We start from the raw sequence: 72,089 nt of genomic DNA on the forward strand, positions 1-72,089 counted from the left end.
AGCTTCACTCGGTTCAATTCCACCCTTGGGCAACTGTCTGTGCGGAGTTTGCTCATGCTCCCCGTGTCTGCATGAGTTTCCTCCAGGCATTCTGGTTTCCAAAGAGTCCAAAGATGTGCAGGCTAGGTGCATTAGCCATGGGAAATGTGGGGTTATGAGAATAGAGTGGAGGGGTGAGTCTGGATGGGTTGCTCTTGACGGAGGGTCAGTGTGGATTTGATGGGCCAAATGGCCTGCTTCCACCCTATAAGGATTCTATTATTCTATGAAATCATTGGTACAACACCTTTCTCACTTGTTGCCTAAAAATAGGCAGCTACTCTGGTTGCTGTCAGATTGGTATCATAGCATCGTTACCGTGCAGAAAGAGGCCATCCAGCCAACACCACCTATCTAAACAGCACCCAGCTCCCCCCGACCCCGATTCCTGTATTTCTCATGGCTAATCCCCTTACCTGCACATCCCTGGACAGGATGGGACAATTTAGCATGGCCAATCCACCTAACCTACACATCTTTGAGACTGTGGCAGGAAACCCACACAGACTTGGGGAGAATGTGCAAACTCCACATGGACAGTTGCCCAAGGCTGGAACCAAACCCTGGCACTGCAAGGCAGCATTGCTCATCAATCTGCCACCATATCTGCAGTAGCTTGTTTAAATTAAAACCAGCTATTAAGGCTAAGAGGGCTTACATATTCTGAGGTTTACAGATTCTTTGCCCACTACCAAGTTCCCCCACATCTTCCTGCCTTCTCATTAACAGCAATGTTCAAAAGCTAGTCAGATATTCGAAAGATGGACATGAGGAGGATGTTAGTTATTGGTACTAAATCAAGGTGCCTAAGGTGCCCAAACATTATTCTTTTAGCAAAACGGAAAATACAGTGGTTGCTGGAAATAAAGACAAAAAACAAAATATGCAGGAACCACTCAGCAGATCAGGCAGCATGTCTAGAGAAGAATAAAAGAGCTGACATTTTAGATTGATGAACTTTGACAGTACTGGAAGAAGTTAGTTTCAATAGTTCACTCACAAGTGCAGAGCCAGAGAATAAAGTAGATAAGAGAGAAGCTGGGTGAGAGAGGAGAAAGAAAGAGCAAAGGGGGAAATGCCAGCACATATGGGGCCAAACAGTGCTCACAATACTCCAAATGCAATTTGACCAGAGCCTTGTTTTCTAACCCTCTTGAAATGAATGCCAACATTGCATTTGCTTTCCTAACTGCTAAGTGAACCTGCATGTTAACCTTAAGAGAATGCTGAACCAGGACTCCCAAATCTCTTTGTGCTTCAGATTTCCAAAGCCTTTCCCCGTTTAAAAAATAGTCTAATAATAGTCTATTCCACGTACGCTTACGTGACAAAATAAGTACATGGCTCATTCGCATGCATTGAAGGAACATACTTTAAAAACCATAAAGCAGCCAAATTATTTAAGTATTTTTTAATACAATCAAATCCAGTGCCAGCTTTGACTAAATGACAATAATATACTATCTTAGAAGCTTTTTTTTGATGGATAATGGCAGCTATTTAGTGCTTTACAATGAATACCTTCTAATTGTTTCAATTTCAATTGTAACTACAATATTACCTTATAAGTAGGAACAAGGAAAGCTCTGGTAAAACCTAGGTCACAGAAAATATTAAGAATGAACTGTATATACTTATCATATCTGAAGAATGTGTATGCATCAGATAGTTGAGTTGACCAATGATTTTAGTTAACTACCATAAATAACTCAGTAAAATGCTAATTTGCTGCAAAAATATTGATGATTTGAAATCTTATTTTTTTTTAATTGAGACTAATTGACTACTTAGAGAGGAAGTTAATAACACTTGCATTTATAGTGCCAATAATAGGAGATAGTCTCAAATGAGCAAGCTGCTAAAGCCTGGTGAAAGGGGAAACTGAGCTTCAGGAGAAGAAATATGCTTTGAGAGGTATCAATGCTCATAAACAAAAAAAGCATTATGTTGGACTTTGAGAGAGATAGTAGGAACTGCTGATGCTGGAGAATCTGAGATAACAAGGTGTAGAGCTGGATGAACACAGCAAGCCAAGCAGCATCAGAGGAGCAGGAAAGCTGATGTTTCAGGACTTTTACTGACAGACTGGAGCATGTTTTCAACGTTACTGTCTGAATGCACCGCTTGGGTGAAATAGATGAAGGAAAATCTGATAAGGAGCAACAAAACCCACTGAATTTTCCTTCCCTGAATTCATAAGCATTGAAAATCAACTCTGTTCTCTGATTCGCATGCAATAAACCCTAACGCATTTTCCTTCCACGTTCTCTTCAGACAATCCTTTAACCCAAGGTCGTAATAAACCCAAGTATTGTTCCAATATGAAAGAAGGGAACAATGTGATTAACATTCTTTTGTTCAATCCGATTGAAAAGCATTTAGGGATGATCATAACAAAACAGTATATCCCATAAATAAAAGTCCCTGTCTTACTTAAATTGTAACATATTTGTATATTTCATTTTTCATTTCATACTCAAATAATGTTTATCTGAAGCACAAACTGCTTTATCCCATTCTGACGGAGTAAAAATGTGGTTCAATGAGGCCTTAAAATAGCATTGCTAGAATGATCCCCTTGCTAATGTCAAAGTTCCAGCTGGGTCCTTTAGACATGAATTGAGGTTCTTTAACATGTATTACCTTTAGAGAGCAGAACTATGCCTCCAATAATTCAACAACTAATTTTACTGGTGATACAGTTCCAAAAGAGAATCATTTAGGACTCAGAATGCCACCTCTATTTTCTCTCCACAGGTGCTACCGGACCTGCCTATGTTTTCTCGCATTTTTATATCTCTTGGTCCTGCAGTATTTTGCTTTTATTTAGCTTTAAAGTTTTTTTTGGAGCTAAGAGGATCTAGTACCTTATTATTCCTTTCTCCAACACCGTTGTTGTAGCAGTTCCAGCATTTTATGATGTCCAGAATCTGTGAGCCATATGGAACTTTGGACAGTTCTATTTAAGTGAGATAGAGTCATAGACTCAAGGAGTCATTGAGATATACAGCATGGAAACAGACCATTTGGTCCAGCCTGTCTATGCTGACTAGATATCCTAAATAAATTTAGTCCCATTTGCCAGCATTTGGCACATATCCCTCTAAATCCTTCCTATTCATACACCTATCCAGATGCCTTTTAAATGTTGTAATTGTACTTCCTCTGGCAGCTCATTCTATACAAACACCACTCTCTGCATGAAAAAGTTGCCCCTTAGGTCCCTCTTAAAGCTTTCCCCTTTCATCTTAAACTTATGCTGTCTAGTTTTGGACTAGACCTTTAGGAAAAGACGTTGGCTATTTACCATATCCATGCCTCTCATGATTTTATAAACATCTATAAAGTCACGCCTTAGCCTCTGACACTTCAGGGAAAATAGTCCCAGTCTATTCAGCCTCTCCCTACAGCTCAAACCCTCCTACCCTGGCAACATCTTTGTAAATCTTTTCCGAATTCTTTCAAGTTTCACAACGTTCTTCCCGCAGCTGGGAGGCCAGAATTGCACACTGTATTCCAATAGTGGCCTAACCAGTGTCCTATACAGCCACAACATGATCTCCCAACTCCTATACTCAATGCACTGACCAATAAAGGCAGCATACCAAATGCCTTCTTCACTATCCTATCTACCTGCAACTCCACTTTCAAGGAACAATGAACCTGCACTCCAAGGTCTGTCTTAATGGTTGCATTCTCCAATAACTGCATGGTGTGTCAGTCAGCCAAATGATAAAATCTGCTATTTAATATTTATTTGTCTAGAATGTTTTAGAATCATAGAAAATAGGAACAGAGGTAAGAAATTTAGTGCTTTGACCTTGGTCCCTCATTTAATATGATCATGGCTGCTTAGCCCTAAGAATACTATCTAATTCCCTCTTGAGAACATTCAGCGTTTTGGCCTCAATTTCTTTCTGTGTCAGAGAAGTCCGCAGGATTGCTACTCTGGGTGAAGGGATTTCTCTTTATTTCAGTCCTTAAAAATGGCCTACGCATTATACTTAGACTGTGACCCATCGTTCTCGATTTCTCAGTTATTGGGAACATACTTTACACTGTTGGAACTGTATAAGTTTCTATGACACATCCCCCCACCCCCACCCTGCACCATGTTTTTCTAAGCTCCAGTGAATAAAATCATCATTGTCTTATCAGACCACAAGGCTGGTCTCTCATTAGAAAGAGACAACTGGTGCTGGTTTAACTTAATGGTTACTGCACCTCAGGCAAGGGGAGAAATAGAGACAGAGAATTTTTCATGGTAACCTTGGCTGGTGTTGGAATTGAACCCTCACTGTTGGCACCACTTTCCATCATAAACCAAAGATCCAGGCAAACTGACTCCCTTCCAGTGAGTATAGTCCTATCCAGTCTAGTCTTTCTTCATACGTCAGTCCTGCCATCCCAGGAAACAGTCTGGTAAATGTTTGCTGTACTTCCTTCATAGCCAGAACATCCTTCCACAGATAAGCAAGCCAAAATTGCAAACCATACTCCTGGTGTGGTCTCATCAAGAGCCAATATAATTGCAGCAAGCAGTAAATTTACTTTAAATTATTGTCATGTTTGATAGCTTATCCACAGATAAACTGTTGTCCTGCAGCTCTGATGTACATTTGTGAGCCACTGCGTACTATTTGATAGCTCAATGAATTCTTCTCTCACTTTATTTGCTGTCATGGGAACAGTGGTATTATTTGGCTTGAAGTAAATTTTGGAGATAACTTTAACTGATCCATATCTGTTGAGTTGAGGGGAAAGTATGTGAACAACACAGGAGAGAAGGTTCCAAATTTTTCTTCTGACCTTTCGCAGAATACTTTGGCACAAGATAGAGCTTGCACATTGCTCATGATTGCATCCTTAGCTTATTTGAAAATTGCTGCATTAGGATAATTAGCTGGAAGACCACCTGGCTCATTTGTGGCATCAGCTGTGTGATCCTCCTGTCACAGGATATGACTGAGCCATTCAAAGTAGTTCTTTCGCTGACATTTTATATTAATAACAAAAAACAGAAATTGCTAGAGAAACTCAGCAGGTCTAGCAGCATCAGTGGAGAGAAAGCAGAGTTGGCTAGACAACTGAAGAAGATTTGTGCCAGATTTGAAACATAAACTCTGTATCTCTCTTCACCAATGTTACCAGACTTGCTAAGTTTCTGCAGCATTCTCTATTTGTTTTGTATTTCCAGCATCCAAAATGTTTTGCCTTTATTCAGGTCTTTGAAATGCATTCCTCTTGTGCGTGCTGAAAAACAGTGTTTATAAGATCTGAATTTGCTTGATAAGTAAATGAAACTAGACCTTTCTTTGATGTTGACCTATGTTCTTGATTTGCAAAATAATTGCGTCATTTACAAAGGCACAGGGCAATAACTGGACATTGTTATTTGCTGAATTGACTGAAATGTTGCAAGGAGGCATGCTCACTATCTAATGATTGGATGCAGGAAGTCTTTTGATCTTCAATTTAACGCAAGGACTTCCTTCCCCATATGAAAAGAAATAAAGGAGACGATAAAAAAGTGACTTACACAGCTCAGGCCTCCATTGACACTCTCCAGCTTCCAGTGGCTGCCAGCCTGTGTTGGACTTCACTGGTAAGGCATTGAATAGACTAAGAAGCCACTCATTCTGCACTTCTGTGCAATTAGCCATCACAGTGGGATGGTAATCATGAAGGTGCTGCCTCCTTAACCTCTCCCCTCACCTGAGGCATGGTGACCCTCAGGTTAAACCGTCACCAATTGTCTCTCTAATGAGAATTCAGCTCTATGGTCCTCTGGGACTATAGTGATTTTATGGGGTCCCCGATTTACAAATGCTCGTACTTACAAACATGATCAAATACAGGGGTATAATTTTAAAGACCCAACATACAAACCTTTCCTGTACTTTAGAATATTGTCCTGCATCGTTTTCTGACTTGTGTATAAATCATTTGTGAACCGACTCCAGAATGGAACCTGGGGACTGCCTGTATTTTGCAATGGGATGGTGATGGGCAGGTTGAAGATATCAGTCCTCACATCCTGAATGGAACTTCTTATCCTTAAAGACACCAAACTGAAACCAAGAGGAAACACAATCTCAAACCAAATTTGTGTTTAATTGCTATTTTTTGATTTACTGATTGGAAATTTCTTGTATGCTACCCAGAGCATGACTAACCTGTTCTTTCTAATACACAACGTATCAACTTGCTGGATTACGCAGGGGTACTTTTAGATCATAGCATTGAAGTGATAGTAAAGTGTAGGTTCAGGCATGAATTTAATAATAACACCAGGTATTGGTTGGGCTTTGTGTCAATAGCCTCTGAACAGAGCATGAAATGTCCCAACGCCCTTTTTTAGATAAAAGCCGAAAGAACTGTGGATTTGTAAATCAGGAACAAAAACAAAGTTGCTGGAAAAGCTGAGCTCTGAGGAAGAGTCACTGGACCCGAAATGTTAACTCTGATTTTTTTTCTTCACAGATGCTGCCAGACCTGCTGAGCTTTTCTGGCAACTTCTGTTTTTGGGCCTTTTGTAGATGATGTTCTCATGCTAGATTTGTCTTTAACCAGTTCAGCTCCAATTTAATGCGTTGAAACCCTAGAAATTTTGGCATGCAGCAGCTTTCATGTAAGCTAATGTCTTGGTCAGTACATCTTCAACAACATGTTGTCATGTGAATGCTTCGTGCTCTCTCCAGCTTGCTGCTTTATGGAGACAAAACCTCAGGCCCAATATCAGGGTTGTCTCCGGCCTCAGCATTCAAATTCAGGGATTGAGTCTTGCATCTACAGTAACTCCATGTATCCCCAGAATTGGGTACCCCAAAATTTCTGAGGCATTTGAAATGCATTGATAAGGGTGCTCCGGTTTCCTCCCACAGTCCAAAGATGTGCAGCCTAGGTGGATTGGCCATGCTAAATTGCCCATAGTGTTCAGGGATGTGTAGATTAGGCAGGTTATAGGGGGATGGGTCTGGGTGTGATGCTCTGAGGTTCGGTGTGGACTCGTTGGGCCAAAGGGCCTGTTTCCACACTGTAGGGATTCTATGATTCTATGTATGGAAATGTTGATGCTTTCATTTTTAGCATAGTTAACATGTATAACAATTGACTTTATTCCCCTGAGGTCAACAACTTGTGTAGCTGTCTTTTAAAATACCTTCAACAAGCTGCAAAATAGGTTGTATTGTAATAACATAGGGAAATTTTGTAATTTCTCAATTAATATAAAAGAACCTAGTTTGACAAGGAGATTAAATTAACTGGGGCAGATAAGTATCAACGCTGTTACTGCAAAGCAGAGACTGGGAATACTGCAGCGATTGCCTGATCTCCTGATCCCAGTACAAGTCTCATTGATGTATGTTAATTGAGGTGCTTTAATTACTATGGGGTCTGACTGCATATTAGTTGGATACTCAGTGAGATGGTGATCGACTCAGTAAAACCTGGTGGAAAGAACATGAGACCTTCTAAGGTAAACCAAAATCTTAATCGTGTGTAGTCATGTGACTCAGGGCCTTGAGGTAAAGTACAGGCCTCTGCTGTCAGGATTCTTTCTCGCCCGTGCTATTGCTTTGATTTCCATCATGGCATGTACTGATATTGGAAGTGGTACAAATGGAAAGAAGCAGTTGGTCACAATTAATCACATAGAAAATCCCAGGGCCTGGAATCCTCAAACAGCTAAACACCAAGGTAATTTTGGGCAAATGTGTTAGGGTGTTCAGAAAGTAAAAGAGGACTGGCTGTGACAATCACTCAAGACATTTTGCCCTGAAGACTCAAGCAGGAAGGCCATCAGCTCCCTTAGTTTCCCATCTGGGGTTAAAGTTCATCACTAAATGATAAAGTTGTTAAGTGTAGCCATTTGGGACATTAAATGTAAAAGTTATACCTTTTGCACACATTTCCAACATTTTACCCAGGTTTTTGATAAGTAAACACAATGCATTCATTTTGTTTTGACCTAACAAGCATGAAATGAAAATAATCATGCAAGTTTACATCCTTCTGAGAATTAAGGAGAATATAATCAACGTCACTCTAATTCTTACTGACAGTCAATATTTTATACTACATTTTTCCAGGGGTCACAGTATGTTTAAGTATAAATTTGTCTAATATTATTTTGGTTATTACTGGTCGTCCACAAATGTAACAGACTTCTTAAATGACAAGTTTGATCTGTCACTATTTAATGATCATTGAACTGCAAATTAGCTTGAGGTGGGTCTTCTGCTCACCTCTGAGGAGGAAATCCTGCTGATCATGTGGTTGGGGATGGTGGCCATTGCTGGTACTGCTTCCTTTTCTGAAGAAGCTAGTGAATGATGGATCCCAGACTTTAAGGTAATGCAGGTGTCTCCCAGTGTCCAGGGGCAGATGGAAGGGGTGAGGGAGCCAGATGGAGAGTGAGAAATGTGAGTGGGAAGACCTTGCCAGGGGTTGAAGAAGCCCCAAAAGGAGGCGCCTCTTTCTTGATTGGTCACCAATCCAATCAATGGGTACTTCCAGGTAGTAGGCCCAGTTTGGACTTCTGCCACAGCAAGTAACATTCCAATTGTGGGAGGAGGATGCCACAAATTGACCACTTAAGGAATTCATATAGTCCACACAGAAGTCTCCTGCACTAAGTATCCACAGTTAACTGGGCAGCAGTGGACCTACCTTCCCCCAGCGGGGTGGTCTCCCAATCCGATTAGATGCTGGCAGCTCTTTTTTCTCAGTAGCACCATTGTGGGGTAGGTGTTGACTGCTACCAATAATGCACCCACCTGAGACTCAGAATAACCAAAGGACCCAGGAACAGGTACATGATTGTGCCAGATTAGTCCGTGGGGTCAGAAGGAGTGTCTGAATGGAACGATAAACAAGGGTAAAGTAACGACATACAGCAGGTCACCATCCTTCTCAATGCTGGGTGCCTTGATCAGACGCTGTGGACCCTTGGTTGAGAGATGCTCATTTGAAGCAGCTTTTTTTGCTTCTGGCATGCCAAGTCCCCTAGCGACTGCTGCAGGATGAGGTCCATAAATGAGCATTAATTGCAACATTCATGTTTGTGGGGGGAAGTGGGAAGGCAGCAGGGTCCTCACCCATCATGCTCCTGTTCATTTCAATGCCACTCTGCTGCCAAACCTGTCCCAGGGGAGAGCATTACATTCTGACCACAAATCTAACCCTACATGCCAGATATCCAACATTAGAGAAAAAAACACTCTGGAAGAAAATTACAGCTGTTTGTAGGATAGCTGTGTAAATGAATTAACTTTAGGGTATTTGATATAAAATGTTTCATACTAGGGCAATCATGCTGATAACCAAGGTAGACAAACAGGAGGCTGGAAAAACACATCAAGCCAGGCAGCATCTGGAGGAAAGGAGCAGTCAATATTTTGGGTATTACCCTTCTTCAGGACTGGATGTGGGGGTAGCGGAAGCTGCAGATAAACAGGGGAGGAGGAGGGGGCTAGCAGACTGATGGTGATAGGTGGATACTGGTAGTAGGTACGACATGGTTGGTTGATAACTATACTTTTATATTCAGGAGACCTTTTATTTTGGTTGATTATCATAAACTTAAGCTCATGTGTCTAGTGCCTGCTTTGTGCTGAAACATCATGTATTTCCTCTATCTCTATAGTTGTAGACTTTGCAGTTTGCATTACTTCTTAATAACATAAAATAAAGAGAATAAAATGTAATGCATATGTAGTTTGGTTTATTGATTCATGATAATATTGTTTATTTCTAATGAGTGCATAGACACACAAAAGAATTAATACTTGATAAAACAACCCGTACATGAATTTGAGAATTGAGGAATCACGGAAATTAGACAGTGTAGATGAGTCAGCCATTCACCCCAGTGTTAACATTAGCTCTTTGGCCTCTTTATTTGAATCCATCCCTTTGCTTTTACATTCTACTTTTTGGATACTTATCTCATTCAATTTTAATCAATATTACAGAGTGTGAAAACACACAGTGGACTCCTATGACATGTTCAGTCAGTGTAATGTCAGCTAGGTCATTGACATGCCAGGTCCTGGTCTTACATCACAGGGAATCATTTTCATCATTATTGTTTGGGCTCTGATGTGACAGGCTGTGCACTGTAACAATCCCATATTCTGTGAAAAACTGCTTGAGCAAATCACCTATACAAAAGTACTGGAGAAACTCAGCAAGTTTGGCAGCTTCTGTGGAGAGAAAACAGAGTTACCGTTTCAAGTACAATATGACTCTTCTTCGGAAATGAAAGCAGCTGGGAAATGATATCTTTATGCTAGTGATAAAGGGGATGGAAGAGCAAGTGGAACAGATGGCAAGCGTACCCATAGCAAAAGACAAAGAACACAAGAACGCAAGAACTAGGAGCAGGAGTAGGCCGTCTGGCCCTTCGAGCCTGCTCCGCCATTCAATAAGATCATGGCTGATCCTTTCGTGGACTCAGATCCACTTACCCGCGTTCTCACCGTATCCCTTAATTCCCTTATTGTTCAAAAAAATATCTACTTTTTTTTAAACACGTTTACTGAAGTAGCATCAACTACTTCACTGGGCAAGGAATTCCACAGATTAACAACCCTCTGGGTGAAGAAATTCCTTCTCAGTTCAGTCCTAAATCTGCTCCGTCTGATCTTGAGGCTATGCCTCTTGTCCTAGCTTCACCTGCTAGTGGAAACATCCTCTCTACTTCTATCTTATCTATTCCCTTCATAATTTTATATGTTTCTATAAGATCCCCCCTCAATCTTCTGAATTCCAAAGGCAGTGATAATGGTGGTAAAGGTGTGAAGATATGTGAGTAAGTGTAAATGTTAGGAGAAAATTAGTCTGTGAAAAGGAGAAAATTAGTCCAATCTGCTGAGAGCAAAGCTATCAAGAGACAAATAAGACATGGAGATGGTGGGGGATGTCAGAAAAATAGAATATAGAGGTCATTCTCTGAATGTCGAGGAATTCATTTTTGAATCCTGGAGGCTATAAAGTGCCTAGACGGATCACTTGCCCATTATAGAACCTGCCTCATTTCCAATACACTCAGAAATTCGTAATGGTCATATATTGACCCCTACAAGGATAATTTGATCAAATTCTTTTCAATTAGCTAGCTTTATTAGTTCAAATTTGGTTGTTGAAATCACTTTTGTTTCACTAGTTTCTTTCTTGTTTCATTTATGACAACACTGACCTTGTAGAACATAAAGCTAAAGGAATTAATTTAATTCAAGAGTTGTAAAAAAAATTGGTGATTCACTTAAATAGGGCTCCATTTTTGGACTGACACTTGTAATTATGAATCCAAGGTATAAAATGAAAGAGGTTGTCATATGGGTAGGGGATATGGACTAGAAAAAACTGAGACACACCCTTTCACCTACACGAATATCTAATGATACATTACTCTCAAAGAATGCCTGAAATGTGGGAGGATGACACTTGGTACCTACTAGTAATGCAACTAACTTTACATTTGCATTATAAGTTTAGGACTGGCATGGAAATATTATTGGCATTTCGCAGATATTAAACTTGAGCATTGTAAAGCAAAGGATAAGACCTAAACTATCTACAAATGTCAGCTGGTCTTTGCATTTATGGCCTCAAGGCAATGCATTCCACATTCCAACAACCACAAAATTAAGAGACAACAAGGTGCAGGGCTGGACAAACACAGCAGGCCAAGCAGCATCATAGGAGCAGAGAGGCTGACGTTTCGGGCCTAGACCCTTCATCAGAAAAGGGGGAGGGGAAGGGGGTTTTGAAATAAATAGGGAGAGAGTGGGAGGCGGATAGAAGAGGGATAGAGGAGAGGATAGGTGGAGAGGGAACAAACAGGTCGAAGAGGCGGGGATGGAGCCAGGAAAGGTGAGTGTAGGTAGGGAGTTAGGAAGGGGATAGGTCAGTCCAGGGAGGATGGACAGGTCAAAGGGGCGGGATGAGGTTGGTCGGTAGGAGATGGAGGTGCGGCTTGAGGTGGGAGGAGGGGATAGGTGGGAGGAAGCAACCAACAAAATTAATGCTTTTTAAATGGTTTCACTTTGATGTGGTGCATACACATTAGCATGAGAAACCTCGACATGGAACACCTACTTTATCTGACGCTAGTGTTGCACCCATCCCATCTTTAAGCCCATTTCAACGTGTCAGCTGCCTCCTACACTCTGCAGCTCACTGGAATGAAACTAGAAGCCCCAAAACTCATCATTCAGGTGCAGCAACTGAATCCAGTGTTTCCAACGTACTACTACATACCTACAAATGACCTGTTTGAATGTCTAGGCCATTCCTTCAGATGAGATGAAATTTCTATATCAGGTAGGGGTTTCCACCAGGGATGCATTTAGTTGATGTATTTGCATTAAAAGTAGAATTGCCATAAGGTGAATGTTTTGACAGAGGCAATGTTACAAAGCCGGGAGAAAGATGCAGATCCAGGGCACTTGCTCCAGTGAGGGAAAAAGGGAGGGCTATTGCAGCTGCAGCGCCTAGGCAGAAAGGAAGGGCCTTCTGGCATGCCTGAAGCACTGGTCCCCACCATACAATCAGAGGGTGCTGCAATCTAGCATCGAAACTGATTCCTACATCACCCCCTTCCGCCCCTGTAGGAACCTCAATTTTTTATTTGGCCTCCCTTAATTGGTGTCAATTGGCATTTAAGAGGCTGTATCAGCTACCTGTTGTCTGAGGGCTGGTACTATCTTGGTCCATCCATACCCCTTCTGCAACATGGCCCAAGGACAGAGTGGACCAAGGAAATCTATCTGCCAGCATTTGGAGCCGTTTTTCTTGGTGAGCCTGAGAATTGAAACTGTAGAGGCAGAAAGTTTGAACACCTTGACAGAGTTACAAAAATTAGGTAAACTTAAATCAGAAAACCTTTCCATATAACATTAACATCCAAATATTTCTAGGATAGAGGACTAGCCATTTGAATATTGGAGGAACTCTGAAGTGACCATGGTTGAGAATCCATTCCAGAGTCAAATAACAGACCAATTGTGGTTCAGGATCTGGTTCAACACCAGAAAGGGACTAGGGACAGGTATAAAATCAATGTCTTGAGAAAATAGTTCATGGAGGGAGCCAAAGATGATGGGCAGAATTTTCCTGTTGGTTATCTCCTTTCTATTATGCTCAGGTGGATGTCACAAACAGATTTGGACACTGGGAGTGAGGAAGTATTGGAGGTTTTGACAGGCTTAGTGAACAAATCCTGAGGTGCAGATGAGTTACATAGAAACAGACAAAATAGGAGCAGGAGTAGGCCATTCAGCCCTTTGAGCCTGCTTTACTATTCATAATTACCATGTCTGTTCATCGAACTCAATATCCTGCTCCTGCTTTCTTTTCCTTTGATTCTTTTAGCCTCAAGCACTATATTCAACTCCTTCCTGAAATCATATAATGTTTTGGCCTCAAGCGTTTTCTGTGGTAGTGTATTCTACAGGCTCACCACTCTCTCTGGGTGAAGAAATTTATCTTCATTTCAGTTTTAAATGACTGTCAGAGCTCTGAACCAAATTTTTTAATTCCCCCCTGCCCAAAGAGGACTGGAGGACAGCTAATGTGGTTTTCAAGAAGGATGGTAGATATAAAGCAGGGAAGTACAGGCCAGTGAGTCTCACATCAACGGTAGGAAAACTATTAGAGAAAATTCTGAGGGAAAGAGTGTATCTCCAATTAGAGAAGCAAGGTTTGATTAGGGATAATTTGCGTCGCTTTGTCAGAAAGAAGGCATGCCTAACAAATTTGACTGAATCTCTTAAGGAAGTGACCAGGTATGTAGATGAGGGTAGTCTATGGTAGCTGATGTAGTTTATATGGATTTCAGCAAAGCCTTTGACAAGATCCTATATGGGAGACTGTTAAATAAGGCAAAAGTGCATGAGATCCAGGGTAACTCGGCAAGTTGAATCCAAAATAGGCTTAGTGGTAGGAGACAGAGTGGTAGTAGAAGGCTGTTTGTGTGACTGGAGGCTGGTGTTCAGTAGTGTACCACAGGGGATCAGTGCTGGGTCCCTTACTGATAAATGCAATAGAAGAAATTGAGTGGGTGATGATAAGTAAGTTTGCAGATGACAGAAAGATTGACCAGACATTGAGGAAGAACATCTTAGGTTACAGGTGGATGTAGACAGATTCATCAGATGGGCAGATAAATGGCAGATGGAATTTAACATTCATAAGTGCGAGGAAGAAGGAACAAGACAAGGGAGTAATGAATGGCAGTGCATTGGAAAGCTCATGGGAACAGTAAAACCTCAGGGTGCTTGTCCACAGATCCCTGAAGGTGATAGGACAGGTTAATAGGCTCATTAAAAAGGCATTTTTTTTTTCTTTATTCATTCATGAGATGAGGGTGTCGCTGGCTAGGCAGCATTTATTGCCCATCCCTAATTGCCCAGAGGGCAGTTGAGAGTCAACCACATTGTTATGGGTCTGGAGTCACATGTAGGCCAGACCAGGTAAGGATGGGCAGTTTCATTCTCTAAAGGATATCAGTGAACCAGATGGGTTTTTCAAGGCAATTGACAATGGATTCACGGTCATCTTTAGATTCCTAATTCCAGATATTTTACTGAATTCAAATTCCACCATCTGCCATGGTGGGATTTGAATCTAGGTCCCCAGAATGTTGTCTGGGTCTCTGGATTAACAGTCCAGCGATAATACCACTGGGTCATTGTCTCTCCCTACGCCTCTATGGGACATAGATTATAAGAATACGGAGGTTATGTTGGAACTGTAACTTTGGTTACGCCAAACTAGGGGGAATAGTCTGTGCAGTTCATGTCACTGCATTCCAGGTAGGTGATAGCCTAGTAGTATTATTGCTAGACTATTAATCCAGAGACCCAGATAATGTTCTGGGGACCTGGGTTCAAATCCTGCCATGGCAGATGGTGGAATTTGAATTCAATTATAATCTGGAATTAAGGGTATAATGATGACCATGAAACCATTGCTGATTGTCAGGAAAAACCCATTTGGCTCACTAATGTCCTTTAGGGAAGGAAATCTGCGACCTTTACCTGGTCTGGCCTACATGTGATTCCAGGCTCCAGCAATGTGGTTGACTCTTAACTGCCCTCAGGGCAATTAGGGATGGGCAATAAATGCAGGTCTAGCTAGTGATACCCACACCCCATTAATGAATAAAATAAAATTCTCGGAATGAAGTGATCGCACTGGAGGGAGTGCAAACATGATTCACCAGGATATTGCCTGGGATGCATCAGTTTAGCTATGAAGAAAGTTGAAGTAAGCTTGGGTTGTTTTCTTTAGAGTGAGAAAGCTGAGAGGGGTCCTGATTGAAGTGTATAAGATTATGAAGGGCAAAGACAGATTGGATAAGAAGCAGCTGTTCCTTTTAGTTGAAGGGCCAATACCAAGGGAGGCATACTTGTAAGGTGAAAAGCAAGAGGTTTAGGGAGGATTTCAGGATTCTTTTGGTAGAAATCTGGAATGCACTGCCTGGAAGGGTAGTTGAGCTGGGAAACCTCACAGCCTTTAAAAATTACTTGGATGAATATTTGGAATATCATGACATTTAAGGCTATGGGCCAAGTGCTGGAAAGTGGGGCCAGTGTAGATTTAGAGGAGCTTTTTATCAGTACATACTTGATGGACCAAAGGGCCTCTTCTGTACTGTATGATTCCATAATTCTATGATTCTTCTTAAAATGAAATCACTTAATCACATTTTAGACAATGTGGTTAGAAATGGAGGCAAGCTTAGAATTTCAGATGTTTACAACACAGAAGGAACTCATTCAAACTATTATGTGTTGAATGAGCTTTCCACTTAGTTCTGCTCCCATGCATTTTCTGAGAGGTTTTAAAATTTGTTTAATTTTAAAATATTAATTGGTGTTTTGCCTTTTCTTACGATCTTTCTTTTCTCTTATTATATTCCTAATGTTGGATAATAAAAAGAATCAAGTAGAATGGACAGAACATTGTATGATTCCTAGAGGAGATTCCACAGTTTACCAAAACGTATTTGTATCTATTTTATTAATTTATCAATATTTCACATCCTAGAATAGCACTTCAGAGGACTTTTGGTCTTTAAAACAAAGAATTACAAAACAGTCTCATTTGGAATCAACACAAGTTTGGAAAACAAATGAGATTGACTAATTAAATATGTCTACAACCTACAATGAGTCAAGGATCTACCTTGGGCACAGCACACATATGGTATCACACTGAAAATGTTGAACATATCATTGATTTGCAATCTTCAATCTCTCATGGTTTTGACCATTTGGAATCAATAGAATTTTGAGCCCAAACAATGGGAATACTGGACACGTCAGATTGTAGACTGAAACATGATAATGAAGCTTGATAATGTTAATGTTTGGAGTTGGTTACTGTGGTGGTCAGTCACTGAAACATATTCATATATTAATTTATCAGTTAGCCAACTCTGTCCAATTTTCCTTCCAGAACTGCTAAGACAGTTTTATGACGCCTTTTCATTTCTGAACTGAATTCAGCTGGACTGAACGACCTTTCAGGTCTGCTAGGCAGAACTTCTTTTCAGTTCCAACCACTTGATAAATTTGATGCTAACTCTCACAGCCTGGAGACTTCACAAACTAAAACTGTCCTGTTAGGGTGTATGTTCTCCTGAATCGAATTCCTGATTTTTTTGCTGAGAGGAAACTTTTGTTGTGAACTAAACCCTTGATTCTCCTCAACTGAAAACTAAACTAATGGTCCCTGCTCAGTTTTTGTAAAACTCAGCAATATAAACATCCCATTAATTAATATCATAGGTATCCTATTAGTCAGTTGAACTGAATTATATACTTTCTTGGTATCCTATTCATCACTGTACTGAATCATACACTTTCTTGAAAACTATATCTTTGGATCACTGATGCTAATGACTTTCTGAACTTCTCAAAATAATAGAACTGAAATAAAAATCCACCTGCCTCTACCTGAAATATCAAGTTCCAAAAAGATACCGATATACTTACTGAGAATAATAGATTGAATCAGTGACTCAGTGGTTAACGCTGCTGCCTCACAGCACCAGGGACCGGACTACTCCCACTTGGCTAAGCTGGCATACAATCACATAAGTTTAGAACAATTTCTCACAATTAGAATAGTATAAACACTTACCAGTATCCACCAATCAGCTTCTTCCCCTTCCTCTTCTGAAGTAAGAGCCAACGACAGGAGGCAGTTCCCAATGCAGGCTCCCATCCTGTGCTGTTTCCAATCTCTCAAGCCAATCAATCTCATGCTTTTTCAAGCTCTGATTGCTACCCTCTCTATGTGATTCTGACTGCTTGTCACAGGATCCTGACCTTGCTCACTCCATAAAAACTAATTTTGAGAAAGAGTCCTACATTTGCCTAATAATAGCAAATCTACAAGAATCATATTACTGCTGTATCACTAACTTTGAAGAAATTCCACAACTCCTAGTCTTCATCTGGAATCACCTGAACTTTAATACACAAGTAAAGATACACTTGCTGGACTCTTCTGATTCCTCGTATAATGTCTACAGTTTTGTTTTTAATATCCATACGCGCAAAACTCATTTCTGTCTTCCTTATGTGCGTGTGGAAAGTTGTGAAGAGCCACCCGGGTTTGAATCTGTAAATAAATAATATTCCTTAACAGAGTTTGCTGCAATTCACTTTCAATTGACCTCACTAAACAGAGGAGTTTGAAAAACACACCACAGCCCTTTTGAAATGAACCCAGTATGCTACAGACAAAAGGTGAAGAGAATAAACATGTCCAGCATATCTTTTTCCTTGATCTGTGATAACAGAAAGAAAAATGAGGAGGAGAGAGAGTAATGGATTTCAGGGAGGAAAAACTTAAGAACATGAGCAGGAGTAGGCAACTCAGCCCCTTGAGCTGCTCTGCCGTTTGATTTTATCATGCTGATCTCATCCTGGCCAGAACTCCATTACCCTGCCGACTCTCCAGAAACATTTAATTCATTACTAATTAAAAATCTGTCTATCTCCTCCTTAAATGTACTCAATGACTCGGCACACTCTGGGGAACTAAATTCCACAGATTTGTAACCCTCTGAGAGAAGTAATTTCTCCTCATCTCTGTTTTAATACTGCTACATTTTAACATCAAACTATGACCTCTTGTTCCAGATTGCCTCACATGAGGAAACATCCTTTCTACATCTGCTTTGTCAATCCCCTTTAGCATCTTAAGTATCTCAATCAGATCTCCTCTCACGCTTCTAAATTCCAGTCAGTACAGACCTAAACTCCTCATAGGACAAACCACGCACTTCAGGAATCACTCTGGAAACAACAGGGAGGCTCAAGTGGATGGGAGTTAAGAAAGAAGAGAGGAGAAGGTACAACAGTTATGTAAGTAGCTCAAAAAGGACAAGATATGAGATAATATATTTCTCCTTCTCTCTGCTCCCACTTCGTGCCTTCGGCATGCCCAGGTGTACGATGCTGTGAGGATCAAGAATACAGGAACACTTTCTTAGAGTGTCATTGACTAGAAAGGATGACCTTTCATACTGCAGCAATTCAACAGGGTAGCTCACCACCATCTTCTCAGGAACAATTAGGGATGGGCAACAAATGCTTGTGTTACACCCAAATACTGTGAAAGAGTGGAAAAAAACTTGCTTCAGGTGTGTAACTAACTGGAGCAGAAAATGGGAACATTTTGCTCTGTAACATGGGAGCAAACAACACTAAATAAAGAGGCAATGCTGGAGCAGATTTTAGATTTTTGCGCATTTTTCCATTCAGTCTTATGAAACCAGCAATGGAAACAAGGAAGTGACATAAATTCAAACTTCTGCATGCATAGTAACTAATGAATCAAATTAGTTTACTTATGTTTTTCTGAGATCCATAACAATATAGACAACAAAGCATTTATTACTTCCATTTACTAATTTAACTTTTCTTATTTCCCCATATTGTTTTCTTATTGTTATACCTCACAATGTATCCAACAACTCTTTTAATTAAAATTCATCCAATTTCAGGGCAGGACCAAAGCCTTTGTGTACATAATAAGATTTTTACCACCATGTAGAGGCACAATACTGATGGAATATTTTAAGACATTCGATCTTTATATAAAAGGGGATATTAATGTGGGTAAAAACCGAGGAAAAGTCACTCGATCCGAAATGACCTGAAACGTTAACTCTGATTGCTCTCCACAGATGCTGCCAGACTTGCTGAGCTTTTCCAGTAATTTCTATGTTAATGTGGGTATTATTTTCACAGACTCATAGAGTCAGTCATTTTGGAAACAGGCCCTTTGGCCCAACAAATTACACTAATACTATTTACCTGCACTATCCATAGCCTATGCTCTGGAACTTTCGAGAATTTTCTTAAATATTGTAAGAGTACCTGCCTCCACCACGTTCTCAGGCAGCACACTCCACATTTCTACCACCTTTTTTTCTCAGATCCCGTCTAAGACACTTTAAATTTTAACTGTGCTCTGAAGAGAAGCAAGAAAATATATTCAGATTTAAAAATTCAATGAATCATTTGGATTTCTTTCAAAATGCACAAGTTGCTAATCCACAGAAATGTGGAACTCTGGATGGATTCCAACAACTGGTGCATCACATCTGAGAAAGTAGATCGTTTTCCAACTTTCTTTAACCCCGTTATTTTGATGCATGCTAATAAGCAACTTGAAGAGGCAAACAATTTTAAGATAAAATATTATATATAAGAGATGAAACATACCAATAGCCAAGATGGTGGTGTGTCTGGTAAACGTTTCCTCGCCAGTGCAGGCCACTTGATATACTTTTGCATTTTGCTCTATCTTTAGCCGAGGTTATGACATAATTCTAGTAGAAATTTTGACTGATCCATTTCTGTTCATCAAACATAATCCAAGAAAGTTATATGCTTTATTTTCACTGATTAAAACACAAACTTATCACAGAGTACATCCATGTATTAATACTTTATGGATTCATGCAAGTTTTCTCTCTCTTGCTTTAGCTGACACATTGACCTGTGTATTTGAAAGAGGTCTTGATCTTCACTTAAGTTGGAAGGAAAGGATTTCACAGACATCTGATAAACATTCAACATAGCAGCACCTCGTTCTTCAATTCTGTGCCCAAATGCAGGGCTTCAGCCATTATTTGCTAAAGGACAGCAAAGGTTTACTACAAGTAAGCCCTGAATCTACTTCAGCCAAATCAGCATCGAACCCTGGCTGTTGTCAGTAATCTGTGTACCCAATTGCACAGACTGTGCCCCGAACATGAGCATCCCTGACAGCATAATTTCAGGGACATGGTCTAAAGGAAACTTTAGTGCTAGAATAAACATACATCAATGCCAAAGGATGAAGACAATTCTGATTTACAATCACAAGAGCATTTCTGGGAGCAACAACATGACTAGGGCCGCAATTAGGGATGATTTTGCTGCCTCGCATGCATTCTACTGGTGGTGCAATTTTGACAGGCTTAATGGAGGCAGCTTGCTTTTGCCAACCCAATGTCCCCCAAAGAGGTGGTGTATGTAGCCAGATCCACCCCTGTGGCCCCAGTGTTTCAATTGGAGGGTTTTCCCCTCCAAACCAGGGGCCGTCTGTCATGGTTATGTCTACACCTCTCTGCCCAACATGTTGAGATTTCACTGCCATTTTTAATCAGCCAACAAGCATGGAGATGTCTAATTAGGAAGTCTTTTCAGTGTTAATGGCATTAGGACGTGTGCTTCTGGGAACTGTAGCTCTGACTCCATTTGATTCTGATGTTGTGGTTCTGGGACATACAGTAAATGCCTATCTCATATTTCATAACCAGTAACTTTGGAATCTGTTTCATAGAAGACGAAACAATACAATACAACCTAACAATCCTTTGCCAGTGAAACAACTGATAGATGTTTTTAATAATTACAGTATTTTTTATTTATTCGCTTGTGGGAACAGTGGCTTGCTAGCATTTTTTGCCTGTCCTTAGTAATACTTGCAATGCCTTTACTTTTGATACAATTATCATACTTAGCACAAAACATTACCATACCTTGTGGAAACTCCAGGTCACTATGCTAAATTTTCTCCCTCCATCCCCCTCTAACTTGTCACCAACTTTTATAATGTGAGTGTTTTGCATATGAACAATGTGCTTTTCATATGTCCAGCAAAGTATATCTGAAATCAATGTCGATAAATTTCCTGGATTAGTGGTGCTTTTTGCTTAATTCAGAACCTGCCTAGAAAAGGGATGAGAACATGTAATAGTCATAGAGATCTACAGAACAGAAAAATGCCATTCAGCCCATTACATCCATGCTGGTCAAAAACAACTACCTAACTAATTTAATTTTATTTTCTAGCACTTGGCCCACAGCCCTCTATGCTCACTTTTAGGTCCGCATCCACACTTAGTCTCAAATAAAAGGAAAATTCTAACCTTGGTGTTGGTGTTTGAGAGGGCTCAATTGCTCCTGAAAAACTGGAGACATTGAAATATTTAAAGAGGGTTTTGTAACATGATAGTTATCTACCTGTGGCTTTGTATCTCAAAGTAGGAGAAAAAACAAATATACCGTTTGGGGGAAACAAGATTAATGCTTATTGTTGCGTTCTGAATTACTTTGCAGCATTCAGAGTTAGTTTTGAAAAAGTACCCTGAAAGACTGCTCAAACTCCAGTTGTGTAACTGTACAGTTGGTAACAAGATGGAGGAGGATTGGACAGAGGGTGAAAATTTAGTGTCGTGGTCTGGAATTTCCATGAGATGTTTCCAGTTAAATTCATGCAAAATTGATTAAGTCAGTACAAAAGAATGAGTCACCCCTTCTGCATTGTTCATGCAATGCAAATTTAATCCCCTGCAATCTTTTACGCTTGTTTAAGAAACATTTTGCTGGAAGCTATCCCTGCCGACAAAACTAGCCACGTCCCAAACTGAATTAATAATTGATGCCAATTCTCCACTGAATGCTGTTCTGAGGAAGCATCACTCAATCCGAAATGTTAATGCTGCTTTCTCTCCACAGATGCTGCCAGTCCTGTTGAGTTTTTTCCAGGAAATTCTGTTTTTGTTTCTAATTTCCAGCATCTACAGTTCTTATAGAAACATATAAGATTATGAAGGGAATAGATAAGGTGGAGGCGGGGAGGTTGTTTCCGCTAGCCGGTGAAACTAGGACTAGAGGGCATCGCCTCAAAATAAAGGGAAGCAGATGTAGGACTGAGGTCAGGAGGAACTTCTTCACCCAAAGGGTTGTGAATCTGTGGAATTCCCTGCCCAGTGAAGCGGTTGAAGCTACTTCGCTGAAAGTTTTTAAGGCAAGGCTAGATAAATTTTTGAGCAGTAAAAGAATTAAGGGTTATGGTGAGTGGGCGGGTAAGTGGAGCTGAGTCTCAAAAAGATCAGCCGTGATCTTACTAAATGGCGGGGCAGGCTCGAGGGGTCAGATGGCCTACTCCTGCTCCGAGTTCTTATGTTACTATGTTCTTATGTTCTTTCAGGAAGGACTGTAGAAAAAGGGATAGCTGCCATGGATGTCTAAGGAAATAAGGGAGGCTATCAAATTGAAAGATAAGGCAGGCAAAGTGGCAAAGACCAGTGGGAAACTAGAAGATTGAGAAAACTTTAAAGGTCAACAGAAAGCCACAAAAAGAGTTATAAAGAAAAGTAAGATAGATTATGAGAGTAAATTAGCTCAGAATATGAAGCAGATAGCAAAGGTTCTACAAATACATAAAATGAAACAGTGGCCAAGGTAAACATTGGTCCTTTAGAGGATGAGAAGAGGAAATTAATAATGGGAAATGAGGAAATAGCCAAGGCATTGAACAGGTATTTTGTGTCGGTGTTCAAAACGAAGGACACGAATAACATGCCAGTAATTGATGTCAAGACTAAGGTAGGTGGGGACCTAGAAACAATCATTATCACAAAAGAGGTAGTGTTGGGTAAGCTATTGGAGCTAAAGGTAGACAAGTCTCCTGGCCCTGACTGAATGCATCCCCAGTGTACTAAAAGAGATGGTGGGAGAAATAGCAAATGCAGTCGTGGTAATTTTCCAAAATTCGCTGGACTCTGGGGCAGTTCCAGCAGTTTGGAAAACAGCCAACGTGACACCACTGTTTCAAAAAGGAGGTAGACAAAAGATGGGTAATTATGGGCCGGTTAGCTTAGCTTCTGTTGTGGGGAAAATGCTTGAATCTGTCATCAAGGAAGAAATAACAACACATCTAGATAGAAATTGTCCCATTGGGCAGATGTAGCATGGGTTCATGAGGGGAAGGATATGTTTAACTAATTAACTGGATCGTGGGCAACGGGAACCCAGTAGATGTGGTGTAGCTAGATTTCCAAAAGGCATTCGACAAAGTGCCGCACAAAAGGCTGCTGCATAAGATAAAGGCGCACGGGCAATGTATTGGCATGGATAGAGGATTGGTTAACTAACAGGAAGCAAGGAGTAGGGATAAATGAGTGATTTTCTGATTGGCGATCAGTGACTAGAGGTGTGTCTCAGGGATCGGTGCTGGGTCTGCAATTGTTTACAATTTACACAGATGATTTGGAGTTGGAGACCACGTGTAGTGTGTCAAAGTTTGTGAATGACACTCAGTTGACTGGTAAAGCAAAGTGTGGAGAGGACTCTGAAAGTTTGTTGAGGGATATAGATAGTCTAAGTGAGTGGGCAAAGGTCTGGCAGATGGAGTACAATGTTGATAAATGTGAAGTCATCCATTTCGGTAGGAATAACAGTAAAAAGGACTATTATTTGAATGGTAAAAAATTGCAGCATGCTGCTGTGCACAGGGACCTTGGTGTCCTTGTGCATGAATCGCAGAAAGTTGGTTTGCAGGTACAACAGGTAATTAAGCAGGCAAATGGAATTTTGTCGTTCATTGCTAGACGGATGGATTTTAAAAACAAGGAGGTTATGTTGCAGCTGTATAGGGTGCTGTTGAGGCCACACCTGGAGTATTGCGTGCAGTTTTGGTCTCCTTACTTGAGAAAGGATATATAGGCACTGAGGGAGTGCAGAGGAAATTCACAAGGTTGATTCCAGAGTTGAGAAAGTTGGCTTATGAGGAGGGACTGAGTAGACTGGGATTATACTCATTGGAATTTAGAAGAATGAGGGGGGGATCTTATAGAAACATATAAAATTATGAAGGGCATAGATAAGATAGAAGCAAGGAGGATGTTTCTGCTGGTGGGTGAAACTAGTACAAGAGGGTATAGCCTCAAAATTAGAGGGAGCAGATTTAGGACTGAATTGAGGAGGAACTTCTTCATCCAAAGGGTTGTGAATCTGTAGAATTCCCTGCCCAATGAGGTAGTTAGGCTTCCTCATTGAATGTTTTTAAAGCTAAGATAGATTTTTTTTGAACAAATAAGGAATTACAGGTTATGGTGAGAGGGCGGGTAAGTGGAGCTGAGGCCATGAAAAGATCAGCCATGATCTTATTGAATGGCAGAGCAGTCTCGGAGGGCCAGATGGACTACTCCTGCTCCTGGTTCTTATGTTCAGGTTTTATTTTCTCCACTAAATGTGTTGTGTGCAAGTGGTTGAAGGGAATTTATTATGAAACTTTTCATTTGTACATTGGCATCAATAGTCATACACAAAAAAGTTTAAATACATTTTTAACTTACTGAACAAACTAACTACTGTACAACAGTAGTTGTACAGTAGTTCTGAGGAAGGGTCACCGGACCCGAAATGTTAACTCTGTTTTCTCCTCCACAGATGCTGCCAGACCTGCTGAGCTTTTCCAGCAACTTTGTTTTTGTTCCTGATTTACAGCATCCGCAGTTCTTTTGGTTTTCACTGTACAACAGTAGTTCTGTATTTTATTTAGAGGCTAATTTTAGTTATTCAAAATAGTATTCCTCACAATTAGAGGATTAGGCACCATTTTAAAATGTTTAATTTTTGATAAACCTACTTTCAATTTTATTAACAAAACCATAAACTTATCAAGGAAAGTTTTTCTTGTTAAATGTTTGTTTCAAAACGCTGGCTGTGATCCATGGGAATTTTACTTTCTATAAAATGCAAATGAGTTTGGGGGAAAAATTTAAATGGTAGTTTTATGAAGGACAAAATGCAAACATTTTAACAGTATCTGTATACTTTAAGAGATGGACATGGATGTGAGAAAAACTTCCTCTGAAGGCCAGAGTATTATTTATATTAATTCCTTTATTGAAACCGTGATAATGCAGTTTACTGAGCAAATACAATTTACAAACAGACTGCTATTGTTCAATTAATATGGTCCTAAAGCCATGGTTTTTCCTGTGTTCTCTTCAAACTCATCAGCAACTTTATCAAATTTCTGGGGGTTAGTTCATTTTTAAAAAAAAAGCTACGGTATCATCATCATTTTCATTACTGTGAAAACAATACAAAAAGTTATTGATGATATTGCTGAGATAACCTTTTGAATGTGAAAGGTTTTATGCGCTTCCAAAAAATACTTTCTGAATTTTAATTTACTGCAATTCTGCCACCTACTGGGGAACAATTTCTTACAGCTCATAGCAGCCTCACAGCCATTTAACACACCATGAAGCATTGTTGCTACAGTGCTACAGTTGCTGCTATGCAAGAACAATAATTGTAAAATACACATGATTTTAACTGGTTTCAAATCTACATATTTGTCTAGAGTTAAAATTAACTCTATAGATTCCTCAAACCTTGCATCATTGTCAATTTGAACACTATTAAAAACAAAAGTTCTTATCTGAAGGATAGTATCTTATAATTCGAGAATGTTGATGAAGAAGTGAAATTGTACTCCTCCTGCCTCTAAATGTTGGAGCAGTTTGTCAGTTTGTTGAAAGAAATTGCTAATTAACTTGTTCAGACATGTTTTGACACAACTCTGGGCTGATGAGACTTGAACCCAGACCTAGGGACACTATTACTGCATCACAGGGCCCTCAGTTACTCATTTATCAACTGATAAACATAACTGTAGGGTGCCCTAGGTGGCATCAGTCACACAAGAAAATCAGCAGTACACAGCTACAAGAATCAAGTTATTGAAGTATTGCTTGCAAGAGCACTGCAGTTCATCATATCTCTCATGGACAGCTGGATGTAGCTTGAGAATGCTGAGGTTTTCTTTTCATTCAACAGGCTTATCCAGCATCCAGGAGTGAATCAATGACACTGCGTAGTTGTGTGAACCATGCAAAAGTTCAACTCTCTTTCTGAAACATGAACAGCAAGTGCAGTTTATCTGTGAGGAACTTCTCAGCCCATTTCATATTTTAATTCCAATCACTGAAGCGTGCAGAGCTTGTGAGAGACTTGTTGATTGGAGAGGCACTCTTAGTTCAATGCAAGCCCGAAGCTCCCCACATAAATCCAGATGTCATACATAGAGAGCAAGCTCTTCATTAATCAGTTATTGGGTACACAGTGACTAGGCCTCAGACACTTAAGATTTAAAATCCTAATTTGGTTTTGAACAGTGTTGTTAATTGAATTGTACATTTCCCTCCAGCTCCCCTTTCTCAAGGAGAAATACAGAAAGAAGGGGAATTTGCATTTTAACAGATCATTTGATCCTGCCAATAGTCTAGATGGTATTCTGATTCAGGTTTGACATGTGTTTATGTTTCTGTGATACAGAAGAGTCATCCTTTGTACCAAAACAATTCCTTCACAGAGGACTGAATTTTGTTTTTGGCTAAGTCTGAGATGTGTCAATTTCTTCAGAGGGATTTTTGCCACAAGGCGTAACGAATTTTGAGTGCTGTCTTACCAAACACAGCTTATTAATTACCTAGCCCACCCCTAGAGCATATCTCATTCCAATTTCCACCACACCTTATCACACACCATTCCTGGAACAATTCACCACTCAGTAGATGTCTAAGGCTGGCATCCCTTGTGCCCATGTCACCTTTAATAGCCTATTGTGCACTAGGATGAGAACTGCCATTCTGATGCGGACCTGCCCACAGACAGACCGAAGGGGAAGATGGCACTTCCATTCTCTGGAGTTTCTGGTCCAGAGGAGAAGTGTCTTCTTTCCCAAGGACTGGCAGAGGAAGCCGTGCCACCAGACACTGCTTGACTGGTATGACGCCATCACCTGGGTCAGTGACATCTCCACGGTGCAGAGGAACAGCCTGCAATGCAGTAAGAAGGTAATGACCTTGGCCATTATTGTCCATGCTTTGGACGCTTTAACAAGTTTATATATTAAAATACTTTACCCAAGCGTTCCTGTCAGTGAGGCGGATAAAGGGGCATAGAATTCGGTTTGTGGATCAACTCGATTTTATTAACAAAATATTTCTGATTAAAAACACCAATTGTGCATTTCCCAAATTTCCACAATATTTACTCTCCATCTAGCTTGGTCTGTCTGAGAAAGGACATTACCTGTAGTAATCCACATGTTTGTGCTGGGCTGTTAGAATCTCCTTCCTCTCCAACATAGGGCTGTCTCACTTCCACAAAGGGGAAAGAACAAAGAACAAAGAACAAAGAACAAAGGACAAAGAAAATTACAGCACAGGAACAGGCCCTTTGGCCGTCCAAGCCTACACCACCATGCTGCCCATCACAACTAAAACTCGCTACCCTCCTGGGGACCATATACCTTTATTCCCATCCTATTCATGCATTTGTCAAGACGCCCTTTAAAAGCCACTATAGTATCTGTTTCCCCTACCTCCCCTGGCAGCAAGTTCCAAGCACCCACCTCCCTCTGTGTAAAAAACCTGCCTCGTACGTCACCTTTAAACCTTGCCCCTTGCACCTTAAACCTATGGCCCCAAGTAACTGACTCTTGCACTCTGGGAAAAAGCTTCTGACTATCAGTCTGTCCATGCCCTTCATAATCTTGTAGACCTTTATCAGGTTGCCCCTCAACCTCTGTCGTTCCAGTGAGAACAACACAAGTTTCTCCAACCTCTCCTCATAGCTAATGCACTCCATACCAGGCAACATCGTGGTAAATCTTTTCTGTACCCTCTCCAAAGCCAGTCTCCAAAGCACCACATCCTTCTGGTAGTGTGGCGACCAGAAGTGAACACAATATTCCAAATGCGGCCTAACTAAGGTTCTATAAAGCTGCAACATTACCTGCCAATTTTTAAACTCAGTGCCCCAGCCAATGAAGGTAAGCATGTTGTATGTCTTCTTGACTACATTCTCTACCTGCGTTGCCACTTTCAGTGACCTGTGTACCTGTACACCCAGATCCCTTTGCCTATCAGTACGCTTAAGGGTTCTGCCATTTACCGTATATTTTCCATCTGCATTAGACCTTCCAAAATGCATTACCTCACATTTTTCCAGATTAAACTCCATCTGCCATCTCACTGCCCAAGTTAGCAAGCGATCTATATTCAGCTTACCCTTTGAAGGTCCTCATTGCTATCTGCAATTCCACCAACCTTTGTGCATCGGCAAACTTACTAATCAGACCAGTCAGATTTTCCTCCAAAATCAGTTATATACATTACAAAAAGCAAAGGTCCCAACACTGATCCCTGAGGAACGCCACTAGTCACAGCCCTCCATTCAGAAATACACCCTTCCACTGCTACCCTCTGTCTTCTATGACTGAGCCAGGCTTTTTATCCATGTATTTAGTTGCAAGCTCACCTCTGACCCCATGTGACATTACCTTCTGTATCACGAGGGACCTTGTCAAAGGCCTTACTGAAGTCCATGTAGACAACATCCACTGCCCTACCCTCATTGATCATCTTCGTCACTTCCTCAAAAAACTCAACCAAGTTAGTGAGACACGACCTCCCCTTCACAAAACCATGTTGCCTCTCGCTAGTATATACACTTATTTCCAAGTGGGAGTAAATCCTGTCTTGACGAATCCTCTCCAATAGTATCCCTACCACTGACATCAGGCTCACTGGCCTGTAATTAGCTGGATTATCTTTGCCACGTTTCTTAAACAAAGGAACAACATTGGCTTTTCACCAATCCTCTGGGACCTCCCCTGTAGCCTGTGAGGATACAAAGATTTCCCTCAAGGCCCCAGCAATTTCCTCCCTTGTCTCTCTCAGTAATCTGGGGTATACCCCATTAGGCCCTGGGGACTTGTCTACCTTAATGTTTTTTCAGACCCCCAATACCTCCTCCCTTTTGATCTCAACATAACCTAAACTATCTGCACATCCTTCCCCAGATTCATCATCCACCAAGTCCTTCTCTATGGTGAATACTGACACAAAGTACTCATTTAATACCTCACCCATTTCCTCTGGTTCCACACATAAATTCCTTCCCTGTCCTTGAGTGGGCCAACCCTCTGCCTGGCTATCCTCTTGCTCTTTATATATATATATATATATAAAGCCTTAGGATTTTCCTTAATCCTGTTGGCCAATGACTTTTCATGGCGCCTTTTAGCCATCCTGACTCCTTGCTTAAGTTTCTTTCAACTTTCCTTGTATTCCACCCTTGCTTCGTGTGTTCCTAACCTCTTAACCGTGATAACAAGGTGTGGAGCTGGATGAAAACAGCAGGCCACGCAGCATCAGAGGAGCAGGAAAGCTGACATTTTGGGTCTGGACCCTTCTTCAGAAATGGGGGAGGGGAAGGGGGCTCTGAAATAAATAGAGAGAGGGTGAGGCAGTGATAGAAGGTGGATAGTGGAGCAGATAGGTGGAGAGAAGACGGACAGGTCAAGGAGGCGGGGATGAAGCTAGTAAAGGTGAGTGTAGGTAGGAAGTGGGGGTGGGGGTTGGTCAGTGAGGTGGGAGGAGCGGATAGGTGGGAGAGAAGACAGACAGGTCAAGGAGGCGGGGACGAGAGGGGGTGGCTGGTCTTGGGATGACGTCGGGGGTGGGGAGATTTTGAAGCTTGTAAAGTCCACATTGAGACCATTGGGTTGTAGGGTTCCAAGGCGGAATATGAGGTACTGTTCCTCCAATTTTTGGGTGGCATTGTTGTGTCACTGGAGGAGGCCCAGGATGGACATGTCATCCAGGGAGTGGGAAGGGGAATTGAAGTGGTTCGCGACTGGGAGGTGTTGTCGTTTGTCGCGAACCAAGCGTAGGTGCTCCACAAAGCTGTCTCCGAGCTTCTGCTTGGTCTCACCAATGTAGAGGAGACCACATCGGGAACATTGGATACAATAGACCACATTAGCGGATATGCAGGTGAACATCTGTTTGATGTGGAAGGTTTTCTTGGGGCCTTGGATGGAGGTGAGGGGGGAGGTGCAGTGGCAGGTGTAGCACCTCCTGCGGTTGCAGGGAAAGGTGCCGGGGGTGGTAGGGCTAGTGGGGAGTGTGGAGCGGATGAGGGAGTCGCGGAGAGAGCGGTCCCTCCAGAAGGCAGATAAGGTTGGGGAGGGAAATATATCCTTCGTAGTGGGGTCAGTCCTCAGTAAAGGACTCACCTTTATTCCCCTCCATCCGAACATCAATAAATACCGCTCATGCCTAGACATTGAGCAGTTTATCCGCCGCCTCTGCCTCCGCGCTTATTTCTTTAATCGTGAGTCTAACCCCCTTTAATGACCCCTTCTCCCACCTCCAACACACGCCATCCTCCTGGACACCACTCCAAGGCCAGACTGTAGACCAAAGAATAAAATTCTGTCCCTGTAAGACAGCACAGTACTCCCTCAGTGCCAGTGGAGTATCAACCTGTCTATTGCCTGTGTTGCAGTTTCTGGAAATGAGCAAATCACCTACTGACTCAGTCATGTTGGTGGTAGTGGTAACGTCTCTGGACTAGTAACCCAGAACCCCAGGCTAATGTTTCAGGTACATGGACTTGAATCCCTTTATGGCAGATGGTGAAATTTGACTTCGTTAAAAATCTTGATTAAAAACACAGCTATCTTAATGACAACCACATAATCAATGTCAATCGGGATCCCCAATATCCTTTAAAGAATGGAATCTGCATCATTATCCAGAGTAGCCTACATGTGAAGTCTTCAGACTGAGAACAATATGGTTCCCTCTTAACTATCCTCTAAACAACTAGAGACGGGGCGATAAGCGCTGGCCTAACCAGGCACACTGCATCCCATGATCCTATATAAAAGTGTGAGAACTACCAACGCAGCTGGAATTGTTGGGAAAAAGACGCAGAGAGAGACTCTTACAGCCTGCTTATCATAGCAATGAGAGCAGTCTGCCTTCAGCTAGCCCTTTAAGAGTGGGGCAGTGGTTCTGATGGTTCACGTGTTGCCTTGTTGGGTTCAACCCGCTGCGGCCAGTCAATTCCCGTTAGTATTTCATCGGGAGGGCTGCTGTGCTTTTGTTTATTCGTTATGGCTTTGCCGGAAGATGTAGTTAGTGGTAGTGAGGAACATAAAGATGTTCAGGTTTGGATGTGTGCGTGTTTTAATGAGGTTGATCAATATTATCTGTTTGCGTTTTTTTGTTGATTTGGGTTATTTGTATTTAGGAAATATGTTCAGCGACTACAGAAGCTCCCTTGTTCGCCTTCTTTAGCAGGATGTCTCGACTCGGGCCTCTAAAATACCTGGTATGTGGATACTTCCTCTGCACCAGCTACTGTACTGTTATGGTCTAATACTGCAAACTGGAAGTTGAGGGGTTACCTGTCCCAGACTGTGGAACCTCCAGCCTCAGCAATTAACTCGCACTTTGGATTTTTTTTTTATTTGGCTAGAATTAAAGCGCCCTTGTTTGCATTCCAGTTCCACCGTGTTACAATGTGGCGTGCTGTTTCCTTTATGGTTTTTGTGTGCCTCGAATCTCCTTAACGCTACCAGGAGTCTCTCAATTTTCGCGAACATTTACTTCGTTCATTGTAAATTAGAACAAGGGGCAATAAATGTAATGAATTGTAATTTCCTTTGTATTACTGATACCGTCGTGACTATAAACTAGTGAGGGTGTTGAAGCAGCTGGAGGCATTAAAAAGCCTCCCTCTACAGGGCTATCACTTGGAAAAAGAGAATGCATTATCGTCGTTGAAGACGAATGACGATGCCATTAGGATAATTTCGGTTTAAACCATCATGCTTTCCCGTGGTTCGTAATCCTACACGGACACGTGGAAAATACTCACTTTGCCTCGATTAATGTTTTGACATTTTGAGTACCAGTCTCTCCCTTTTTACGGTGGGTTAGGATAAAGATGAACTGGTAGAAACTTGCCAAGCGAGAGATCTGGGAAGGGAGAACATGATGAAAATCATTACACTGTGAGGCCAATGGTACTGATGCTTCCCTTTCCAATATCTGTCAAGGGTGTTCCTTTTGTACTGCATACATTACTTTAAATCTATTTGATTTAGTTGCATGAAATCTATTAACTCTTTCTGAAATTAGAGTAATCTTTACTTTGATGCAGCCTAACAGTTTCTTTACTGGTCAGTATTTGGAGTTATGCAAACTCCTGATGTGACATCCTGTATACATTTTTTTTGAGATAACAAGGTGTAGAGCTGGATGAACACAGCAGGCCAAGCAGCATCAGAGGAACAGGAAGGCTGACATTTCGGGCCTAGAATTTTTTTCTATCTTTCTTAATCAGCCTGGTCAGAGATGTTATTATAGACCTCAGCGGGTCATAGTCATACAGCATGGAAACAGACCCTTTTTTGTTTTGGTCCAACCAGTCTATGATGACCGTAATCCCAAACTAAACTAGTCCCACCTACCTGGTCCTGGTCCATATCCCTCCAAATGTTTCTTATTCATGTACTTTATACAAATATCCGCATCCACCACCACTTCCTGTGGAATGAACTTCCAGATGTGAACCACCATTTTTATTTAATCTTTCTCCTCTCGCCTTTTAAAAATATGCCGCCATGCTGTGGAAAAGATATTTGCCATTCACCTTAACTATATCCCTAATGATGTTATAAACTTCTTTAACCTACTACGCTCCAGTGGAAAAGGTCCCAGCCTCTCCTTGTAACTCAAGCCTTCCTTTCCCAGCAACATCCTTGTAAATCTCTTTTGAACCCTCTCCACCTTAATATCCTTCCTACAGCAGGGTGACCAGAACTGTATACAGTATTCCAGAAGAGGCTTCACTAACGTCCTAGACAACCTTAACATGATGTTCCAACTCCAATACTCAAAGCACTGAATAATGAAGGCATGCATGCAAAACGCCCTCTTAATCACCCTGTCTGCATGTGTCACAAACTTGACTTGAGCCCCGGCCTCTTGATCCAGGGATAGGGACACCGCCGCTGTACCACAAGTGACTTCATCTGACAAAAGAGCAGCTCTCTGAAAGCTTGTGATTCCAAATAAATCTGTTGGACTACAACCTGGTGTCATGTGATTTCTCACACGATAAATGAAAGCAATATTTGGAGAAACTCAAGTTTGGTAGCATCTGTGGAAAGACTAGCAATGTTAACATTTGAATCAAATATGATTCTTTTTGGACTGAACATTATCTCTGGTTTTGGCAGCAACTGTGCAGAGTTTCTTCAGCAGTTTAGTTTTATTTCGGTCTCCAGTATCTACTGTATTTTGTCTGTGTGCCTCCATTTCTAATGTTGTCATCCTCCTTCATGTTATTTTATTCGCCCATCAAACTTTGAGGTAAATCTACATGGTGCATGTGTGTGTGTTTATTGCTGCATTTACAAATACTAGTTAATTGCATTTCAAACAACTTTCTATGTTTTGAATGAAGATTGCAAATTAATTCCATTTCCTTACTATGCTTTAAGATAATGTTCCCACATTTCTCAGCCTCTAACTGGAAATCTTAATGTAACTAATGCCATTTGCTAGAAATTTTATTTCTCTTCCACAAGTTCGTTCTTAATTTGTTCATGGGATGCAGGCATAGCTGACTAGATCAGCTTTATGCACATCCTAACTACCCAGAGGGCATTTAAGAGTCAACCATGTTGCTCTAAGTTGATTCATATAGGCCAGACCAGGTAATGACAGCAGATTTTCTTCCCCAGAGGACATTGATGAAGTAGGAGAGTTGATTTTTTTCTTGTTTTGCAACAATTGATAGACATTACATAGTTGCCATTAGGCCAGCCTTTAATCCTAGAATTCAAATTCTGCCATCTGCCATGGTAGGGTTTGAATCCATTCTCTCTGAACACTTGACCTGGTGTTCAGGATTACAAGTCCGTTAGCATATATCACTACACCACCGCTTCCCTTTGCATGTGTACCTTAACCATAATGTAAGTGAAAAATTAGAAAATGCCTCTTGATCTCATTTACCAGGTTCAGTGGTGCTGGCTGTGAAGTAACTAATTGTGAGATTTTAAATTTATTTGTGTTTTTATCAAAATTAATGTTACTGTGGCAATGTATATAAGATTGCTTTTGAGATCAATTAGGTGGTACTTTGGACCACTTTTCTGTCCATTTGCTAAATTCCCATTGTTACGATATAATGCATGTTTTAAATGATGTAATGAATACCGTGTCACAGTCAGCTTCCTCCACCGTTTTGGAGTAGGAATGGTGAAGAACCTAGATCTGCACTGGCAGCAAAAAACAATTGTGTGTTGGAGTGAAAAAAAAAAAACTCAATTGTTTGAATGACGACTTATTTTGAGGCTGGTTGAGATTTTTACAATGATCTAGAGTAGCTGATCTAGACAGACCCAAAGGTTTCAGGTTTGGTTCTTAGTCTGTAGTGAGCAAACCGTAAAATAGGTTGCTGGGATATTGAAAGCCACTGTGTCTTGACCTGGATTTAATTTTAATTTTAACTTTAATTTTATCTATGCCTATTCTATATAGGTCTTAACACTGCAGAACTGGGCCTAGAATGTAAATGGCTCCCTCATGCACCACTTCTCCAGTCATTCAGTCATCTGCTCTAGCATTCTATTTCTATGCTCAGTGGCACTTTGTACCAGGGTGATCTAGGAAATGTGTACCCTTTTCGAGATCCTTCTTGCTAGTTTGTTTCTTGCACCTTAAAATTTGGCTGTAGGATCTTGTTCAACTTTCTGCCTGTGCTGTTAGAATCATGAATACTGATTACTGACTGGCCCTGTTGGTGTGCTCTGTATTCACTTGATGATCTCCTTGATTTGGCACCAGGGAGACAACATACCATTTTGGATTCTGGTTTGTGGCTGCAGGGCTTCAAAATCCCTTGACTGTTACTTTCCCAATCGTCCTCTGCACAGCCGAACCAGTTCTAGTGCCTTTATCTCAGTTCTGGCCATGTTTCCAAGTGGAGCAATCACTCTCTCCAGTGAGGTTGAGAAAAGGTCACGGTAGCGGCCCCAGCACTTTTTTGGCCTAGTCCTGCTTGACTGCCTTGTGGTCATTCATTCTCTTTGTGATGACTTGCAGTGCGGTCACATCCAGAATCATGTTACCGTGTAGTTTCTACCTGCAACAGGAATGAGATGTCCTACCATGCCTTTTGTGGACTGTTAACTGACTTAACAAAAGTAATCTTGTCACTTTACCAATGGCCCACGAATCAAATGCCTTCTTTGTACTAACATCCATTTTATAGGATGGTTATTTTAAATAAGAGACTGACTTCAGTGTCACAAATTCAAAACTTAGTCTATTAAATGTTTAAAGGCTTTAATTTAATCCATTGCCCTTAATTTTTCCAAATAAAGGCAACAGCCATGTTCATTTTATATTAATCTTGAATTAAGCGCAACTTGCATTTACCGGAATGATTCTTGGACTCCAACACTGAAATTATGAAGAGAGATTAAATAAACAATATTAAATTCTCTGCTTTCCTAACTGTCTTCAAGAATTTCAATGTCAGTAGGTTTGGGAATATAGAACTAGAGGCTGCATAGTCTTTAAATTAGGCCAAGACTCATCAAGTGAGATTAGGGAATGCTTGCCTGAAAAAGGAGACACCATTTGAATTCTTCTGCATTTGACACTAGAAATGAGAACTTCTAAAATCTGGGATCAAAGATATTGAAGAATATGGGATAAAAATTAGTAACTGGGGTTGTGCTTGAGATCAACCATGATCTCACTAACTGGCACAACAGGCTGAAGGTGTAAAATGGCTTGGTTACTAAATTGGTCACCTATAATTGGATTATGCACTGCGTGGACCTATAAAGTGTAAATTTAAAGGAAAACATTTCTGCATGTTTAATGGCTGAGCTGCAGCTTCCTGCACCTGATTCTGAGGTAGCATTTTAGAAACGTACTGATGACATCTAAACTACTTGAGGTTTATTTTTGTGTAAAAGTTTGTTTTTTTTTCTAGTTCAGCGTGATTTGGAGGTTGACGACATGGGCCAGTTCCTCGGTGCCAGTGGAAGAAGTAAAAGCTGCTGACACGAATATGCTCGTGGGAAGGCGCTGGGTTACAGGGAAGAAACGCCTAAGCAGATTAGCTCGCTTTGTGTTTTCTATGACACCCTACAGACTGCAACAGATGCTTGGCTTCCCTGTGCCCAGCAGTTTAGGCCAAGGTGAAATTGCAGATGGTAGGCATTATGTGAAGTGACTTCTTTATGAAAAAAAAATTCGCTACTTTCTATGCATAAGTGATTAGACTATCTCCCTTGCTTGTTTTGAGTATGCAATTAGGATTATGTAATTGTTTGTTTGATGTTTGCAAATCTTGTGCATAGCAGGCTAAATGGGGAGTTATGCTGCATTCTTCAATCCCCACAATTGGGGAAACATTTTAACGAATCACAGCCCGATCTGGTCCTCAGTGGCACGCTCTCATTCGGAGAGCTTGCATTAGCTTACCAAAAACAAAACCATGTGCTGTAGTCAATAATAATATAGAATAAATAGTAAATGCTTCTGTTAGTCCTTTTTGACTACAGCTGGTCTGTATTTAATAGCCAGATGATTTGAGTGATATATTATGAATGATCATGGATTCAGAAATTTTATTGGCTGAAAGATGTGCCAGACAGCCGAATTCTATTTTCCACCATTTGATCAGTTGCTCTGCAGGTTATGGGACTTGAGTGTTGTTTCCAGACACCTTCCTTTCCTTTCCTTTCCCGGAAAGGATTTGAACGTTTCTGCTTCTACATTCCTGGCAGGAAGCGGGGTGCAGACCCTCGTAAGAAGTGTTTCTTATCGCCCTCTCCTCTTTCCACTAATCACTCTCAAATCTGTCCCCGCTAGTCACTGACCTCATTACTAAAGATAAATAGATATTTCCCATCCACTCTATTTTCAGGTCTTTCACAACTATGTACATTTTCCCTTTGGCTTCCTCTGTTTCGAGGACAACAATCCCAGCCTATCCAATCTTTTCTCATGACTGTATTTGTCCAGATAGGGCACCAATCCCCTCAATCTCTCTGGTCCAATTACATCCCTTTCTGGAGTGAGGTGACCATAAACTAAGTACAATACTGAAGTTACGGCTTAACAAACAACTTGCACGGTTCCAGCATAACCTACCTCCTCTTCGTATTGTATACCTCCACTGATAAAGGAAGGGATTCCATATGCTGCCTTAACAATCTTTTGTTGACCTGTTTTTCTACCTAGATATTTGCTCAAGGTCACTCATTTCCTAGAACCTTGGTATTGTCCCAATAATTATGTATTCCTTTTGTCTTGTTTGACCTTCCCGAATGCCTCCTTTTTCTCTCTCTCGTGTTGAATTTGGAAATTGCCTGCTCACCTGGCCAGTCCATTGATATTTTCCCAATGACATGCCCTACATTTCGATTGAAGTCGTTGATTGCCTGACAAACATATCCACTAATGTCCTCCTTTCATTTTCAGTTCTGAATGTACACTTGAGCCTCCATTCTCCCGAAACTGTAATATGTCCTCATGAACAGATTTGGCAGAATATAGTTTTCCAGGATTTTTGCAAGGAAGTGCTTCTGAGCAGTAGGCACTTGTTCCCCTTTTAAAAACTGTACCAGCAATTCACTATTCCAGTTCTTTGTAAATTGCGTCTTTTTACAACGCTTGTTTTGGCTCATTTCAAGTTCGAACGAAAGGTAAGTGAGCATCCTACAGATCAGCAGCAGTCAGTGCTGTGTAACTGGCTCTTCCTTCCTACTTTTTTCAATCATGTTAAAGTTTCCTGAGATGCCAATAGGAACTTGTTGTCGAGAGACCATTTTGCTGCTGTTAGCAACCTAGAATTGTTACTGTTGTGACATGATTTCTGTGATTCTTGGATCTTGGTGTAGGGGGAAAAAGAATGAAGTGACTTCTAACTATGGAGACAAAAAAGCTCCTTTCTTTACTCGCTTCATTCTACCTGTCCCCTGCAACAATTTGGATTTACCTGCTAAGTTAGAAAGGACTCGACTGTAAGAACTGGGATCATAAACTCAACAGATTTGGTTCTTTTCAGCAAGTTAACTTTGTTAAAAACTATATGTAGAATGGTTTCAGATTTGACTTTCACACGCTTGCAATTACAGTTCATCAACACACTAAGAGATAGCAAGAACTGCAGATGCTGGAGTCAGTCAATACAGTGTAGAGCTGGAGGAACACAGCAGGTCAGGCAGCATCAGAGGGGCCAGAAAGTCAGTGTTTCGGGTATACACCCTTCATCAGGACTGGGGAGGGGTAAGGGAGCTTGAAAATAAATAGAGATTGGAGAAGGGAAGGATACCTTGCCTGAACTAGTCCATAGAAATGTAAAAAGAGATGGAAAGACAGTAGCTGGATGACTCAGCTGACTTCAGGTTGAATTGATGGCCTGTGATCTATCTTTAATAGTCCTGTTGCATCTGATTCAAAGATATTGCTCGAGGTAGTGCTAGTTAAATTTTCTTGGATCATAGCTGCAACAGGAGTGTCTCTGGGCTCAGAGAATTCGTTATGTCTTTTAAGATTACCTTGAAATTTGAAGGTTACAGAACTCTACTCACTGCTACCTTTTTAAAAGTGTATTTTTAAATTGCTGACTATTTATGGAGTAGAGTTCCATACTTCTGGAATGTATAAAAATGGAGAAATAGATTTATTTCTTTCATTATATTTGAAATGGCCTACATGTTAGGTTTTTTCACTTCAGCCGGGAATACAGGTTTGGTAATATGGATACCTGCTTGACTATAAGATGCTTTTTACGTTGAATATAGTTTTTTTTTTTAAAGCTTTAGCATATACTCATTTACCTTCTTCCCATACACCATTTATGTGCTTTTGTCAATATTGCTGCACCTAGCAAAATGAGTGAAGTTTATTTCTGAAGGCATCAGCTTGACTGTCATTTTTAATGCTATATGTGTTCCCCATAGCACAAGCAAATGTTGAAACTGTGCTTTGCAGTGATTTCATATCATTACAAAAATGTTTTGTTACCTCAGTGTAACAACACAAACCTCCATTTTTGAAGATTTGTAAACGAAAACCTGATTGCATTGTGTAGCTTATGAACTCAGGAGCCTTGTGGGGGGAAAAAATTGACTTTTTAAATTGTATTCCTCTTAACTCAGTTATGCAGTATTTGCACTTTTGCTTCCCTTGACTTGCCTGTGAGATGACTGTCAGCTGTAGTGTTTGTCTGAAGTCCATTAGTTTAGATTGTAAATGCAGCTCTGTACTCTGATTTCACATTTTCAGAACTCAGATCGTCACCTAATAAACCATATGGCAAAGGAAGCAAAAGGAAACAAGATGATCTAGCTGATGAAGAACTCTGCTGGGTTGAATCTTTGGCCTGTGACCTACCGGAAGATGATGATTCAGTGGAAGATCCCACTTATGAGGTGTTGATTTAGAATTGCCACAATAAATATTGTAGGATTTTTATTAACGTACTGTGTGCAGCAATCAGCAAGATGTTTGTCATAGTGTGGAGCTGGAGGAACCCAGCGGGCCAGGCAACATCAGAGGAGCAGAAAAGTTGACATTAAGGGTCCCGACCCGAAACGTCAATTTTCCTGCTCCTCTGATGCTGCTCGGCCTGCTGTGTTCCTCCAGCTCCACACTGTTATCTCTGACTCCAGCATTTGCAGTTCCTGCTATCACCTAAGATGCTTGTGTTTGGTTTCTCCTGAGTGTGGCTTTTTATTTTGTTTTGAAGTATGATTCCATGGAAACTGAATAAGTCAAAATGCCAGTTGGGGATTGTATGCCTCTGACTATTCACTCTCCTCATACAGTCTCCCTCTGATATCACATTACCGGGATTCCTGAGACTAGGGACTTGTGCCAGTGAATTGCTTACAAGTTCTTTTTTTTTTCTAACCAAATAGCTCAGCTGCTGCCTCCATAAAGTTAATTTTGCTCCAGTCTTTCTCAACTGCACCAAGTAAATAATATAAGTGGGCTTCTCTCTAAGGCTACTGTGACCTGCAATGAACAATCAGCACCTAAAGCTTTGTTTACAATCTCCATATTTTTCTAACTGACTGAGTTCTGTTGGCATACTTTTCATGCTAGTCTCCACAATGCAAGTGCCCTAATTTTGAGAATGCTCAACCCCTGCCTGATCTCTGTACCAAAAAGCCTGTCACACTGCACATGTACTAGGACTCCCAGGGCATGTTGGTAATTGGAGTTCTCAGCCTCCATAGCAATGCCATAAAGAAGCATTTGCTGGAGTCTCTCATCCCACCTTAAAAAAGCAAAGGCAACTTAGCATTTCTCCCCATAAGGAACACAGATAATTTGTCATACTTGTGTTCTCATTGCTGTTGAGTTAAGCTATTTTAATTTTGGACCAAGGTGGAAACCTACTATGAAGGTCTTTATTGAGAATCTCAAAGGCAGATTATATCGTGTAAAAGCACATCTGGCTTCAGCCCCTTTTCAGTTCTGATCAATTTTAGCTGCATTATTTCCTGGTTTTTATCTATTTCCTCCTATTCCAGTGATTTAAACCAGTATGTTTTGTTATGATCAACACACATTTTCAATATCAGAACTTGGCCTTTCTGCATGCAAGGATCCATCATTGGGACATCAATCTGTTAAACAAACTATTGACTTCAGTGGCTGACTTGATGACTCCTCTCTGACAAGTCAAGATGCACAGTTTGCAAGTCAGGAATCTTGGTTTGTTTTTTTTTTGCCTAGTTTTATGCTCACAGCAAGAGTTTATATTCAAAACTGTTCCAGAAGGCTGGGGTTTCTTCATAACTCCGAATTACATGTTAAAACCTTTTTTTGTTTGTTATTCTCATGGGATTTGGGTGTCACTGGCTTTTTTTTTTGCCTTTCTCAAACTGCCATGGAATTGATTTGAAATGGCTGAAAGAACCAGAGTTCAGTTAAGAGTAAACCACATTGCTGTGAATGTGGAGTCCCATGTAGGCCGGACTAGGTGTGACAAACTTCCTTCCCTGAAAGACACTAGTGGACCAGATTTGGCTTTTACAGCAATCAAGTGGTTGTCAATAGGCTAGTTTTTAATAACTAAATATTTATTGATTTACATTTCACCAACTGCCACAGAGATTTGAACACATTAGTCTGGATCGTTAGTCCAGTTTACTGACATTTGCCAAGCTACACAAACACATTCTCAAAATACCACAACACAGTAGAGTGAACTATGCAGATACCAGTCTTGGTCTTGCATTATTGAAAGATTATTCCATGAGCCCTACTGCCTAATGCTAATCAGTCTATTCCACATTCCTCTTTGCATGTATTTCTAATAATTTCATTTCCTTACTCTAACACCACCCACACTGCTATTTATGCCTAGTGAGGAATAATTGAGTGACATCTTTGCAAAACTACAACAGGGTCCTGAAGCCCTTCCACAGCAGTGACTTTGCTTTTAAATGAAAAGCTGGAAAACCTTTTTAACCCTCACCTAAAAAAGTATTTAGTCATTTTTTTAAAACTTTCCTTTCTTCAAACACCCTTCTGTCTGATTTCAAACCAAGACTAAAAATTATTATTAGAAATAAAAATCCAGATATATTTTAAGATAATCTGGAATCTTGCAGACTGTTTTAACTGAATTTATTGCAGTTAAAGGGAGAGGTTATGTGTATTTGGATGGAAAAGCTCAGCTGCCAACTGCAGGTAGGAAGCCTAATGAAATTTAGTTTTGGCTACAGTTTGGAAACCAACAAAATAGGTTTCTATGGGGCATATCCACTTTGGTTTTTTTTGGTTATAAAGTTGTTTTCTAAAGAATGTAAAGTTAAAAGACCATTTTTAATGACTTAGTGAAGACTTGAATACCAATTAATTATGCCATTTTGTTCTCCTTAGTTTAAGACTGCAGTTTTTTGCCATTAATAAATTTTATTTTTGAATTGACATTTGACACTTACAACTCCATTTAGCCCAGCAAATACTACACTGACTCTGAAGAAGTTAGCGAGGAGCACAGGGAATGTAATGATACAGAGACTGACCTGGAGGTAGAAGAGACTGGAGACCCTGGCTTATTGAGACTGAAAGAGACTCCTCATCATGAGGTAAGAACTAGATGTTTTGCACAATGAGAAATTAGACTTTGGTTTTATTACCAATAAACAATTTGGGTTATTTTGCATCACATAGGGAAAAACTGAAATTATTCCATGAGTGAAATGTCATAAAGAGAATAATCTTGAACTTTAAGACTCCTGTGCATTTTGCAGATCTTAGTCTGTCTGTTTTGACGCTTGTAGTCAATGTCCTGCTGATCTGTTCCACAATCCTAAATTTTCTAAAACTGCCTTCATCAACAGATTATTCATAACTGCTGTTCAGAAATAGTCTGTGACCTAAACTGTCAATTATCATACAACAACACATTCTTGTCATCTAGTAGTGGGGAGAGGGCAACCCTCATGACAGAAGTGATGTACAAATGCTTTGATATTCTGTAATTTGTTTAAATAATAGATGTGCAAATGGTCACACATTAAATATTCAAATGATGTTTCCTTCGTTTAAAAAATATGTACACAGCATTGTATATTATGGCAATTCAGTGATTTAGTCTAACTTAAGTAATGGCTGCTTCAGCCACTTCCATATTTTTTATTAGCTTCCAGACCTGATACATGCTACTTCTGCCTGTCAACTTGATTTATTTATTCATTGTCATGTGTACTTGTAATTTGTAAGAAATACAGTGAAGTGTTGTATAATATTGCCACTCTGGTGCCATTTTGAAACATAGAAAATTACAACAGTGTTGTACCATTACTGGTCTTGTAGCAGAATTCATTTCGCTGTCATTTCTTTGCTTTTTGAAACCAAAGACGTTGCATTTTAAATGCTGACATACTTTTTTTTTCACTGTCTGTTTGAAAAATTGAGAGGAAAAATCCTATGAAATTTCCTCTGAATATCTGAATTTTCTAACTATCCCCTTGTGAGCACTGGTGAATTCTTTTTTCAATTTACTTGATCTTTACAATGTTCCTCTTTTTAAATTTCTGTCGTTCTGTTTTTATACTATGCTTGATTTTAAATGGCTAATTTGGATATTCAGTAGCCTGAGCTGTGCCTGCAAAGAAGAGCATGCAATGAATCCAGTCTGGAGCCTTCAATTGGACCTAATGGAAATATACAGACCTGAAATGTTAGCTGTTTTTCTCTCCAGAAAGTTTTGACTTGCAGTTTTTTCACTATTGCCTTCCTGAAATATCAAACAGGCTTTCAAGAGCAGATTTGTTAAAGGTGACTTCAAGTGAGCCATGTATTTCAGTTTAATTTTGTCTTAAAATCTAAACTTTTCCATAACTGACCCAAGACTAGAAGTTTTATAAAACCCCTATTCTACTGTGCCTTGGGTTTTGGTAGGAGCTGTTCCATTATGATGGCTGAGACTAAAGAGCCATATTTTTCTACGTTAGCTCTAGATAATAGTATGAAGAATTTGAAGTTAATCTGGGGTGATTTGGATTCCATGGTGACAGGTGACTGGCCTGTTTGGGGATGGGGGGTGGAAAGCTATCATCACTCCTGAAATTAAATTTCTTATGTATTCTAAATTTAAAACTTGATTTCCACATTTTGTAGCAGAATGAAAACGATGTACCTTGCATTGATTCTAATGAGCGTATCAATTCTTAAGGTAAGATTTTAGCCTCTAGGCATCAATAAATTGCCAAAAATGTGTAGTGTATTGCCTCAAAGTCAAAAGTAATCATCTCTCATGTTAGAGTTCCTACTCAATTTATTGGATTTGTTTGATTCAAGACAGAACAAAGATCTAGGTGATTATTTCTTTACTACATTAATGCATACAAGCTGAAGTCTGTCATCAGGTCCCCTTGTGGTTTTAAACGGCTTTCTGCTGTGTTTACTGCAAGCATTTTTTTTTGGGTTAAAGACCTCAGTTTTGCATGTTGTTTATTGTAGTAATCATGTCCTCTGTAACTGCAAATGTATCAGATTTGAGTAAGATAATTATGTCCTAATGCCTTTCAATGCCAACAGCCATGTCACTCTTGTATCTAGTTGGCTATTTAATTTATATATAAACTTTGCTTCAAAGTCAAGACTAGATAAACTGTCTGGGTGTCAACGAATCTAAGTGGTATCTTAAGATTAACTAAACTGCTTTTGATCTTCCTGAATTCCTTCAATTCTAGAGTATTTTTCAAATCCTTGAAAGTAACAGACAGAACCACCGTTTAAGGAAGAGGGACAATGGGGTGCAATAAGAGGGCATATGCTAGAATCAATTATTAAGGAAAAGGTAATAGTACTTAATGCTTGGCATGACTTTGAGCAGCGTTAACATGGATTTATGAATGGGAAATGGTTGGGAAAATCTTTAAATTTTGAGGATGGAAAAGGGGATATTAGGCCTGTAGCATATTTGTGATTTTTAACATCGAGGAACATGGATAGCTATTCAAAATTGGTCCTTTTATTCGCATGGATTAATGTTCAGAAAATAGAATATTTGCAGATTGATAACTTGCAATCTGCAGTATATAGCAAGGATCAATACTTTGACCTCAACTATTTACAATCTATATTAGAGATGGGGTTGATGTAATGGCAGTGTAAATTTTAGAATGGCAAGTAATCTGAACTGCAGAAAGATATTGATCATGTGTCTGTCTGGAAGAATCTGTTCAATGGAATACAATGAAGTTATCCACCTCTTAATGAAAAAATTAAAAAAACAGTTTTTAAAATGCTCAGACTAGGAATATGTACATGCTGAGGGTCCTGGTCGTCCTTTATATATGGAAGACAAGATTAGCATTCACGTTTCACATTTCTTAAACAGTGTTCATTTCAGACTAGAGAGCCTTCCTTTTTTATACTGTTGTGTTTCCATGAAGATCTTCTAATATCAGTTATTTGAGGTTTCACGATCAGTTTTAAGTGTTATAACCCCTTTAAAACCTTACCTTCACTGAATTCAGTAAATTATCTGATGGTTAGTTCTAGAAAAAGTCCAATGCTAAACCTGTTTTTATTTCCCCTATTCTTTCCTACCACAGTCCTGATTTTTTTTCAAATGTTTAAGTATTTTAAAAAGATGCAATGGTGTGTGCACTGCTTTTTTTTCTAATATTTTCCCCCACTGATTTTCCACCCTCTTGGAGTGACAATATGAAATCAATTATTTCTCATCTTTTTTGTAATAATACCTCTCTGGTCTCTGATGCACCAGCTAAAATGTTTTTGTCTTCTTTGCTCTACACACAGTAATCCTGCTAACCTTTGTATATTGGGTCAAACTATTGTTTTCAAAACCTCATTTGATCCTGGTAACTTTGTTGTAGTCTCTGGCTTTGATATCCTCCTTTGCTGTAGTGGTACACCCAAATATTCATGTGGGATTGTTTATTCCCTGTGATCCATGCTACTAGTTATAAAACAATCAAAGTGCTGTTTTCTTTACAATGCTGTCTATCTACACCTGTACTTTTGTAGAACTTTTTTGGTGTTCAGTACTCAATGTTTCAGTCTCCTGTACTAAATAAGTACTTTTCTCCTTCCTGTTTTTCCCCTTCTCCAGGTTTACATCGATCTTTCTTTCTGTTCTATTAAACATTATTGTCCTTCAAACGTCTTTGCAACCAGCACACAGTGGAATTGCATTATTCCTTCGATAGACCAGATTAAATGCAATTTTTGGTTTTGTGAGCTTGAATGCTTTTTTCAATTTCCTTTAAATATCAGATTGAATGAAGTGGTTAACTGGGAGTCTGTTCACTTCCACTTTATTATTGAAGGGAAAGAGAAATTCTTTTCTCTTTATAATTGCAAGTCTATCTAAGCTTGACAGAAGAATTGACCGAGAGCTGCGCCATTGAGTCTCCTGCTGTTCATGGAGATCCATGGCTGATCTGATAACCCCAATTCCACTTTTCTGCCTTTTCTTCCCCATAAGCCTTGATTCCCTTCCTGGTTTAGAAATCTATCCATCTCTGCCTCCAATATACTTAACGATTCAGCATTGTTAGCCTTCTACAATAAAACATTTCTCTGATTCACTACTCAAATTCCTCCTCATCTGTCTCAAATGTACTGTTTGACTATGTTCTCCAGTCCAAAACTCTCCCACAAAGTGAAATGAATTCTTCACATCTACCCTGTCAAGTCCCCTAAAAGTCTTTTGTAATTGATCAGACTTGAGGTACTCCTTTTTTTTTAAAAAATTTAAATAGAACTCCTTTTATGACCCTTGGGACATGTGCAAAAAAATGTATTACTGTGTTGCAGTGTGTGACATGCAACCAAATTGCACACCGCACACTGATTACATTGCAGTACAATAAGAGCCAGATTGTCTTGTTGACTTGTGTGGTAACCAAGACTGAGGAAAACACTCCTGCTTTTTCAGCCAACTGCACATTAGACCAAGTCTCAGCTTAAGTTTGCAATTAAAAGATTCCTTTGTATGCATAGAACTCTATTCAATATTGAAGTGTCTGAAAATATTTCTTAGATTATAAAGAGGTTTTCCATAGAACACTGAGGAGTCAATGAATTGAGCCCTTTGAATCTGTACTGGTGCTGCCAGACCAGATTCAGAGAAACAATTAATATTTCAAGTCCAGTGACCTATCCTATGGTATTTGGACCAATTTTTTTTTTCTTTTAAACATAATCTATTTTTCTGATCAACCTGTTATTAAACATCTTTGGATCAGGTGGGAGTTTAAACTGGACTTGCGGGTCTTGAGGTGGGGACAGTACCACTATGCCACAGACCTTTTGATGCAGTTTAGTAGTGTTTGGCCTGGTTCAAATGTATTGTGAAAATTTTTATTTTCTTTTGCCTCTAGTAAACTTTGTTTTTTTTTCAGATTGAGAACCTGAGCATGACTGACTTTTCTCCATAAATATTTGAACTTTTGTAATTTGAATCAACTGTACTTTCTGTACATTCAGTTTTGTGTATTGAGATTTAATAAAAATCATTCAGTTTAATCATCATTTAGTTCATCTTTTTAAGAGCCAAATTGAAAGCCATTTTTATGCTAATAAAAGCCTATTCACAGCTCTTGCTACCCTTGTTTTCACCGTGCACACTTCATTAACTTCAGTTCATCCAAAATGTTATTCCCACAGCAAATTCTGTTCAAGTTACCTTGGTGCTTGAGAGATAGTAGGAACTGCAGATGCTGGAGAATCTGCGATAACAGGGTGTAAAGCTGGATGACCACAGCAGGCCAAACAGCATCAGAGGAGCAAGAAAGCTGATGTTTCGGGCCTAGACCCTTCTTCCGCCTTACCTTGGTGCTTGTTGCCTTACTTCAGGTCCAGGTCCAGCTCCAGCAACAACTTGATTCTAAAAGTTTTTTAACTAAAAATAAATTGTTCTAAAATCCACGGCTTCAACCCCTCCCAACTGTTAACCATTTTCTATCCCACAAGTCTCGACATCTGTGTCTCTTGTGCATCTCCAGTTTCTATTCCTTCACTGTTGGCCATGCCTCCTTGTTCATGTGTCCTAGGATCTGGAATTCCCTCTTTAGAACTCTTTCTGAGCTTTATTAAAAGATGCTTTTTAAAACCTCCCTTTCCTGCTGAGCTTTCGGTCACCTGCCTAATTATTTTTAATAGGCCCAATGTCAAGTTTGAATTTCCTCCAGCATTTTTGGGGTTATTTGGTCACTGCTTCTTTTACAAAAAGTAGTATAGATACAAGTTGTTGTTTTGATCATGAAATATTTTTGTTTAGCCAACACTAAATATCTATAATCAATGGGAGGCCTGAATTGATGTAAATCTGTTCACTACTGCACTGCTAGGTCCAGTGCCTGCTTTTAAGCACACGGTTTAACAGTTGTGTTTGACTGCTACAACAGTAAATATTTCTACTGCTGTGCAATTGTTTGGCAAGTAAGCAGCATTAGCACATCTGAAAGTCTTTAAACTTAAACTCACGCTTGGTCCTGTAAAATGTTACACCACCTTGTATCACTTGCAGTTTTAATGGCCTTTTAATGGCTAATTGCTGTGATTCAAAAATACATGGCACATATTATCTGCAACAATACAAATAACAATACCTAATATGTATTCAACAAATTCTAATTCACATCTTTGAGCTTTGAAAGGTTGTTGCCTTTAAGCTCCCAGTTGCATCTATTGTTTGCTGTGTTACATTATGACTGTGTTGCTCTTGTCATGTATAAACTGCCCACGTCAGGTGGGAGGTCATCATTTTAAAAAAAAAATCCAACCGTCTCCCCTTGACATTCAATGGTATTACCATTCCTAAAACCCTACACTATAAGAGTTATCACGATTCTGATGATTTATTTTTGACTTCCATTACCTGATTTTATTACTTGGCACTTACATGGACTGAAATGGCTTTGAAAAGGAAAGACAACTTAATGATCACCTGACTGGAGGTTGAGCTAAACGTCAGAGAACCACTGTGGAGTAAACAAAATCATCTGATCTGAGATTGATGCTTTAAGGCTGAAACTAGCAAGGCATAAAGAAACATATATTGAAATTCTCACTTCAATTTTTCAAGTTTTGAAACAATAATGCTAGACATGGAAGTACATGAATAAGCTGTATCAAGCACTGCTTTGTCAGAGCAGGAATTAAATGGAATTGGAGAATTCTCCTTGTTTGTCAAAAATGACCCATTGATACCCCATTCTGGTGAGGTAATGGGTAACAGCCACACAGGATACCACTATTGTCAATGTTCATGAATAACATTCATCCATGTCATTACGCAAGGATGATCTTGCATTAAAATCTAACATACGAGTCATAGAATCACTACAGTGTGGGAGCGGGCCATTTGGCCCATTGAGTCCACACCAATCCTACAAAGAACACCACACCCCCAACATAACCTTGCATTTTCCATGGCTCACCTGGCCAACCCACCTAACCTCCACATCCCTGTACACTATGGGCAATTTAGCACTGTTGGATCTGTGCTGTAATGTCACAGGCAAATATTTAGTCTGAATTCTGACTCCACTGAAGTTGAGGCAGATTTCTTTATAATGAAATGTCACGTCATAAAATCCTGTCTTAAAGGTACATTACCGGTTGGCCTGGAATCTATGCAATTACAACAGAACTGCATATTGCTTTTGTAGACCTGAGCAAAGCCATTTGTTTTTTGGACTGGTCTCCTTTGTCTGTTTAAAATAAAAAAAACCCTTCGGATTGTGAAGTATTTTCGAGGTGAAATGAATGGAAGAACCATCTTTTATGGGCTGAAACCTGACTCATCCCTGAAATAGCGCAGGGTCATGTTCTTGCTTTGCTGTTTTGGCATCTTCTGCCTCTTCTGCATGCTTTATGGGATTGTGATTTTGGAGAAATCAATTGATTAAATTGGATTGTACTCCCACCTGAGGTCTCGTAAGTAGAGCATTATATGTGAGTCATTAGTAACAATGCAACTATGGAGCTATTTTGTTCGTACTTGCTATGTTACTTTATTTTTTTTTAAAACTGAATTTTAAGTAACTGACTTGCAATGCATGCATGGGTCACAAGGGAGCAGCAGCAAATCATCCATTTATAATCTTATCCTACTACATTTGCTTTTAGAGTTTTATTACTATTTACTTTTATTTTGTTTTGAAGATTAATTTGTTTGCTTTAATGCCTTATTTTGTATTGCCAAATGGATTGTTTGTTTATTTAGAGTCATTTCTGGCATAGTAAGAATGTATTGTCAATATATTGTTATTATAAGGAAATATATAGCAACCTTTGTTGAAATGAAATTAATGATTGTTTCAAATGATTGAAGTTAAAATGAGTATAGCATTAAATGATTCTGAAACTGAATTTGTGCTTTGAAAGCAAAAGAAATGTGCAAAGGTAATTTTTTTACACTGAATGTACTCTTTCCCTCAAAGACATCATTTATCTGTATTAGTCTTGGGTCCAACAAAAATCTGTACTGTAAAATGAAATGTCCAGACAGATAAAGCAACATAAACATTCAGCACCAATAGTCCCCTTGATTGCAAAAGCAACATTTCACTACTTGTTATTTGCTAAGCAAAAGAAACTGATCTATCACCATTTATTTATTTCTAATCCATCAACAGCCCAGAGGGACCTGCAACACCACCAACCAACTAAATTATGTTAAAAAAACTGTCAAACTCTTTAAAATGTTAGTTTTTCACTACCCCATTATTTGTCCCAAAAATAATACTTTCCTCTTGATAAAGTTAAATTTTAAACTATCAAGCTTCCCAATAACACTGTCATCTTTTAAAAACACTGGCTACGTGCAAGTTGTCATTTTTTTTTGTAACTTTTTATTTTTGTTTTGGAGAGTTTCTCTTCACAAGGTTCACGGAATTTCTTGTGATGACTTTGTCAAACTCTCCTCATTAACTATCTGTCCTGCTCCCTATGGTATCCCTCACATCAGATTCTAGTCCCATTGTGCCACACACCATGCCAGGAACAAATCACCACACACTGGGTATCCTGAAAAGACCTCCATCCCTGGTACCCGTGTCATATTTAAAAGGTCCCTCTGCGCCCAGATGAGCATTGACATTCCGAAGCTGCCCTTGCTGATTGGAAAGGTTGTGAACATGTTGGAGAAGGGGAAGATGGTTCCCAGAGTCTCCAGCAGGGACCTGAAGGGTCTTTGGTGGAGGGAATTGGTGCAAAGGGCATCTCTTCCTGGACAACTGGCAGATTAGACCATACTACCAGAATCTTCTAGCCTGGTCCCACGTTGTCACCAGAGTTCGTGCCATCTAAAGGTTGTGAGGAATGGCTAATAGTGGAACAAGTGGTCGCTGACCTTCTCCACTCCGACAGGGTAAGTACCCCACACCTCCTCATTCTATCTGCTACTACACTCACTTGTGTGAGTCTACATGTATCTCTGCCAACTCATGCCATGTTCTCTCTGGACATGTTTCAGTGTCTCTGTTGAGAGGCCGCTGCAACATGTGACAACAAGACACCATTGTCCCTCATCCCTCTATTTATTAACTGACCATTGAGACCAAAAGGGCAGGTGTGAATGAGGTGGTCAGTGATCTCTAGGGAAGGGAAGCTCACAAAATCCAGGGAGCCAAAGCATTAGGATGGCCAGGGATTAGAGACCTTGCAGGTATGTGTTCTGTCCGGTGCACGGATCTGTGTGTAAAGTTGTTTCCCTTTTATAAAGGGCCTCTCAGTGGTGAGACCTGCACCCCTTCCCTCAGGTCCAGGCACTTGCCCTGCCCCCTCAGGGTTTTCTGTTTTTCTTTCCCATTGCTTTTGATTTCAAGCACTGTGCAAAGACATTGAACACTGTTTGGCTAGTAGCTTCCAGTCTCTGCCTCTACTTGACCGAGTCTCTGAAGATCCAGAACTTGAAGCTAGGATGCTCCTGAAGGGATGAATCCATTCCCATCCATTCTTCACTTTATCACCGTTCCCCCCCCCCCCCCCGCCCAGCTCACAAATACTGTTGGCCCTTGTCTTTCCCCTCCCACCCCATCCTGTCCTCCAACCTGAAACTCCCAAACTCAAAGAATAGATACCAGAATCTCCATCCTGTGGCAGCACAGCACGTTCCCCATCTCTCTTTCTCCTTAGCTTCTGTGGGTGGACTTGCTTGCTTGACTGTGACCATCCTCTTTGAGTGATGTAACCAGCAACCCTAGATAAGTGCCCAGATGCCTGACTGATGCCTGTACATCTCCCTGACCATGTCAGTGCCCCTTTTCCCCCAGCCAGCCACTGTGGAGCCACAGGATTAGCCATGACCTAATCCCCAGATAGAGATCATCCCAGTTGAATGCCTGACCATGGGCAACACCTGGATTGGTATCAAAGGCTGCCCTTCACTTGTGTCCAGAGCCCTTGTCTGATGAATGCCTCAATGGGCTTTAATGAGGACTACTCCCCTCAGTCTTGGAGATGTGGCTGCTGTATTGTATTGACACTATATTGACTCTGACTCCAGCATCTGCAGTTCTTGCTATCTCCCTGGCTAATGGTTTGCCACACATGCAGTGCGTTTGACATGCAAGCCCCTGGTACAGAGTTCAGTTATGAGATTGACGTAGCACACTGCCATAAAGCAAGATGTACGCCCAGTGAAAGAAGACCGCTGTCAACAAGGCTAGCTGCCTCATCATGTAACTGCGCTAACCAACAAGGCAAGGATGCTGTGGGCATCCACGTGCGCGAGCAATAAGGTAAAAACAGAGTAGCCCTGAGGTGAAGCCTCATCCAGTCTGTGAGCTGGGTGCCTGTCCCTGTATGCAGAGAGTCTTTGCAGGAGCCTTTCAATACTGGTTGTTGATGCCCCCCTGCAATGTAAGACTCTGCTTCCTAAGCAATTTGCAAGTGGATTGGAGTGGTGTCATGATTTTCAAGAGGGGTCAACAAGAGTTGAATGGCAAAGTCCACGGATGAGGGGAGCACGCAGGTAGTGTCCATCAATCGAGTCCTGACTTGCTAGTTGGTGCGGAGGTTCCTCACCGCCAGAGGTAAGCCAAAGCTGCCAGATATCCGCTTGGACTACTACTTTGGAAATTCCTTACATCCGACTTGTTTAGCATATTTGGGAAGCTGAATATTAATGAGTTGAGTTGTGACATTAATAAGATGCTTAAAGTAGAAACAAAAAAAAAAAACAGAAATTGCTGGGAAAGCTCAGCAGGGCTGGCAGCACCTGTGAAGCAAAATCAGAGAAATCTGAGTTCTGAGGAAGGGTCACCGGACCTGAAACATTAACTCCGATTTCTCTTCACAGATGCTGCTAGACCTGCTGAGCTTTTCCAGCAACTTCTGTTTTTGTTCCTGATTTACAGCATCCGGAGTTCTTTCGGTTTTTATTTAGTGCTTAACGAGCTAGAATGCCCTTAATTGGCACTTAGCTGGTGCACAGTGAGAAACCCGCCTTGCTGATAGGTCAGTGCATGAAAGATGCTGTGAATCGCCGCCAACATTGAGGTGAAAGTCACTGGACTTCTCACCCAGGTCTGCTACAAATTTCGCCATAGCCCACATCACTCAGACCCTTTTGTAGGCTTCGGTCCTCTGTCTCTGAAAGGATGTTTGCTCTGTGTATTCTGACAACCCTGATCCTCGTCCCTTCCCACCTCCACAAACCAGGTTTGCACTGTGTGAATTGGTCTGCAGGTTCTGATATTGGAAGGACTCCTATCCACGTACTCCTTGGTCTCTGGCTGTGCACCACATTCAGCTTGGGTGAAGCCAGTGAAACTGCGAACTGGTGCCATAATACACACTGACCTGAGTTGTCAGTATAAATCTCACTGGTTAACTGTGGAAATGGTTTGAAATAGGCTCTGTGAGTGATATGCTGCAAACATACTCCCCCTCCATCCCTGTTGAAGATGTTGTTGTGTTTATAGTGCTTCAGTGATTCATTGTTTTGTGCTGTGGCCTCCCACAATCTCTGCCAGCATGTCACCACATAGCATGCTGCTCCTCAGCTGCTTTGCTTCCGTTGTTAAATGTCTAACTCTTCCACTTTTTATAGTTGATTTCGTTGGGAAAGAGAGAAGCCCCATCTGATCCAGCCTCTGATTCAATTTCTATCCCTGATTTAGTCACCTTCAGACCTATTTGTATCCATTCTGAGAAGGGTGGACTGAACAAGATTTGTCTGAGCAGATTGGTCAATCCCTGTACCTGCTTGCCAGTTGTAGCCATATGGCATGGTGCAGTTGCTAATGATCAACGTTCCAGAGCTACCCTATCCTGGTAAATTTTGTCTGCAGAAATGTATTATAAGTGTTTTACAGATTGGGTTTTGTGGAATTATGACCTTTTCCAACTTTAGCAGAAAATTATAAATCATTGAACTTATTTGTTAGCAAGTGTGAACAGGGATTTAAAGTTTAGATGTTCAAGACCTGCATATGAAGGAAGCATTAGGTTGAAATTTCCTGTGGCATTGTAGTCAAAGTTACATTGAGACTTATTGCAGTTGTCATGTCCATTTTACCAATGGCAATTTTCAAATTTGATTCCAAGAAAAATCAGGGCTTAAGTGTGTAACAATGATTATGAAATCATTCCTGGTTGTCACATCTGGTTCACTAATGTCCTTTTATGGAAGGAAATCCCCGCCCCTCCCCGCTGCCTAGGCTACCCTACATGTGACCTCCAGATCCAAAACAATGTCATTGACTCTGAACTGCCTTATGGTCAATTAAGGATGGGCAGTAAATACTGTCCTGGCCAGCTATGTCCACATTCCATAAAGGAATATGAAAAAAATCACGTGGTGCCCGGCACTCACTGGCTACGGGATGTTGACTAGCATATATGCTAAACTGGCTGCAAGTGATGTTTTAGGAATGCAACCAAACCTCAAGGATTGTAAATATGGGCTAGTAGTGAACACATAGTTCAGTGTTCCTTCCTGCCTCATTATCACACAAATGTTTACTTGTAAAAGTGCATACAAAGATGTCTATTACTTTCTAATTCAACTGAAGGTTGAAAATGCACAAAGGTCTTTTAGTAAGTTATCAAAACTGTAGCCGTTTTTAGTTAGTGGCAAAACCCATAGTCACAATGCTTTTGAGTCATATGAACCCACTGGTTTGTATATTCAAACTTCAACTCTATTGGGATGAATGCTAATCTTTGTCCTGTCAATTTTTAAATTGTAGTCCGTGATTTTTCCTGGAAACCCTCTTTTTGTGACAAACCAGACAATTGAGATGGCTATGAAGGCTCCCTATTGTGTTGCAATCCCCATGTAGCTCGTCTGCCGTAGACATCATATGCAACCCTTAGAAATTAGCCCATTGTGTCCTTGCAGCAGAAGATATGGCTATCCAACCTATTGTGTCCATGTCAGCTATCTGTAGAGAAATTCACTCTGTCTCATCACAGTACCTTCATAACCATTTACATTGATTTTTCTCAAGTGTCCATCCATTAGTGTTTTGAAATCATTTATTGTCTCTACTTCTACCACCACCTTTGGCAGTGAAGTCCAGCTTTATCTTATGTCTTGACTAGAACCTTTAATGTATGTACCACTTGATCTTATAGTGATAGCTGGTGATTGCTTTTTCCTTATGTAAACTTGCCATGATCTTATAAACGTCTATCAGATCTCTCCACCATTCCCCATCTCCCCCCAGTCATTTTTTCTCCCAGGAGACTAGCCCCACTTGCTCCAATACAGCCTTGCAACTAAAATCTCTCATTCCCAAACCATTCCAGTAAATCGCCTTTGCACCCTCTCAGGGCCATTCTCATCCATCCATCACTGGAACTAAATGTGTGCCCTAATCGGAGCTTTTATGGGTTTAATATTCCTTTCCTGCTTCAGTGCTTCTATTTATGAAGTCCAGAATCTCCTGTATTTTGCTAAGCCAACTTCTAATATGATCTGCTACTTTAAAACATCTGTGCACAAGTACCATCATGTCCCTCCATCCCTGTACATTGTTTAGAATTCTGCTCTCATGTCTGTCTTGCCACTCCCTTTCAATCATCATTTTCTCCTTCTCCCCTCCTGTTTTACTTCAATGCTGTAATGATGATTAATCACATTTTCCATGTCTTGCTCTCGGTCACGCATTCCTCCTCCAATGCAGCACATAATCATATAAATTCAGTCTCCTCTTGACCACTTTTCAATGCTTCTAGAATCTTCACATTCCCCTGATGTGCTAACTCCTGCTCTCTTTTCTCATCACTCTGACATCTGTCTCAACGTCTGCCTCTCATTCAAATGATTTGATTTGATTTGATTTATTGAAGTCACATGTACCTAAGCACAGTGGAAAGCTTTGTTTAGCAAGCAGTACAGGCAGATTATAGCAAACAAAGACATATACATCATAGTGTGCATCGACAGAGCGAGGCCTACAAGGGTATGACTACACTGGAGGTGCGCAAATCAAGATCAACATTAGCAAGATCAACATTGTTTGGAGTTAGAGACGTCTATTCGGCAGTCTAATAATACATTCATTGTTTCTGTGTTTACACATTTCTCAAGTTTCTCCATGATGTAAAAATATTGGCCTGACTGGTTTCTTTTTGGTTCTTTGTTTTTGTTTTAGCAATCTATGTGTTCCCTTTTGACAGAAGAGACAGGAATGCGTAAGAGACAGGAATGCGTAAGAGACAGGAATGTATAAGTTTGTATCACCTCTCTGTATAAGGCCCCATGTGCTGCTTTTGCTAGCCTATGTCCAGTTGCACTTGATTGCTGGTATCTTACTATTTGTTACACCTCCGAGTTTGGAATTAATGTCAAATTTTGAAATGTTATTCTATATGTGACTTGGGTATCAAATTGTTACAAACTCAGTTGAAACTAGATCAATCTATTTGAAATCCTAGTTATTTACTGAAAGATTGAAGTCTCAAGATTTCAGTTTACAATCTTTTGTTTTTCACATAAGTGTTAAGTAAAGTGAACACTAAATGCTGCCTTCGGTAACCACCTATACTCTGCAAGCCAGAATCAATGCAAGCTAAATATAATTAACCATAACACACAGCGGGGTTTGTGTGTGGAATGAACTGCCAGAGGAAGTGGTAGATGCAGGTACAGTTACAATATTTAAAAGACATTTGGACGGGTACATGAATAGTAAAGGCTTAGAGGCGTGTGGGCCAAACACAGGCAAGTGGGACCAGTTTAGTTTGGGTAACTTGGTCGGCATGGATAAGTTGGTCCAATGCATCTATGCCCCTGCAGTATGTCTCTGACTCTAAGACTGTATAATTTCCCTCTTTCTTTGAGTTATAAATTATACATTAACTGACTGAAATTATTAAGATCATAAGAATTGGCTTAGCATAGAGTCTACTTGGTGTGTATAAAGTCTTTTTTGGCTTCTAGGATTTGACCTGATCCACAGCTGATGGTAATGCATTAAACCTGAGTTGTATGAGCAAGGTTTTCACCAAATATGGCATATGTCAGCAGGACCTCCTCAACTCTGCTTATCTGGATGTCGTAGTTCTACCAGTGTTATCTTCAAGTAATAGCTGCAGGAACTGTATATTTAGTTATCCTCAACTTCTGAAGCTAGTCTGGATCTTCAGCCTGCCTGTACTACATCACTGGGGTCGTCATCTGATAGCACAACGTTTTTCATGGTTTCAACCTTAGAAGTCTTTATTTGTATCTTCCGTTTGAGTCTCGGATTCTTTAGAAACTGGAAGGGCCGGTTTCCTTTTTAATTGGGATTGGTGTCAAAAAGAACAAGATCTGAAAGCCCAGAATCTGTCAAAGTGGCACACATTAACACAAATGTACATAAATATAAAAGTGGTTTCCCTTGGATGCCAGCACTGCCTACCATCCTCCCAGTCTGAAAAGAAAACATTTATCACAGCTCTCTATTTTCCATTCTGTGCCATTTTATTTTTGAGGTGATGCTGACTCACATGTGACCCTCAATTTTCTTAACCAGCCTTCCTCAAACACTTCCTTAAAATCCATAGAAACAACAATCATACATTTCCTTCATCAAAAATTCAATTAGAGTAGTCAACCATGATCAGCCTTTTACCTTGAGCTGTCCCTTAACCCTTGATGTCTTTGAGTTCAAAAATTGGTCTAACTTAGCCTTGAGTATATTCATTAACTTGGCCTCCACAGTTCTTTGGAATGGAAAGTTCCAAAGATTCACAACCCTTTGAGAGAAGAAAATCATCTTTCTCTCCACCTAATTATATATTCGTGGCTAGCCCTGAATTGCTAAGCATATGTCATCTTTGTTCCCAATATAACCTTAGTGTATTAACTACACATCCTAAATTGGGGTCAACCACAAATTTTGAAATTTGCCTCAAACTATTAGGTCTCTGATTTGAGTCCAGGTTATTCACTTATGTTGTCAACAACATTGGTCTCAGCAAGAAACCTAATGGAATACAGCATCTCAATTGGTCAATCTTAGCTACGACATTGAACCATACTCTGTTTTCAAGACTGCTTACTCAGGAACACTAATCCCTGACTTCACATGCTGTGGTCTTACTCTTTAATCTACACTACTAAAAGCCTTTTGAAATTCAAAATATATTTTGTCTACTGCATCACCATTACCTACCATTTGTATTACGACTTCAAAGGATTTCCTTCACTTACGTATTTCAACCCTCGAGAGAAAGCTGATGTTCCTTTAACGTACTGGATTGCTTCCTGCACTGTATGGTAATGTTTAGTAATATGTTGACCAGCTTGAAAAATTAGCCAATCTCATGTTTTTTTTCTTCATTTAGTGTACATGGGCAAACCAATAATAAATCAATGCTAATTAGTCTTTATGCATTATATGTTTTGAGTGTTAATTTTTCTAACAGTTAAATGTCCCCTGCTCCCAACAGATCATGAAGATTTTAGGCAACTGAGATAAAACTGAAACTCTGATCTTAAAATTGAAAGAGCACAGCCTAAAATCAGATTGCAATGTAACCTTCTTTCACGTTTAATTAATTGAAGTATACAATTACTTGATCTACACTCAAGGCAATGTAATACTGTTCCAGTGATACTAACAACATGTCAACATGAGTTATAATTTACCACCGAGTCTAATTCTGCGACAAAACACACTTTAAATAAGTGGCAAAGATATAAACACCCAAAGCTGGAGCATTCACATGAAGTGACAGTGTACATTTATGTAGGATATGAATCTCTATTTTTCACACTGGCATCCACTAGAAGAACAGTTGTGGAAACTCCCATCAAAATGTAAGACTTTTCACCAATCTCTGAACAAAGATGGGTTCATTATTTTTAATCATTGTGCAAAATGTTTGCTGTTATTTTGTTAATTTGGTACTTTACTAGCAAAGTACCACGTGACAAGTATTTGCTACCAACAATAACCTTCCTTTATTTATAATTCCAGTTTATGGTGTTAGTTGACAGGTCAGATTCAAGAATGAGATGTGGTTTGATAGAATTTTTTTTTCCATTTTAGTTAACGTGGTGGCCATTCGCTGAAATAGACTCATGCAAGGCTGCAAATTTTCTCTAACAAAAGCTTATTGCATAAAAATTATCTGTATATGGATCACAGTTTTAAAACAAGAATATCCAGCAAAACAGAGCTTCAATCTCTTTCCCATTACCATCACTTTACAGCAATTCAAATCCAGAAAAATTAAACTTCTATATTAAATATTTAAGTTTGTAGTTGATTTAACCCAGTTTTTGTCCTGTGAACTGTGAAGTCATCTTGCATGAATACTTTTAAAACTGCGAGCTCACACTTTCTTAGGTTCTAATAATCTGCATATTTCTAACCAGAAGCTTCTGGAGGTAAACTTTTCTACTGAGGTGATATATTGTGTTAACAGCTGCGAAGAAACTCCTTTCTGAAAAATAGGCCATACTTGCTTTTGGCCCCAGTCAGGTCTCCTTTGAACTGCTAAGGTAAATTTTCAATCTCTGAGTTTTCAAAGCCAAAATTAATCCATGATTAACATAAACAGAAGTTGCTGGAAAAGCTCAGCAGGTGTGGCAGCATTTTTGAAGAGAAATCAAAGCTAACGTTTCAGGTCTGGTGACCCTTCCTCAGAATGGGACCCGAAATATTAACTCTGATTTTCTCTTCACAGGTGCTACCAGACCTTCTGGGCTTTTCCAAGCAACTTGTTTTTGTTCCTAATTTACAGCATCCACAGTTCTTTTGGTTTTCAATCCATGATTATCCTGAACCCAAAACAAACTATTCATCGTCAATGTTTACCCCACCTGTTATAAACCAGAACAGTAAAAACAATCATCCATTAATACTCCAGGGCATCCCTGCTGTCTGACATATACTGGATTAGGTCACTGTTTCTGAAGGACTATCTAACCATTAATATTTTAATCAAAAACACAACCAAACCCAAATGCCACACTTTTAAAATCCAAGCTCTAAAAGCTTTTTCACACATTGCATAATTTTCTACTGTTAGGAAACTTCCGCCATCTTTGTTATGATTTTAGTAGTAAATGGATTGGTTGAAACAACTAGATTAAATTCCTTTAAGAAGAAGCTAGATAGGTGCGACTTATAGAAAGGGATAGTAAGATGTGAATGCAGCATGGAAGGAAATTTGCAGAGCAATAGTACCAGCTGAAATATGTTGGGCCAAAAATCTGCTAGTTCTTGTTACTTTTGTGCAAGTGAAATGATTGTATTGCATGACAAAGTTAGATTTGGCTTAGATATGTTAAGTTGTGGAATTCACAAAAATATAAAACCCAAACTATGTTTTTGTTTCAGAGATAGTAGGAACTGCAGATGCTGGAGAATCTGAGATAACAAGGTGTAGAGCTGGATGAACACAGCAGGCCAAGCAGCATCTGAAGAAGGGTCAAGGCCCGAAACCTCAGCTTTCCTGCTCCTCTGATGCTGCTTGGCCTGCTGTGTTCATCCAGTTCCACACCTTGTTATCTCTATGTTTTTGTTCTTCAGTCATGATGTTTAGAAGTAGCTCTTGATTGCTATTGTGTTAGAAAACCATTTACAGGAAAAATAGATCCAGCTTTACTGTCATTCTTTTTCACCTTATTAGGTTGTTTTTCACAGCTCTCGGACAAGTAGGTGGTTATTCATGCACTGGTTCAGAATCCGATATTTTCCACTGCTGAACCACTTCTAACAAATTACTTCTGTTGTCACCCATAAAGGCCCTGATCTCTATGGCCTGACATTCTGATCCTGTTACTTGCTGTAGGTTTTTGACGAATGCAGATTTGCAATGAGTTGCTCTCAGGCACTTGAATTGTCCATCGCAGGAACTTCAGCTGCTCCTGCAACCGGACAATGCCCTAAGTTTGTTTCAAAAACAGATGTTGCTGGAAAAGCTCAGCAGGTCTGGCAGCATCTGTGAAGAGAAATCAGAGTTCACATTTCAGGTCCGGTGACTCTTCCTCAGAACTGATGGTAGCTAAGAAAATGTTGGTTTATATGCAGAAGATAAGATGGGGGGAGGGAATAAGGAGTAAACGATAGGGAGGGATAAAGCCCAAAGAGAGAGAAGAGCAGTTGGACAGACAAAGGAGTCAAAAGCGATCTGATTAGGAGGGTGAGTTGTTGTTAATGGCGACTGTTAGTGGCTAACAATAGGTAGTGTGTAATGGCAGGCTATGTGATGACAAGGCCTGGTGTGTAGGGTAAGGGGGCTAGGACATAAGAGAGTTCAGGCCCTAAAATTATTAAACTCGATATTGAGTCCGAAGGGCTATAGGGTTCCCAATTGGGAAATGAGGTGTTGTTCTTCCAGCTTGAGCTGAACTTCGCTGGAACACTGCAGCAAGCCAGAGACAGAGATGTTGGCCAAGGAACAGGGTGGTGTGTTAATGTGGAAAGCAACTGGAAGCTCAGGGTATTTTTGGCAAGCAGAATGTAGGTGTTCTGCAAAGTGGTCACCCAGTCTATGCTTCATTTCCCCAATGTAGAGGAGACCACATTGTGAGCAGCAAATGCAGTAGACTAGGTTCTAGGAAGTGCAGGTGAAGTGTTGCTTCACTTGGAAAGTATGTTTGGGCCCTTGGATACTGAGGAAGTAGGAGGTAAATGGGCAGGTGTTACACCTTCAGCGACTTCAGGGCAAGGTGCCATGGGGCTGTGGGAGGGTGTTGGGGGTGAAGGAAGAGTGGATCAGGGCGTCCCGGAGGGAATGGTCCCTGTGGAAGGTGGACAAGGGAGGGTAGGGGAATGTGTGTCTGGTGGTGGCATCTCCCTGAAGATGGCAGAAATGGCAGCTGATGATCTTCTGGATGTGGATGCTGTGGGATGGTAGGTAAGGATAAGGGGAACCCTATCGCTGTTGTGGGAGGGAAGAGAGGGGGTGAGGGCGTAACTGTGGGAGAAGGGTCAGACTCAGTTGAGGGCCCTGTTGACAATGGTGCTCAGGAATCCTCAGTTGAGGAAGAAGGTGGACATTTTGGAAGCTCCCTTGTTGACGTTGACCTCATCGGACCATAAGCAATGGAGCCAGAGGAACTGGGAGAATGGAATTGAGTCTTTACAGGAAGCAGAGTACAAGGATAATCCAGCTTTCTGTGGGAATCGATGGGTTTATTAGTGGCCAGACTATCCCCAAAAATAGAAATAGAGGTGGAGGAAGGAGAAGGAAGAGTCAGAGATAGGCGGGGTGGAAATTGGAAGCAAAATTGATGAATTTTTCCAATTTCAGACGTGAGAGGGAAGCAGCAGCGATGATATTGATTATATTGGAGAAAGAGTTGTGAGTGGGGGCCAGAATAGGACTGGAACAAGGAATGTTCCATGTACCCCACAGAGAACGAGGCAGAACTGGGGCCCCTGTGAGTACCTGTGGCCACCCCTCTGACCTGAAGAAAATGAGGGAGATTTATTTTGTCATTTGTACTAATTGTAGGGATACACAAGTACAGCAAAAAGTGCACAAAGTCACCATTCATTGGCACCGATTTGGTTACAAAAACCAGAGTTAAAAGATTTAACAAAGCCAAAAAGCAAGTGAGGGGGAAAAAAAAGCCCAGATCACAGAGTCCCAAGTCCCCCGTCTCCACAATGATGCAGGTACCTGGGCCTACCCAGAGACGGAAGTCTAGACCAGCCGGTGAGTCCCACCCGGAGGAGCTGTGCTTACGCTGCTGCCACCGCTGCCCCAGATCACTGAAGGAGCCGTGCCACTACCAACATCGTCACTCCAATGACAAGGACACCCAGGAGGCTCCCACCGTGTGTAAGGCCCACTCTCACTGCCGCTGCTGCCTCACCAGCCCGCTCTCGCTGTCGCTCTGCCCCATGCTCGATCCACCGTCGCTGCAGGACACAGCCCGTGCGTTCAGCTACCACCAGGTAGTTCCTGGTCACAACCCAACTCCTCCTTGACTCCTTGGGTATGTAGCCGACAGTTAAAAGGGCAGGCGGTGGAGAGGGAATAAAATTACTGCAGAGAGGAGAGAGAAGTAGGGGAAGAAAGAAAGGAAAAGAAAAGGAAACTAGCGAGCAGAGTGGAGCTCCGAATGGAGCAACTTACCCTCCTGCCATCTTGTTAAAAGAGAAGTTGTTAAGGGTGAGGACGAGCTCGGCCAGGTGGAGAAAGGTGGTGGTGGGTGCAGATGGTTCAGGACTTTGCTGCAGGAAGAAGTGGAGAGCCCTGACACCCTCCTGGTGGGGAATAGACGTGTAAAGGGATTGCACGTCCATGGTAAAGAGGAGGCGGCTGGAGCCTGCAAACTGGAAATTCCAAAACTGGCATAAAACGTCAGAGGAATCACGGATGTACTTGGGCAGGAACTAGACCAGGGGAGAGAAGACTGAGTGAAGGCAGGAAGAGATGGTTCTGTGGGGCAGGAAAAGGCTGAAACAATGGGTCTGCCCGGGCATTCCTGTTTGTAGATTTTTGCAAGGAGATAGAAGTGAGCTGTGCGGGACTCGGGGACTGTCAGCTTGGAGACAATGGGGAGAAGATCACCAGACGAAATGAGGTTGTTGAATAGTTGATACAACGGCCTGATGTTCCACCATGGGGTCATGGTCCAGGGGAAAAGGGAGGAGGTATCTGAGAGCTGGCGCTCAGCCTCTGCAATATAGAGGTCAGTATGCCAGACTGCAGTGGCATCACCCTTATTGGCAGGCTTAATAACAAAGTCATTGTTTCATGTCTTGTAAGAGAAGGATTGCAGAATTTTACCTTTATTGTTTTATGATGGTGTGTGAAAATAAAAATAAATGCTCAGAATCGTAACAACTGTTAATGTTTAAGTTCTGCCTTATGAATAACAAAAAAATGGTTTATCCATTATAGAGAAAGTTAGTCAGGTAACAATTAGGTTAAAAAGAGTGTATATTCAGTCTCTAATTTGTTTACAAATGATCCCATGGAATTCTGATTCTTGGCACGCATACTTGGTGAACATTAGGACAAACACATAACCACTCACTTCCAAATTTCTACACCGCAACCCATCTGGACACATTCTGATACAATATTATTAGCTCATGATACACAACTAAAATGATTAGTTTGTCAGATTTGGCAAAATAACTTGATATTGTCATGCAGTGAACTTCTAAAGAGATCAGTTGGGCAAATTTTCCAACTGTCGATACTTAATGCAAACCTTATGTCAAATAGAGGGAAATTACTTTACTTTTTGCATTGATATAGAGTCTGACAACATGAATTTAGGGCAGTCATGGATATTTTGCAAGTATTTCCTGAATAAATCAGGCAGATTTTTTTTTACGAAATCATTTTTACCACAATGAAGTTTACAGCAGATGTTAGATATGTGACGAATTTAGGACAAGGATTAATTTATACAGCCATGCTACCAGATTGAAAGAAAGGCAAATTAAACTATTGTATGTTTAAATACATTACGTTTCTGTCACCTCAACGGCTGGAATCTCAGTTGAATGGACGAGCTGCAATGGCTAAACATCCCATGTATTGGTCCTGTCTCACCATCCAGCTATACTGGGAGATAATCCCAGAGGAAATTGACATAGAATTTGGAGATATGCTCTAAGATCTCTGTGACAAAAATGAAATATTTTTGATTTAGTCCATTCATCAGTTTTCTGGATGATCTTCAATTAGCACAATGTTCATAATGTCTATGCTGGTTTTGTTAGAAGGTGCTGATAGTGAAAACTGTTTGTTGACATGAATGTGTTCCTATAAGGAAAAAGTATGCAGTGTACATTGTACGTTCTTTGTGCATCATCACTTGTTTCTTATACAAATTTTTAAACAAAAAATCTGGTTTATTTGCATCCACATACATTTTGGTCAACTAGGTAAGAAATGACCATAAATGGAGGAGTAAGGTATGATAGCTATTAGGCAAGCTAGAGGCAACATCAGTTTGTTTGTTGGCACAGATAGAAGGATCACAAGTATCAAAGTAGCATCTGGACCAAAGAAGGCATTAAGGAACTTGTAAACACTCTCCTATATGGCTGACATGCAACATTAAATACATCCGATTGAAATTTGATCCGGTACGGCGTATTGAGCAGGAGGCATAAATTTAAACAACGGTCAAAAAACTCAGATTTGGGCCATTGATGCCCAATTGAAGACCTGAAGAAGGGGCTACACCCCAAAGCTTGCAATTTCAAATAAACCTTTTGATCTATAACCTGGTGTCATGTGACTTCTGACTTTGTCCACCCCAGTCCAACACCAGCACCCCAACATCTTGTTTTCAAAAAGCAGCTTTCACAACCTTAGGAGGGCCCAATTATTTTACAACCAGTGAAGTACTTTTAAAATGTCATATGTAATGAAGAACAAAGGCTGCTGTTTGCCCATTGCAGGATTATGCATTCCTGATTGCACAATGAATAAATCATTTTAGTAAGCTTGGTTGAGGTAGCCAACTATGTGAGGCTGTGTAGCATTATCAATTTCAGAAGTGATCTGCTTTGAAAGTGGCTGGTAAATGGTCAAAAAATACTGACTTAAGTTCTTACCTTCTACTCATCTGAAATCATGAAATATTAATTGAAAATGGTATATATTCAGACGCACATGATAACTCAATTTTGATTCAATATATTTGGCAATAAGATATTTTTAATTGAGCATTGCACTTGGAAAACTGCGCTGTGTGAAATTTTAAACTGTTTCCATACATAGCAGTGTGCCATCAGTTTGCCTGTCAGTGCTTTCCCAGTGAACAGGTGGTGGAACTACACACTCCCTAGGAATCTCATTCTGAAGTTTGTAAGTTATTTCCTATTGCAATTTTGATGGCCCAGATAAATTACCACCTTGAAACCTTGCTACAAGGTATTTCAAAAGAAAAAAAGAATTGCCTAAAAGTGAAATATGTACCTCAAATAGATATGCTTTATGATTACTGTCTCATCATCAACTCACAGAATGATTCAGTTGTATTTTCTGATCTGGGCAATGAATAAATGAGTGGGTCTCATTATCTTGAGAATAACACGCACCACTTCTTCAATCATACTTTTTAAAGACTAGTATAGAATTAGGATCAACATGTGATGAATGATCTGGATAACGTTGCCACCATGCCAAGGGCAAAGGATTGTTTGTGTGCCAGCTCACTGGAGAGTGAAGTGGCAGGTAAGTACTGCTGTGGAGAATTTAGATAAGAAGCTCAATGGTAACCTTCAGGATAGCATTGAAATGGTATACTTATTGAGATGCTGGATGCCAGAAAGCCTCTTGCCACTGACAAAGAGCATTAAGTCATCTGCTTCCAACTTGGCAGAAAATAAGGTGCAAAGCTATTGAGTGTATGCATCAGCTTTGGCAAATCGAGGAACTCTCAAAACCATCTCTAAGAACGACTCCGAAGTATTGCCAGGCACTTGGTGTTGCAGATAAAAAGAGATATGTCATTGAAGTTGCTCATCACAAACTCATCAGGGCATATTACCAAATTTCAAAAGTAAGAACAGTTTATACTGTATGAGAAGAAAAGGTGCTGGTGGATTGGCAAATGACTCTGCTTGAGGCATTGCAGTGGAGAATGTACCAGGAAACAATTGGAGCCTCAGCTTTTGATTAAGTGAAAGCGCAACAACACAAGTGATATTCTCTACAAACAGCATCAAGCCAAAAAAGCACTTTGCCTACCACAGATGAACAATAAATACGGTGCTGGAAGTGCCAAATCGTTACCTCTGATACCTGGCACCAATCGAACTGTAAATATCCAGATATTCATGTCATCAACAGAAAGAGACGAGGTGAAATCTGATGGAATTTTGTAACTATATAACTGACTACTAGCCTAGTTCCAATGTTGTCATTTTGGTATAGGAATCGAATATAGATGTGAGCAAAAAATAAGTTATGAAGGAACTTGTAAAACACAGTCCTAATGCATTGATTGCCTTTGTCCCTGAACATTTGCGAAAATGTGAAGTCAGTCCTTTGTAATAAACGGTTTCTGTTTCTGACACATGCTCTGCCGGTGGCAGTGGGACCTCCAGTGGATCAGGTGACAAATTTATTTAGTGCTACATACCCTTAAGGAAGTGATCAGGTGCTGAGCCGGGATCACTTTCCAACAATCTTGTCACTATAATAGTTACAAAAACAGCATTTCTTAAATTGATTAGTGGTGATTTCATGCTGTGACCCACACTGAGTTAGAAGTTACTTGCTGAAATTTGAACATATTGCTACAGCTGCCCATTTTTAAAATAAATGTTGTCAGATGTTTATGTTCCTTAAGCTGGACTTTTACAGTAACGTTACATCAGAACTACTCTGTTACACAGGAACTCACTTTTTTTAAATTCCATTTAATTTGGGTTTGGAATTTCACCATTATTTTATAAATTCTATGGTTAATCAAAATATATGTGGCATTCTCAATCCCTTGTCAGTTTTAACACTGAGATAACATTGCAACAAAGGAAGGAGAAGTTGAATATTTGGTGTATAGCTATATTGAGGAGTGGTCCTGCCTTTATGTCGCAACTCAAAATGGTACAGGGCTTTTGATGTAATTGGCAATGTTCCAGTACATTGGAGGAACTGGTGTGGAGATCTGGACTTTGGCAGCATGTAGGATGAGGCTGGTGTGATTTTGAAGTTAATGAAGGGATCCCTAAACAGGATTTCACTCTTCACGGAGCAGTCTGAGACATGACCAAATCATAGAGTCATACAGCACAGAAACAGACCCAGTTTAGAACTCGCTGAGGTACAGTGGGATGGGGGTGTAGCTCTGTCCCGGATCTTTTGCATCAGCTGAGAATAAGCATGTGTACTTCGCAACACTGGAAAGCAGGATCTGTGGGCTAACAACACTGGAAATAATACCAAATAGCCAACAAGGCTAGTAATTATGCTGCTTTTTTTTTCGGATGAAGTGGCATATACTTTGCCTGCTTGATTTAGTAAGCAGCTTTTTTTTAATTGCTGAGAAAATAACTTCTCAAAGTTGTGGCAAGACTGTAAGAAGCATTCCTTTTGCAAACCTTTTACTGACAAATTAATAGGAACATTTGACTGAACCCCAGACATTATGTCCAATGAGTACCAGACAGGGGCAAGCTGGAGCTTTTGCATATCACTGTTTACTCAAAGGTAACTCCAATTTATCACTTTATGTAACATCTAACATTGACCAGAAGTAAGACAACACTCGTTCAATTCAATGTTGAGTTAAGTGAGGGAAAAGTGAAATGGAATGCTAATGAAAGTTGAAAGGAATAATTTTAAAAAAGCAAGATATGCACATAATTACATACATTTCTCAAAAAATAAATTCATTATCATAGAATCCCGACAGTGTGGGAACAGGCCCTTTAGCCCAACAAATCCACACTGACCCACGGAGCATCCCACCCAGACCCATTCCCTATAACCCACCTAATCTACACATCCCTGAACACTAGGGACAATTTAGCACGGCCAATCCACCTAGCCTGCACATCTTTGGACTGTCGGAGGAAACTGGAAGACCCGGAGGAAACCCACACTGACAGGGGGAGAATGTGCAAACTCCACACAGACAGTTGCCCAACGATGGAATCAAATCTGAGTCCCTGGCGCTGTGAGGCAGCAGTGCTAAACACTGAGCCACCGTGCTGTCCCAAAGTTCAATCCTTTGGTGACAGACTGGAAACATTTCATGTGATCTATGTCCTAAATTATAAAAAATAAATACATTAGTTTTGAAGTGCCGTTAACATTTATCACAGTTTTAAAGCACAATGCTAAGGAAAGAGTTTAGCTGAGATTCATTCCAAAATTATCCTGTACAGCAGTGTGAAACTTCCCAGTTTCCATCAGTTAGAGCCCTACTGTATCCTGCAGTACAGACATATGAATATTGACAGAATTTTGAATTCAGTCCTGCTTACTGGATTTCAGTGTTGTGTGATAGCAGTCTAAAAAAGACCATTGATGGCTATTTAGTAGTCTGCACAGTGTATTGCAGATCTGCCAGGCCTATCACATGAAACTGCACTAGGGATTGCTATTCCATTGGTGAAGTGCTGCAAAATGTATTAGTAATAAAGTTGGCACATTCGAGTTAAATTATTTTCTGATGAGTTTAGCAGTTAATAAATTAATTGCTAACACATCAGGGGAATTTGAACCAATTGTGCCTTTTCAGTTCTGATGTGGCAGTATTAGTGGAAGGCCTGGATTTGATATACTATCTTCCTGCAAAATGTAAGCATTTAATCTAGAATGGTAGAACATAAATGTATAGTTTGCATAATGCTCGAAGTATTTATGTAGTACCTTCCATGATTTCAGGACATCCCAAAGTTCAATACTGTCCTTGTTAGTGCACTTGAAGTGTGGTAATGTAGGACATGCAGGAACAAGGTGATGAAAGTGTTGTCAAAAGTACTATCAAGTCTCACTCACTCAACAATTTTCATGCTCATTTTGAGTTCTGCCTGATCTAAACATGGACAAAAGAACTGTACTCGAGTGTTACTGCCCTTGACATCAAGACCATATTTGACTGATTGCAACATCAAGTAGTCCAAGCAAAACTGGAGTCAGTGGAATTTGTGGGTGTGGAGCCCTCTTCTGGTTAGAGTTGTACCTAGCAGCAGGTAAGATGGTTGTCATCGTTAGAGGTCAATCATCTTAGCGACAGGATGTCACTGATCTAAAATGGCTGCTGATCACCTGACAAGATCAGGCAACCTGTGTGGAATAAACAAAACTGATAGCACCAGGAATTAACATTTTATTTGGAAAGGCACAAACTCAATGAGGCATCAAGAAATTCACATCTCTTATTTTACTTTTACTTGTGATAAATTCACTTATTGGCAGATGAAAGGTTGTGTGTGGAGTTTCCATTTGCGAAAAACGATCAAGATAGACTTGAGATATACAAATTAATCATATTTCAGTGCTTGCTTTGAGCAGCGAAAGAGAGAGTATTCAACATGGACTGACAACAAGGATACTGAAAGCTCCTTGCTCTTGCTCTTAAACCAGCAGCAGTGAAAAGAACCACCAATTACAGTAATCAAGGCTAACCACAGAATTCTTCATTCCTGTGAAAAAGGACAGTAGTTAATGAGTTAGGACTCAAGGTCTCACTCTCACTACTTAAAACGCTCTAAAATTTTTACACAACAATTACTCTACTTTCCTGTCTATATAAATGCATTCTACAATCCATGCCCATTTCTTTTAAAAACGTTATTATCTGTGTGCGTGTATTTGATATTTTGCTTTCTTTATTCTTCTCTGTTTTAATAATTGGTAAAACACCATTCTTTTATTCAAGAAGAACCTGGATTTGACTCTCCTTAATTTTTGATCCGTTTAGAGAAGTCGAATTAAAGTGTGATAAATATGTGCTTAAAAAAAATTTGTTGTGATCAACCGCGGAGGAGTTGAAAGAGGGGAGCCACAAATACCCCTCTTCACTTGATCATAACAAAAATGAATCAGTATGCCTGGAGAGGAAAGGAAAAGAAAACTCATTGCAAATTTCAAAGACAAAAAATTTATGTACAAGACTTATGTAAAAATTTCCTATAGCAATACATTTGAGAGAAGTTCAAAGCCTTGATGACATTCCCATGACAAGAAGGAAGTCATTTCATCAACATTTTTAAATCCAGCTGCGACACAGCATTTTCTAAACATGATTTTAATTTAACTGCTGCCATCTGCTTCTGAAGGCTCTGCACACCAGGCAAATCATGGAGGTAGGTTCTATCCAGTGTGTGTGGCTGAGCCAGTGCTGAGACAACAGTATCTGTATATCAGTGAATGCTGATCGAATTAAAATACACCATGGGATCTGAGTCAGTAAACTTAAACATTGAGGAGACACCAGGGATATGTTTCAGATATTAATATTCTGCTTTCTCCTGTCCAGGTCAGCACCATAGAGGAGTACACTGAGGTTTGGACACAGCTGGGTAGATGCACAGTGATGAACTATGGATTGCTGTTGTTTCACTCTATTTTACACAACTTGGATATAACATCTGCAGTTTTTGTGATGCACAAGGTGATTTCAGCATCAGGTGACACATTAGTGATTGTAGAACCTAAATATATGAAGCTAGCAATGTTCACATTGATGCCGATTGATGGTAGCATGGCATGGCAACATTTTGTGACATTTGTCTTTCTGATGCTGATAGTTAAATCAAACTCTATGGTGCTAGAAAATCGCCATTTGCCACTGAAGGCCTTCCTCAGTTTGAAATGTTAGTTTAGAATTGTTAGTGTAGAGCAACACACTGATAAGGACTTAGTGCATCTTTGTCTTCAGTCACAGACAATCAAGGCTCAACAGTTTTCTGTTCATTCTAATACGTAAATAGACACTCTCTGTATGTGACGTCAAGGCATAAGACAGCAGCATGTAGGGGATTAAGCCACAAGAGTGTCCGAGCCAGAGCACAACCCTGCTTGACCCCAGGGTAGATCTCAAAGGGCATCACTGTTGCCCTGTCATAGCAGTTCTTGCCAGTTGTCTTGCCATGGAAAGATCAGGTCAAATTGAGTAGCTTTGGTGCATAGCCAGTTTTCTCCAGCTTAAATGGACTGCCTCTGCTTACATGGCCAAATGCCTTGGTGAGATTGATTGAAGGCAGCACATAATGGTTTCCTTTGTTTGGGGCATTTCTCTTGCAAGGTCATTTGCAAATTTGCCAGCTCTGAAAGCACACTGAGACTGGGGTAGTTGTAAAATCTGAAGTCTAACAGCAACATGAGCAAATACTTGTCCCAGAGTGCTCAGCAGGGTGAGACCTCGATAGTTGTTGGAATTGCTGAGGTTGCCCTTGTTCTTGTTCAAGGCCACAACCATGAAGATCCTGAGGCACTGCCCTCT

At 40.4% G+C, this 72,089-nt stretch overlaps 1 protein-coding gene across 3 annotated transcripts; it reads left to right on the top strand.

Moving 5' to 3' along the window:
* Window positions 1–31,115: 31,115 nt before the first annotated feature.
* On the top strand, window positions 31,116–47,278 carry org (oogenesis-related gene). Of its 3 annotated transcripts, none has more exons than XM_048614270.1 (7): window positions 31,116–31,383; window positions 31,467–31,547; window positions 36,237–36,459; window positions 39,542–39,687; window positions 42,226–42,360; window positions 43,898–43,952; window positions 47,155–47,278. In XM_048614270.1, exons 1-6 carry the CDS (start codon window positions 31,330–31,332, stop codon window positions 43,949–43,951), a joined length of 693 nt encoding a protein of 230 aa, XP_048470227.1. In that variant the 5' UTR covers window positions 31,116–31,329; the 3' UTR covers window position 43,952; window positions 47,155–47,278. The 3 variants fall into 3 exon arrangements, with proteins under 3 accessions (XP_048470227.1, XP_048470228.1, XP_048470229.1); XM_048614271.1 differs by having other exon boundaries at window positions 36,237–36,444; XM_048614272.1 differs by having other exon boundaries at window positions 31,117–31,284.
* The last annotated feature ends 24,811 nt before the right edge of the window (window positions 47,279–72,089 follow it).

This window comes from Rhincodon typus, chromosome 29 (assembly GCF_021869965.1).
Source record: "Rhincodon typus isolate 14 chromosome 29, sRhiTyp1.1, whole genome shotgun sequence".
Taxonomy (NCBI): domain Eukaryota; kingdom Metazoa; phylum Chordata; class Chondrichthyes; order Orectolobiformes; family Rhincodontidae; genus Rhincodon; species Rhincodon typus.

Excerpts from the sequence above, each read along its gene's own strand:
- org (XM_048614270.1), top strand. The coding sequence starts at position 31,330 with ATGGCTTTGCCGGAAGATGTAGTTAGTGGTAGTGAGGAACATAAAGAT. Across the intron at positions 31,384-31,466 it reads AGGAACATAAAGATGTTCAG|GAAATATGTTCAGCGACTAC; the intron begins GTTTGGATGTGT and ends ATTTGTATTTAG. Across the intron at positions 31,548-36,236 it reads TCGGGCCTCTAAAATACCTG|TTCAGCGTGATTTGGAGGTT; the intron begins GTATGTGGATAC and ends TTTTTTTTCTAG.